The sequence below is a fragment of the Colletes gigas genome, unplaced genomic scaffold (genome assembly GCF_013123115.1).
Source record: "Colletes gigas isolate AHSC1104 unplaced genomic scaffold, ASM1312311v1 Colletes_gigas_Sc00004, whole genome shotgun sequence".
In the NCBI taxonomy this organism is placed as follows: Eukaryota; Metazoa; Arthropoda; class Insecta; order Hymenoptera; family Colletidae; genus Colletes; species Colletes gigas.
Window position 1 is genome coordinate 4,682,496 of NW_025106633.1, and position 69,007 is coordinate 4,751,502.

The 69,007-nt window shown below is 45.6% G+C and overlaps 10 protein-coding genes across 10 annotated transcripts in view; 2 read left to right on the plus strand and 8 right to left on the minus strand.

Annotated features, from left to right (window-relative positions):
- Window positions 1–1,451: 1,451 nt before the first annotated feature.
- Window positions 1,452–2,404, minus strand: LOC122405135. The gene is made up of 2 exons (XM_043409664.1): window positions 1,906–2,404; window positions 1,452–1,828 (listed from the first exon to the last, which is right to left on the minus strand). Exons 1-2 carry the CDS (start codon window positions 2,402–2,404, stop codon window positions 1,452–1,454), a joined length of 876 nt encoding a protein of 291 aa, XP_043265599.1.
- A 7,576-nt stretch (window positions 2,405–9,980) lies between these two features.
- On the minus strand, window positions 9,981–12,811 carry LOC122405137. The gene is made up of 2 exons (XM_043409665.1): window positions 12,454–12,811; window positions 9,981–10,315 (listed from the first exon to the last, which is right to left on the minus strand). The coding sequence occupies exons 1-2, from the start codon at window positions 12,809–12,811 to the stop codon at window positions 9,981–9,983; spliced, it is 693 nt and encodes a 230-aa protein (XP_043265600.1).
- Window positions 12,812–15,227: 2,416 nt separating this feature from the next.
- On the minus strand, window positions 15,228–17,319 carry LOC122405387. The gene is made up of 3 exons (XM_043410076.1): window positions 17,097–17,319; window positions 16,633–16,818; window positions 15,228–15,616 (listed from the first exon to the last, which is right to left on the minus strand). The coding sequence occupies exons 1-3, from the start codon at window positions 17,317–17,319 to the stop codon at window positions 15,228–15,230; spliced, it is 798 nt and encodes a 265-aa protein (XP_043266011.1).
- A 3,331-nt stretch (window positions 17,320–20,650) lies between these two features.
- LOC122405448 lies at window positions 20,651–22,337 on the minus strand. The gene is made up of 2 exons (XM_043410200.1): window positions 22,154–22,337; window positions 20,651–20,976 (listed from the first exon to the last, which is right to left on the minus strand). Exons 1-2 carry the CDS (start codon window positions 22,335–22,337, stop codon window positions 20,651–20,653), a joined length of 510 nt encoding a protein of 169 aa, XP_043266135.1.
- A 4,973-nt stretch (window positions 22,338–27,310) lies between these two features.
- On the plus strand, window positions 27,311–28,471 carry LOC122405461. Its single transcript, XM_043410220.1, has 2 exons — window positions 27,311–27,563; window positions 28,284–28,471. Exons 1-2 carry the CDS (start codon window positions 27,311–27,313, stop codon window positions 28,469–28,471), a joined length of 441 nt encoding a protein of 146 aa, XP_043266155.1.
- Window positions 28,472–30,472: 2,001 nt separating this feature from the next.
- On the minus strand, window positions 30,473–31,240 carry LOC122405349. Its single transcript, XM_043410029.1, has one exon. It carries the CDS (start codon window positions 31,238–31,240, stop codon window positions 30,473–30,475), a length of 768 nt encoding a protein of 255 aa, XP_043265964.1.
- A 6,862-nt stretch (window positions 31,241–38,102) lies between these two features.
- On the plus strand, window positions 38,103–39,752 carry LOC122405139. Its single transcript, XM_043409671.1, has 3 exons — window positions 38,103–38,385; window positions 39,314–39,496; window positions 39,604–39,752. The coding sequence occupies exons 1-3, from the start codon at window positions 38,103–38,105 to the stop codon at window positions 39,750–39,752; spliced, it is 615 nt and encodes a 204-aa protein (XP_043265606.1).
- Window positions 39,753–40,680: 928 nt separating this feature from the next.
- On the minus strand, window positions 40,681–41,723 carry LOC122405140. The gene is made up of 3 exons (XM_043409672.1): window positions 41,354–41,723; window positions 41,089–41,148; window positions 40,681–40,931 (listed from the first exon to the last, which is right to left on the minus strand). Exons 1-3 carry the CDS (start codon window positions 41,721–41,723, stop codon window positions 40,681–40,683), a joined length of 681 nt encoding a protein of 226 aa, XP_043265607.1.
- A 7,401-nt stretch (window positions 41,724–49,124) lies between these two features.
- On the minus strand, window positions 49,125–62,045 carry LOC122405143. The gene is made up of 5 exons (XM_043409679.1): window positions 61,580–62,045; window positions 60,489–60,765; window positions 50,701–50,970; window positions 50,320–50,474; window positions 49,125–49,444 (listed from the first exon to the last, which is right to left on the minus strand). Exons 1-5 carry the CDS (start codon window positions 62,043–62,045, stop codon window positions 49,125–49,127), a joined length of 1,488 nt encoding a protein of 495 aa, XP_043265614.1.
- Window positions 62,046–66,666: 4,621 nt separating this feature from the next.
- LOC122405342 overlaps window positions 66,667–69,007 on the minus strand; it is a 3,997-nt gene continuing 1,656 nt past the window's right edge. Inside the window, exon 3 of the mRNA XM_043410016.1 lies at window positions 66,667–67,061. Within this exon, the coding sequence (XP_043265951.1) occupies window positions 66,667–67,061 (395 nt within the window). The remainder of the gene's footprint in view (window positions 67,062–69,007) is intronic.

Below are 69,007 nucleotides of genomic sequence, written 5' to 3' on the forward strand. Positions count from 1 at the left end.
GGTCTCCATCCGTCCGTAATCGTTTATATACAATGAGATTTATGTCATCCTTTGGATTTTTCCAGCGTCCCGTCACGATTGTCATTTACCAACGCCCGGGCAAATAACTACTTAATGACAAGCCTGACTTCGGGCTCTTGCGGGCGGAACAGGATCCTGCCTTTCGAGATTTCAGGGACAACTCGTTAAATCGACGACAAACGGTGAGATAAGAAACATAACACTGTGCATAAGATAATAAAAAGTTAGAAGTCAATTATTAATTGACTGGAGCTAGTAAAGTATAATTATTCGTGGGAAAATCCATTAACGAGATGCACAAATTCACGATGGTCGTTGCTTAGAAATTTCAGACATTTTGTGAAGGATCACTTTTAATAAAAGTTCGAGAACTCTGGGTTATTGCAACGCGAATAGAATAAATCAATATTGTTACTGACGCTTAATTCTCGATCATACAGTGTTAATTTTCTGAAATTCTCGATACGCCAAGAAAAATGAGTCCTTTTCATCTAATTTGATTTTCGAATATTCAGAAACCTTGAAAGCCTATTGATATTAATTTTTGCACAATATTTTGCATGTAACATTCTTGTAAATGCATAAGATCTAGAATTTAGTAGCGATGATTCCTGTAGTCCAGAGCCCCCGATGAACGATGACCACGATTGCTTGGACGCTCGGGCAGCATCGGGTAGCCTAACTCCCGGCGTTGTGAAGGGGACGACCTTCTTTTGTATCACTCTAATTGAGTGGTATATTCATCCAGCAATTACCAGCGCGATATACAATTTCCGCGACAGGAAACCGAAGCGAAGTGCAGGCTTCACACTGCGATGTCTGTTCGTAAATTGAAATCGTTCGAATCGACGAAAGAAAGCTAGTACGTGCACTACTAATTCCTCCATAACTAAACCGAACCGGGACCCTCCTAGCATCGGTTCTCGTTCCGATTCGGACGTTTCCAAGAAAAGAAAGCACTTCGTGCGAATCCGCGAGCGAAAGAAAGGGAATCATGTTCGAAAGGACGTCGACCATCGTCATCGTGGGTCTTCTTAAATAGTTCGTTTATTAAAACTTTACAATGCGTTAAATATAAATAACAAGTGAAACGATGTACACGGGTGTCGTGGGCGCGACTACGCCCGACGTTCGCAATAAATAGCTACGAATCTATGAATAACTGTAATGGTGATAAAACGCAGGGCGATGAAATGAGACCAGGCGTGGCGAGGTGGAGGTGGCGGACAGAACGCGCGAGAAAGCGAGACGAAGTTTGCGAGGAAGAGCAGATACGTAGGTGGGAGGAGGATGGGGGAGGAGGTAGGAGGATCGGCAGGACTTGTGAAGTGCGAAAAGGAGGAAAAATGGAGACGAGCCCGGTGAGGTAGAGACGCGCTGGTGGATCTCTCGCGTGCCGCCGGCTCCTCGATGACAAACAATCGACGAATTCATTTCAACCAGATCGATCGACGATCCCGCGCGTTCCCGTACTTGAGTACCGCCTGGTTGATGGAGTCCTGGAGGGTGTCCAGCGATCTCCCGTATCCGGAATGACCGTACCCGTGGCCGTGATGCTCCTCGGAGCTGTGAGTGTGCGCGCTCGAGTACACGGGCTTGCTAACGATCTCGTAGGTGGTCTTCTTCTCGCCGCCGCTTGCGAGAGACTTCAATCCGACGATGGCGGACAGCATCAGAGCCATCAGACCGGTCATCAGGGCCTTTCCCGCCAGAAGAGCCAGAGCACCGAATCCCACGGCGCCCAGGGTGCCCTTCATCATCATCAGCCCGGCCAACAGAGCTCCGTTGCCCTTGTCCTTCTTGCGTCCTGCACGTTAAAAAATTACCGAATTTACCAAGACCTTGTCGAGCGTCCCGCCTGGACTACAGAATAATATTTCTCACCAGTTCCGACGTTCTGCGCGCCGCCCAGGCCCAGCTGGGCCAGCGTCTCCTCGTTGAAGTTCCTGGCCGCCTCGAAGGTCCTCGGGTCGAACAGCTTGATGGATATCGAGTGGCTGTTCAGGTAGCTGCCGACCTTGTGCACCAGATAAGCGTCCAGCCTCTTCTCCACGTCGTTCGGGAAGTCTCTGGCCAGGTTGGCGACCACCTCCGCGGCGGGCACGTTGGCCGATCCGTTTTCCTTGATCACCGACACGCCTGGCAGGATGTTGATGTCCTCCTGCTCGGAGAGCCTGTCCAGGAACGAGACTACGTCCAGCTTGAGGCAGGTTGCACTGTACGACTTGCCGCAGTCCTTGCTCAGGTTCGAGGCCAGGGTCTCCGGCGACTCCTCGACCATCTGCTTCGAGGCGCGTCTCTCGATCTCGCCATTCCCGTGCGCGACCAACAGAAGCAGAATCAGAGGAAGGGACAGGTGTCGTAGGATTGCTAGTCCCTTCATCGTAGTGGACGGTTCGTTTCTCGGCGACGTTTCGTTCGATCCAACGGCAGAGATGCCCCTTATCCGTGACCCTGCTGGACGTCGGGTAGCTACGGCGCGAAACGTACCTCCTCGTGAAGACGAAAGGACTCGAAGCTGACGGACGAGACGCGTACCGTGCACTGGACATACCCTCGGATAGTTGCAGTATATATAGAGCGAGTCACCGGGTAGTCCTTTTTCCTTTTTGCCTTTCGGCCCGTTCCATACATTCTCCGTAGTCGAGAGCACCGAGGCGACGTGCTCTCTTCTTCGCGGGCGTCGAAGAGGTGGCGAGGGGCCCTCTCGCGGCCGCCGCCGCCGCCGCGCCGCTCGCACGCGGCGAGAGGGAGCGTCAAATAGAGCGGAGAATTCGAATCTCTGTCGAATTTACGCGTGGAAAAAGGGCGACGAGTGACGCCCGGGCCCGGGGTACACAGTGGAATTCGTTCAGAGGCCACGCGACACCGCCTCGGGACTTTCCTCCATTATCGATTCAACGTGCTCTAGAAACTATCGACGGTTAATATCGCACACGAGCACGCTCGATGGGACGTCAGCGATCGCGTGCGCGCTCCGCAACGTCGAGTTTAATTGCACTACGCGCGGCGATCGGAGGCTTTATAGCCTGTCGTTTAAAATCATCGTCGTGTCGTTGTCGTTCAGCTGTTGGCCATCTCGGGGAAAGGTCTGCGAATTATCGCGTATCGGTTTTTACGGTACGGTTTTTCTCTCCATTTTGCGTCGAGTGGCTCGCGAATTTGTTTGTACAACCCTCGCGAGACGGGGCTCTGGCTTCGTCAGATATCAACAGATTGTCGCAGTCTGCATCTTCAGGGCTGGAGACTCCAAATCGGAGACGTTGAATCGGTGAATCGCTCAAGACAGACGCGACGATTACGTACGATATGTTTGGTACGATCATTTAGTAATTGTTTGGACTGGAAGTGTGTGGAAAGGTTTTGTAGAGGGTGCCTGAGAAGAAAATGGAGGGCTTTGGACGAAGAAAGGTCGAGTTGTGTCCTGAATTTAGCGCAATTTAACGCGTTGTGAATGAATTCCGTTTCTAAAAACAGTCATTGGTAATTTCCAGCTTAACCAGTGCCAATAATTTAAAGATTTGACCCGTACAGTGTTTTAATAGAAAGATTCCAGAAAGCGTAATTAATAAATAGGTGAATCGTTCGTTGGAGCAAGTGCCATAATACCGATACACTTCTTGGTTTCAGAATTTCATCCGCTCTAATCGTTCGTCTTGCCCGTCGACAGATATCTATTTCTACTCCACTTCTCCATACTTCTAAATTCCGGGCCTCATTTTCCTACCTTTCTTCTCATTATCACACTCCCCCACCCCTATGAAATTAGCGATCATCCAACCTACTCTGCTTCGAGACGTAGCATCGGATCGTTTACTCGCCAATGCGTTGTATAATTAATTAATGATACCAGCTCGTGGATGTAATAAAACAAGTACAAATTTCACAGTCTATTGTTTCGAACCTCCCGGTTGAGTTCGTCTTTGGAATTGCAAGAATTGAGTTTATAACGGATGCTATAAAACGAGCACTCGGGATCGAAACTTTTCCTTTTTTAGATTTTCAAGTTCTGTTCCTCGTTTATCTTATTTGTGTTTGTATGATAGCTGCGAGGTTAGGTTAGAAATCGTTGGTAATATATTATAATTAACCGTCTTTCTCGTGTAGCTTATGTCTGACTTGTCAACCTGAATATATATACTTTGTACTTCAGTGTACAATAAATACATACGGTAATAATAGAGTTTATAAAGATAGTAACACGTTTGGCCCAAGGGTGAGATAATTATCGATTTCACGCGATCGGCATCCATGTTTTCCTACTTTCTCGTTAACTTTCTTCAAAAAAGATTTTCATCCTCTTTTCCCCGACGCGACCGTATCACTTTCTCTTTTCTTTTTGTTTCGTGAAACAAGTGTCCTCTCTCAATATTTATTACCGATGAAGATCCAAAGGACAGTATTAACAGATAACAAATGTCGAATTATTTATTTTATTTTTCTCAAAATACAATCTATTCCGGATCAAAAATCTCGACGAACGTTTAACGTCTTCTCGAGGAATGATGACCGATACGGGATCGAATTTATAGTTCGATCAGTTACGGAGCGGTCTTCGTTTATTTTATTTATGATGGAAATCTCGACGGGGATCGTATTTCGCTGAAATTCCCATAAATCTCGGATCAACGTCGAGCGACCCATCGGGGAACCACTTTCCATCTCGACGGCGAAACCGAGGTGGCAGGATGAGACAAAGTCGCGGCGTCGACATCCGGGATTAGGCTTCTAGCGGAAAAGCTCGCCGGTTTCGCGAAACTCGGGGATCGCATTATTTCCCTCGGCTGAGCGAAACGAGACGGAGGCCTACTTTAAATTAGCCCAGTTAGCTCGACGGGAGATCGGATTTTCGCGCGCCACGCTCGAACGACAGCGCTTCAGACGGATCTGACGGCGAGAAAGTGCGCGGCCAATTTTCACGGATGCGGCGGGAGAGGCTTGCCATTCGAACCTAACGCCGCGATCGCGCCTCGAAAACCACCCAACCTTCGCTTCAGCATTCCAATCGCCATCTTGGAGGAAAAATAAAATTCTAAAACATTATTTTATCGTTTAAGAGTGAATCTTTCAACATAGGTCCACTAATTCTTTATTCAATTCCCGGAACAATTCAAATCAATTAAATTTCACTACGTCCAGGACTATTTTCTGGTCGATGTTCAGAGAATCGTGGAACAAATCGTAAATCAGTAATATACCACTTTTGTTTAAAAAATGGAGCAACTTCAATTCAGTCTTTCTGTCTTAATCCATTGCAAAGAAATACTTTGAATTATGTAATGTACGTTTAGACAACAGACCTCGTAAACATTGTACTTTCAGGGCTACCATTTCATCGATCTGGTTTTTAAAACCGAGTTCTAAACACGTGTCGTTGGATTTGCGCCCCAAATCTAGCGCCAAAGTAGAACCCACGATGTACTTTGTGCGTAGTTATCACGGACATTCCAGGTTGTTTACATTGCGTTCCATTCGTCGTAGTGTAATTCGAAAGCGATGAATTCGACCAGCGCGATCGGTGCATAATTCCTGGCGCGGTATTTCGCGCGGCCAAGACGATGCGCTCGCATGCTCGGCCAGCAGGTGTGTCGGAAAAGAGCGGATTAGCCTTCTTCTCGAGGCATCTATTTCGCGACTTGTTACTTCCTTTTACCGCAACGCCTTCCTTTCGTTAATAATCGTACGATCTCTGGCGAGCTGCTCCTGTTTCGCAAGGCTATCCGGCGCAGAGTCGGCCACTCGCTCCGAGACACATAAGCGATCATTCCCAGGGCCGCTATCGATGCTCATGGAGCCTCCCTCCAAAGCAAACACGTTCATTCATTTTTCTAAATTTGTTATTAAACGTAAGCTCAATATGAGAGCATATGGTTACAATTTATAGAAACACTGAGTATGTTATCAATTGTACACACGGTGTAATATTTAATTATTCAGAAAGTTTTGAATTACTGCTGATGAGAGATACAGTTTTATTAGTTTTTGCCGAAAAATTATTTATTCTTTCGTACAATCGAGTTACGTTTCACATTGAATGATTAAAAGTTCAGTCAAATAACTGTGCAATCTAATGAACGAGCTCTTAGCGTGTAGGAGGTACACAAAATCGAGCTCTAAACGAGTAAATACTGCTTATCGCGAGTTCTGACGCTAGCCACCAGAGTTCGTCGGTCGACTAAAATTTGCAAACGGCCTTTCCTGAACCGTGAGGCCTTCTTCTTTGATATGCTATTTATACAAATCTTCTCCAGTGAACTATTATCCTATAAAGTCAAAGTTGATCTTGAGACAAGGTTCTTGAAAGGACCGATTCAAACTTCGATTTATACGACGAAAGGCTTGCAGAAATATAATTTTTCCGATCCAGTTGTGGCGTAGATAACAGAGAATGCACTCGATTCGTTTGAATGTTGCGTCGATGATCGAGGCACGCCTTTCGAATCGTCGCCGGATCGACAATAGTCGAATCGTGCCGCAAGTAAAACGTGAATGGGTGTTCCTCTCGTTCCCCATAACTGTTTCGAGTATACTATTACTATCCTCCGAGCGTATGGAACACGTAACTCGGCTGAGCGTATCCGGCACGGACGAATTTTGCGGCTGATCCTCCGTCAATGGCGACGCGATTCCGCGCGACGCGGAACGTCAATGACTCGGCAACGTCAACTCCGCTTTCTAAGGCTGCGAAAGCGAAAATTAAAACACGCCACGGGACCGTTTCCCGGCCGATTTGCAATTTCATAAGTGTCCTTAATTCGTCTGTCGACGTTTCTCCGACAATCACCCAGGGGGAGCAACGTTTTTGCGTTTTCACGTTCGCGTCCTCCGTGTCGTTCTCGTCACGTTCCGTCGCCACGCTTCTGATCACGAATTCGTGCGAGATCAGACACGGATATAGCGTGAAAACGTAACGTAGATACTCGATAGTATACCTTAATCTACGTATAATGATTCTCTTCCAGCAGATGTTGGTACTTTGGACATTGGAGTCATTAATAAAATCCATAGAATGCTCACGATTCGATAAAGGGGTGAATTTAAATAACGATTTCGTATCGAGAGAAATCCTTTGGTAGTAAAGGTTTCAAAGGTATGCAGAATGGAATAAAGAGCATAAACGCGTCTATTCGCGCGCGTGGAAGTCCTAATCGATTCACCCGGTATCCAGGTTAACCGCGGCGGGGCTTTCAGCTTCGTAGAAACTAACACGGAAACCAGAAAAACGACGAGTCGACGGAAGTGGCTTCCATTGAGCCGCTACCTACGATTTTACGCGACTGTCCCTGTCTGCGCCGCAATCAGGCCAGCTCGCGTTCCGGGCCAGTCGCTTTTTTTTTTGTCGATTTTTGCTCTCGATCGTTCGCGGATCCACCGTCGTATTACACATTCGAAACGGCGAACGTAATTGCACGGGCATTAGGCGTTCGAGCGTTCTGCATCGAGCTCGACGGTTAGCCCATTTTCGTTCGAAAATTGACACGCTCTGAGAAAGTTGCGGCCCGTCGATCGATTTGCGAGAGTTCCCACCTCCCGCCGTCCCTCCGTCGCAGAAGATCGAAGAAAACGCGTCGATCGTTTCGCGAACGGAACAGATGGTCAGCGATACGCGATTCGGAAAGCTGCTCGAATGTCCACCGTCTCCGCTCTGGAGAGAGATTGTCAACCAATTCAATGGTTGTTTCGATAAATTAATTGATACATATATTTTAAAAATTATTCTACATATTATTGGTCGTTTGTAAATTTGCAAACTGATATTAGATGTCGATGAACACGGTAATATTACGAAGTAATAGGAGACTATATGTAATATTATTCCATAAAATAATCTATGATATTATTTATATTTATATTATGGACGAAACGACGGATTTCGTTAGATTCGTGAACGTAAATCTGGGGCGACTTGTGCAGCCTTCCGCAGTAGTTAAGAACGAAGGGCGGCCCGAGCGTCTGACCATAACGACTCGTTCTACTGCGTTCTTGAGACGTGAAATTCCAGGCACAGTCAACCAAATTAAATCAGAATTATAACCTCCACAATTTTAAAATCAAACTTCCATCATATTGCAAAATCTCATCAAGGGTAGTTTTGGCTCCCCCCCACCCACATTATGTGCTATATCTCGATTAGCATTGAATTTCCAGCAAAATTACCCTCAACAAAATTTCTAAGTTTTCTTGCTCCCCATGCAAATTTTTAAGAATCGATTCCCGTCTTCCACACCCTGGGAAGATCAGTACATCTTCTCTTGTGCTCCAGAAATTAATACGAGAAACGTACGTATAAGCGTTACGATAGTTTTTGCGTGGAAATAGTGTTTTCTATCTCCGGAAAACGTTCCGTTAAATCAGCCAGTGTGTTAATGCGTCTAAAAAACAGGACTCTGAGACGCGTTCGCATGATGGAATCGATTCTCGGGTATCTATGAGTTCATGGTCGCGTGCGTTCGGTCGGTTCACGCGTCTAATATTTCCGCGACGCATCGCGGGCCGTTCTGTGCGAACGCACTCGCGGTATCGAGGCGTGGGTCCGCCGGAACGAGAAAAATGTCTGGCCACTTGGGCAGAGACCTCGTTAATTCGAGAACGAGCATCCGTTACGTGCTCAAAATGCACCGCGCGCGTTCGTACTTTCGCATTCTTTTTAGGGTCAGGCGTCGAATTCTTGTACGACTCGACGAACAAAGAGACCAGTCGATTCGATATTGTTCCCTGGTACTAACCAGACGTGTTTCAAATACCTCAAAAGTCTCGAGAAAGGACTAAAACAGTTAAAAGATGTTCCTTACTAGTGGAATTATAAAATAAGTCATGTGATTAGAAACTAGCAGTGGTTCTAGAAAGATGCAATTAATAGTAAAAGTACTAGATTTGTGAAATATTTTCTGTAGCTCTACATGTTTTATTAGACACAATTTCGAAAGTTTATCTCTCAGACTGAGTCCAAAAACAGAAGCTTCGTCCCATACCCCTAAAAGAAATCGTTTCCGAAGAGTCGAGGCTCCTAACGTTTATCCAATCCTTCTCGCCCTAAAAAAGAAGTGGGACGGATGCTCGAAGGAAGAAACTCGTCCAAAGAGTCCTGAGGGGGGCCTAAAGGGGACTCGAATCTCAAAGGACCCGTCATGCATCTTCAGCCGAACGAGCGTCCTCCGGAGCCGCGGAGCTCTTGACGGTGCTGTCCTCTCGACGGGGCCGTATATACCCGAGGTTTCTGCCCTCTCCAGGCCTGTTCAAGGCCCAACGCGATCACAACCGATCCCGTTACTCCCCCACTCCCGGGGACCCAGCGATCGCGCGTGGTGGGCCGCGAAGAATGGTGGGGGTCCACGTGGAGGCAACGACCCACTGACCTTGATCCGGAGGATTCACCGAGGTGGGGGAAAGAGGAACGGCCAATCGGGGCCACGGTCGGGTTCCCCACCTTTCTCGTAACAGTGACCCAGATTTCCTTCCTCTTCCTACTCCCCCACCTGCTCGACTGTCTCCCACCTGCAGCTGCATTCTCTCCCGCGTCGCCTTCTATTTAGGTCGTTACCCTTCTCCTTCGCGGGTAACCTGCTTACCCGCGTGATTATAGATTTCGAATTATTTGTTTAATTATTTCTGGCCATCGGTGGAGGGGAAAGTGGTGAAAAATTACTGTATCAATTTATGAAATACGTTCTGCATATGTGTTTCGCGTGTGCTTTAAATGTATAAAATGGGCGATCTAGTGACCATTGTGAGCACGGAAGAGCGTGGTTTAGTCTTTTAATTTTGTACCAGATGATACCAAGAAAAGATCACGTCCAATCCCAAAGCGATAAATCATTGAAGGGTTTTGGGTATGCGAATGAAAACGCTAGATTAAAAAAGAGGCTGCACGATGTTTTTATTCAACACAGCGATTATATAACAGGGGGTTCAATAAATAAAATGAAGGGATGAGGGGATGAAGAATGACGAAGAATGGATCATGGTAGTTCTTGATAGGGGTATTGGTCCGAACCGAGCTCGGGAGCCCAACCCCTGTAAGGTTGATTGACCTCTTCCTGCGACCTGTGCCATTGCTCGTGATGGATCTCGGGTTTCACTATTCCGTAGGACACCCTGGCAGGGTAAGATGGCGGTGGCGACAGGAGAGCCTTGAGGGCCACTGCTCCCGACAGAAGAAGGGACATCAAGCCTGCTCCTAGTCCCTTCATGCCTATCAGGCCTATCATAGTAATCACGATTGGAAGGACGATTATGGCCTTTAGCTTCAGGGCCAGCAGGAGTGGCAGCAGGATCTTCTTCAACTTGGTACGGGCTGGAACGAAAGGGAAATATCGGGGGTCAGAAATCTCTATAATCAAATCCCCTTTTCCGAGGATTAAAAATCATATCTTATATATTTCAAATGGCGGGCGATGTATCGATCCACAGAGGGCGTTAGTGTAACCCTTCTACGTTGCACAGTTAAGGAACTGCGCGGTCGGTCGTGTAAACCGTTGGAAACTTCTCTCCATAGCAATTTTCAATCGTAAATTGTTATTGTTACCGATGGTATAATAAGGCAATAACCAGAACTTGCACCTTTCATGCGTATAATTATCCATTTCTCAAGATAACTGTATTAATTTCTATCAAATATGGAGCACTACAGAACTTTGTTTTTAACTTTTCAAAGGGGGTTTGTATTTTTTACGGCTTATCCTTCATAAAATCTCGAATACTAAAAAATGGTATATAGTCCGCTCCAAGCTTTTGAACGTCAGTGTGGTTCTCAGTGATTAATCGCGACGGATCGTGAACTTTTTCCCCTGTTCGATGAACCGCGTCCTGTTCGGGGAAAACAAACGCGGCCCACACTCGAGGGATTCGGTGGGATTAAGTGAAATTCGTCGTTGGGCGAACGGTTTTGGCGGGGAGTAGGGGTTTCTAGGAGCGTCTAATGGCCACTTATCGGCGAGTCTACTTTCTTCGACATGTGGCACTCTCGTTCAAGGTCCTCGTTCGACGTGTTCTCTCTACGGCCGTCCCAGAAACCCGGAATCCCGATAGTGGCCCACTTCTTCCCTGCATCAGTCGTTGTTCACGCGGATGCGGAGGAAGTGGGACGCGTCTTCGCGGCTTTCTATGCTCGAGACACGCTACTTTCTCCCCCTCTTCGCGTCCTTCTTCACGGTTTGGCGTCGCCTCTCGTCGAGACGCTGACGGCGTAGCGTCCAGATTCGTCGGGAGAACGCGAAAAAGTCCGTAGGTAATTTAGCCGGCGTGAAAACGGGTCGACGAAAGAGGAACGGGAGAATCGGTGGGCGCAGCCAATCGGAAACCGCGCCACCGGAAGTGCCACTTTCCGGCCAATCGTCGTTTACCGCGGTGACTTACTTCCACCTTATTGGAGACACTTTCGAAAGGCGAACTGCTATAAGATCGCGATCGACGCGCGGTCCATTCACAAGGGAGATCGCGGCGTCCGAGTTCGCGTGACTTTGGCGCCAACCGAGATCTCGTGGGCTTCGTGGATCATGCGTAGAAACCGACGAATTTTCAGGAGATTTTTACGTTTTTAACGTCGACTCAATATCTCATGAAATTCCGTGGAATGCTGAATTTTTTTTTATCGATACTGATACTCTCATGGACTCTTATCGAATACTGTAGAATGGATTGGGATGCATAAAATGCACTTCTGAACCGTAAAATGCGATTCCAAACCGACTTATCCTGTTATTTATGACCGTTTGATACCCGTTGATTTAATTTTTTTTCATGGTTATTAATGGTGCAATCAACAGAATTTATGCCTTCGAGTTTAATTGGGTTTAAAGAGTACAAATTGGACAGATTTATTGGTCAAATTATCTTGATTACTAAGTCACGGGTTTGAATTATCTTTTGAGGTCTTTGGTATGCTTGTTTTCCATTATTTTGACATCTTTTCGAGTGTGTAATTCATACATTGGATTGTTACTGAATTTCACAGGAAAAAATTATATTTTATATCTATTTTGGCTTGTAATTTTAGCAGTATTTTCAAATATATCCTTTTTCTCTCTCTGTAGATTTCTGTAGAGATTCTATATGTTTGTTACATCTCTGTAGCATCAATATCCAAGTCAGCAATTCCTGAAGTGGACGATATCGCCCTCTAGGAAACGTTGGCGCAACATTCGTCTTTTTAAATAGGAAATCGTGCTAAGTTACACTTTTACAATATTTCCTTTCCAATGGGTTACAAGTTAATTTTTGTAGATTAAAAAATGTCGTTATCATTTAATTACATATTTATGACATCGTTAATTCTTGAGAAGGGTTCCATAAAATTGAACTGATCGGTTACATTATGCAACAGAGATCTAACTAAACTCTCCACAAGATCAGAATTTTCTTTCCAAGCAATTAAAAACTCTCTAACTCAGAATTCTGTCGCAAAATCTATAAATCCTTCGAACGTAACCTCACCTTCTGAAGCCCCGGTTGTCAGTGCCCTAAGTTCCACCCCGACGTCCTTCTGGCCCAGAGCGCGACCAAAGACGTCAGCAGTGGATCCATCGCTGGGGAAATGTACCTGAACCTTGCGAGTCCTCAGAAACTTCTCGATCCTGCTCACGAGGGGGTCGTCGCTGAGTATAGTTTCACGGTCCTCGTCCACGTCCACCTTCTCCAGGGTGAGCATGTCGCCGTAGATCCCAATACTGTTCCTTTGGTTCAGCTCGTCCATCGATTTGATCAACTTGGTCTCCGTGGTTCCCGTAACCGTGACATCCTCAGCGACGACGCACGCCGTCAGCGCCAAAAGGATCAGCAGTTTCCCGTGCATTATCGTATTGCTATCGCGAGGTCGAGGCTCTGATTTTGACTGTTTGCCCCCAGGGGCTATTTTTCTTTTATACGTCGGCCCGCGATCGATGGTGGGGCCAGTTTGAACCATTTGGCAAGCGACGTGCAAGGACCGTGGTGTCAGGAATTTTAATTCCAACGTCTCTCCCCGTGGCATGCACGCCGATGGTCTCGTGACGTAGAGTCTGTCGATAGAAACTAATTTTCCTTTTACCCGGGATCACTTTCGAGCGATCCACAGTTCCTTCGTCAGAAGCATTGTTTGCAAGGAAAATAAATATAGTCGACGGAATCGCACCTCTCGCGAATCGCAACGTCAGTGGCAGTATTATGTTCGGTGGTCCCTTATGGGTTCTTAATTGATTTAGAATTATACGCGTGATTCGTTATACCGTCACGTGCGGAGTAGTACACGTTTTAGATTCGACCGGGGAGCGCCCATTAGAACGAAAAGTCGATGAAGAACTTTATAGAGTATTATATATGGCAATAATAGATGATCGCGATAGTCGGAAGCTATGGATCTGTCGTTCGATCGAATTTCATCTTCGTCCAAATTGGAAAACAAAACCAGTCCACCAGACGCGACTAGAAAGCGATAAACCGTGACTCAGAACGTGAAACAGTGTCGCGCATGGACACACAATGGGATCTCATGCTGCAGAAGGAAGCATAAAGGGTGGAATCCGTTCGACAGGTACAATGGTTCTTTGTCGCGCGCAGAATGCCGTGTCTCCACAAAATTCATCGTCCACGCGTTTCATTGCCCATCCTGCGAAGGTGAATGTCGCCGGACAATTGCCAATAAGTTCCTAATGGAAGTTTAATTCGAGCCAGATTATTACTTAGTAGTCTTTAAACTAGTTGTGGCTGATGTTCTTCCAGAGGGATTTACTTTTTTTTTGTTAAATGGTTGAAGCCATATGGTACTAACTGGATAGCACCCTTTAGTAGACATAACACATAACAGCAGCATAAGATATCAAATTAGCTCCACCAATTTAAAAAGATTTCGTTCCATTCGAGTCTGTGAGTCTTTCGGCAGCTTCATCTTGTCGAGCATGAAATTTGAAAACCTCGAAGTGTCGGAACATGCAACGTGAAAAAAGATTTGATTTTTCTTCGAAGCAAACAGGTGCCCCGCCATAAAGAGATTATGGTAAAAAATTAGGTTTCATTGGTCGTCGTGTGAGGCGTAGCGGCATGCAAAATCGGCGTGGCCCGAATCTTTCTGCGAGCGAGAACGAGAGAAATGGAACGGCGTGCATGATGGAAGAAAGGGAAGGAGAACACCGGGAAAAAGAGAGTACAGCGCCGCCGGTGGAAGCGAGAACGAAGCTTTGGTATGCCCGCGGACCGATCGGAATCGCATATGAGCCTCGGCGATCGTCGCCGCGCGGCGCGATAAAGATGTCGATATTTCATGCCCGTTGAAACTAATCACGTACGACGTGTTTTCTATGCACCGAGGCCTTGCCGGCCCGAACCGTGCATAAATAATTTCTTCAAATTAGAAATCGACGCTGCTTTCGACGATCGACACCGCTATGACGAAGCCACACACCGAACGATCGAACCAGAAGCGCTCATTCTACTCAAAATCCATCCTAATCTCACCAAACTGGTTCCTTAATCTTCATATTCGTATTTTTGTAGATTAAAATTTTGATTCTAGTTTCTTTTTATAATTTCATGAGTGTGCAATTTTCATTTTGGAATCGTTTGTCGAGATCCAACAATATGGCAGTCTTCTGATAGCTACCATTTAGTTACTCTTTAGGGGTTTCCAGGAGGGCAGAGGGAAGGTGTTTCATACTATTTGAGATAAAATTTGTTACACCAAGATTCTTATTCTTAGGGTCATGTTTATAGACTCAGTTGTTTTCCTCGTGAATAAGTATTTGCAACATGGCCCACTTTCGATGGCTACTTGGTTATTCTTTAAGCCCTCCACATGATCCTCCCACAGTATTAGAACGATGATCCAACTTGGTATCAAAATGCTCAAAACTTGGACTCAACTATCCACCTAATCCATCTTGTGTTTACCTCAGCATATTATCAATAATTACCACCAACTCTACATATTATTAGCACCTGCCAGTATGGAAAAAAACGTACGCAGAATAAACTGAATAATATAAATACTCCATCTTGCATGAGTGCATCTTTCACTCTATTGTATATTACGGATATTGCGTGGAGAAGGAAAAATCCAAGACATTCTTAATAGAAATAATTTATTAATACAGAAGAGTACCAAATAATTTACGTGTTGTATAAATTACTAATCTAGCAGTCGATTGTGAGCCCAGCAGTCCTGAGGGACGAGCCAGGCTCGAATTATGGCCTCCATGGTGGATGCTGTTGCCACCGATCGTAGAGTCGATATTGCCCTAATGGGCTTCGTTCATGCTCGGTACCTGAGCAGAGTACGCCATCGACTGGGCGTCCTTTCCATCGTCGATGTCGAAGCTTCGCTTATAGTAGCCTTGAGATTGAACTCCGGTTGCTGAACCGGCTGACCAGGCTTGGCCAGTATTGTCCAGCCACGCGGGTGTCTGTTGGGCGTTCTTGCTGAAGAAACCACCGGGTCCAGAGCCGTTGCTGCCGAACAGCTTTTGGAAACCCAACACACCGGCCAATAGGAGCGCCATTTTGCCAACGAACAGAGCCTTCAACACCAGGAGGCCTAAACCTCCGAGGAGGATGGGCACCAGAGCGAACAGCTTCAGTCCCACGACGGCGATCAGGGGCAGGATCATCTTCTTGATCTTACCACGACCTGGAAACCAGACGTTGAAATGGTAAATTTGGGTTTCGAGTTGATCAGGAACGGGATAAATCTTCCGTCAGACTCCTAAATAGTCAGAACTTTGCATTATCGTTTGAATGTTTGTTACTGTGAAAGCAAAGATCCAGAGTTCGACTGCAGAGTATTTGACAATGGGCAGACGAAGAAGAGGCTAAGTCGCATACGTTTAGAAAGTTCTTAGGGAATGAATATTTGAATCTGCTTAGAGTAAAGAGGTTTATGATCGCGTTGCAAAGATCAAGAACAGAAAGTCGCTTAGATAGGTATGTTGTCCAAGAAATTAATCCCCTGCCATACAATAATGTGTCTGACTCGTCACAAGTTCTTCATGTCAAGTTTCACAATTTAAGCCATTCACTCGTTATTTCTGCAAAACAAATCTATATTTTTCGTAACCAATAAATTGTAAGTTAAGGGGTTAATTCTGGGTAAATGACACATTCTTGCTCAAGTCTCTCGTCAATATCCTTTTAACGGATCTCTGAAAACCGTGAACCTAGAACGAAAGTTTAGGCCAAGATACTTCGTCCGGCCAACATCCTCCACAACTTCGCTCTTCGAACCATCGACGGGGGATAGAAATCTACCGAGTACCGACCCCAAATTTTCTCGAATCAACGAAGAATTCCCGAAGTGTACTTCGCGAGAACCGAAGTCCGAAGAATGTCAAGATCTCCGCAAACGTTCGAACGCAAACACTCGAAAGTGTATTTGCACGAGTCGCCTAGAGTCAGGGAACAGGACCAGCGTCCTTTTTCGTATCGCGGAGCAGGGTTTCAGAAGGAAAGGGAAAATCGGTAGGCTCGCGAGGAACGAGTTTATCCGGAACAGGTTGCCCCGGCGACGAGTACAGATATCACGAAGGTGAAAGGCTCGGTTTATTCGATGACGCCGCGGATCCGTGACGTTGAATGAGTCGAGGTATCGTCCAAGGGAGGGAAGCATTGCGTAACCAGGCTCTATCATAGCGGAAGATGGAAAGTTACCTTCGCTGAGAGCGCGGGAAATCGATCCGTCCTCGGGCATGCTCAACTTCAAGCTGTGGGACTTCATGAAGGACATCGCGGACTCGTACAGCATGCTGATCAGCTTCATTGCCCTATCGGACGTGTCGTTCGGCAGCTCGTTCATTATGTCCATCTCGGCCCTCAGATCTTTTCCGCTGCGTTCCACTGTAATTAATAATGGTACACTTTCAAAACTGTGTTCTTTCTGAAGGTAAATAGGTACAATATTCTCAAGAAGAGATTCGTTATAACTTGGAAATGGAGTCGAACAGGGCACACGTTTATATGAACTTCAGTTACTGTTCTTTCGTGTAGAATCTATCTCTGAAGTGTAGTATTATTTCGGAACTCTGTCACCCCGATGGAGTTAAATAAACCATGAAATATTTTTATCACAGTGTCTTCATGCAAGTATCGATTCGAAATCCCTGTGTAAGACTCACTCGGCGTATCCCGCACGAACTTCACGCCGTCGACGATGTCGATGTCGCTGGACCTGGCAGCCCTGTCCAGGGTGCTGACGGTCTTCACGAAGATGCAGCTGAACAGCGCGTTCTCTTGCTCGAGGCAATCGAGATCCCTGTTCGTCTGCGCGTGGTTAGATTCTGGTGCGGGCACAGCCATCGCGGACGCCGCCAGAAGTCCCAAAATCACCAACTTGTTCATGGTCACAAGTATCCTCTGGAACATGCACAACGAAAGAACACGCGTCGTAGACTGAGGAGTACGTTGCTCGGAAAATTTTCGGGGCAAAGTGTGATCTGACCTTCCGTACCGTCTATCTTTATAGGTGTGCACCGGCAGGGGACCCTCCCCAATATCCCCACTCCGTTCGATGACGCGTATGACGACGACAAACGGCCAAAGGCACGTCGGCCGTCATCGTCGCGTTGCCCACCTTCCAGCAGACGGGAACTTTCTTCGATAATTTTTTAAACAAACGGCCGACCGACTCTTTCGTGAGTCGACGAAGCAGTCGTAGCTGGGCGGACCTTAGTCCAGGCGATCCCTGATATTGGTGGTCCGCGTAGGTCCCCGGGATTTGGGTCAGTAGGGGAAACCTAGTCAGGGACCGTCTGGGACTTGGGTGCATCTCGAGGTTGATGCGTTTAAGACGACGGATGAGAGGGGGGCGAGATTATGGGAGACGTAAAAGCCGTTCGAGAGGCATTATATGCAGCATGCGTGGATTAAATTTGGAAGAAAGTTGTTTTGTAGCGAGAGAGAAATTCAATTGTCATTGTAACTCCACGGGGATTCGAGTTTGTTAATTGTTTCTTTCGAAAATTTCGTAGAGAACACTTTTCTCGTTTTGTTTGCTCAATGCGTGGATCACTGGGTTAATATAGCTTAAGGAAATTGTAATAAAATTTTGCATTTATCTGGAATCAGAAGAGAATTGTGTGTTGGCGGTCGAAAACCTTTTCATCGTTTATTTCTAAAGAACATATCTGCTCAATTAACGCTTAATATCGTCGCGAACACTGGAAATAGCTGGAGATTCCAATGCCTGGTACGCGGGATCACGGGAGTCTCCCAGTCATTGGAATCTCCCATGATCCCGCGTTCCAGGCATTGAAATCTCCAGCTATTGTCAGCGCTCGCGACAGAATTAGGCGTCAATCGAGCAGATATATTCCTCTGAAATTTTACTACAGTCTTATTAATCTATATTCAAACCATACTAGCAGATCAATGGGCCAAAAAGTGTCACCCCTTACCTTGTCTCGACGATTCACAGTACGAAACAACTTTCCTGTTCCTCGACAAATATTTCAAAGCTATATTTAACTCAGACTTGTCATAGAATCCAGTAACTTTCGACGATCCTTCCGGAATTTACGATTAAAAATCCGTCGTTAACGAATATCCTTCTTTAAAAATTCCCCCCAACCAGTCCTTATCACTTAAAAGCCGTGACGAATAATTAAATCGAAATTCATTGGCGTTTAGTCACCGTCGAGAAATCAAATGCCTCGGCATTCATACTTTGCATTCCAGACCTCGTTGTCGAGATCTCTGGTGGATGTACGCCGCGAATGGTTCGATTTTACGAGCGGACAGGTAAACGAGCGACGTTTGTCCAACGATTTTAAAGCCTGAAAGCGCGGCTATCGCAGCCTGCCGTTAATAATGGTTATTGTCTAACGAAGAAGAGGACTCTGGACAGCTGAATATATTCGAGGCTTCGGGGACGTGTGTAATTCTCCTCGAACTTCTTCCACGCTCGTCCATACTCGCGGTCGTTAGAATCGAAAATCTTCCACGGACGAGGTCGGTGCATTCAGGTAACTCCACGTGCATCGAGCTGTTCACCTTGACCCACAGACACGTTGGTCGTTTGAAATCACGGGTTACATCATCGACGGGTTCTCTGATATAACACCCATTCGAACAATTTCCCTTTTTGTTAATAATGTTCGTCGCGACTGTCGTTCGTCTCCTTCTACCTTGGACTTGGATAAGAAAACGTTATATCAAATATAAATTGACACTAAACGATCATATATAGTAATGGGTGATCTACCGGGTTTGTCGATTATTTCATTTATTTATCCTCATTGGAATTTGTAATTTAACCTGTTTAGTCAAGGAAAAACCGTAGATAGAAGTGTTGTTATACATTTTTCTAGGTCTACAATGTATCAGTGACTTCGCCAAAATTGTTACGATCATCACTTTCACCTGTCCTCCTTCTCGTTCGAATGATAGAGCATTCAGGCGCCCGGTGATTCGTAGAACGGAGGATTTGCTGTAATTCCAATTAACCTCGAATCATTTCAGTATCCAAACACGTGCCCCGTTTTAATTGAAACGTCTTACGCGAGCGTAATTTAACGATCGTCGATAAGTAGCCCAGAGGATGTCGCGCGTCTGACAAACAATGTACAACAATGCGTATCTCATCGGGGACATTTGTCGTACGGCAACCGCCTCGGAATGGCAACTGCCTTATTCGCGAGAGCCGCCTCCATTGTCTCGCTCCGGGTCTCTTTAAATATTTAACAGTCTCGCGGAACCACGTCGTCTCTTCTCTTAACGGTACCCGTGCTCGAAACGAAAGATTTTCACAGTTTTCTAGGTTACGTCCGTCCACGAAGTCTCTTACTTCCGATCGGTTTTGGGGGAAAAAAGTATCCCGAAAAAGGGCACGGTCGTTTGCAGACGGAGAGAGTGAAAGAGAAACAGGGATCCAGAATGCTAATTGGCAAGCGTTAAACAGAGAAATTTTTTCGCGGCTATTCACGCTGCTTTCGACGATGATTCAATTCCGACGACTGTTGCGTCCGAATTACTTTCTTCCGAATCCAGCCTTCCCACGGCCCGACTCTAGGTCGACATAGTTCTGTTCTCATACGGTGCAAGGTGTACTGAATGCAAACGAGGTATCAAAGCCTTCACAACATCCTTAATCCAAATAATCACAGACGAATTCCAAGATTCTTATATTTGAATTTTGTACATTTGCTCGGCGATAGTGGACTAAGTTCAAGGTCCGTGACACTGGCCACACGAGTTCCAAACGTGGGTTTGTAATTCTCGGTATTCGAGATGAACTTTCTCCGCGCGGCACGATTACGTAACGCGCTGTTGGAAACTCGGGTCGATCAATCGTTATTCCCATTGTTCGATCTAGTTTCCACGGAATCGACTCGCGCAAGATGATATCGCGTGCCGCTGATTGGAAACACTTTCTATGGTTTAGTGCCTTTTGTTTGCGCACGATTTCCAAGCACGATCCTTTATTTGTTCAAATGGTTAGCTTGCTCCTACAACCGAGACCAATCTTCTTCACGCTAATTCCGGAGATCAAGTATGTTTGGCAATACTGAGCGCTAAAAATACTTGTTCCGCGGAGAAAGTGAATTAATCATGGTAATTAATAAGACGATTACAGAAGACCTACTATCCACCCTTAATTTAATTATTTGATAATTGAGACCAGGAGGAACAGGGAAGGAGAATGAAGAAGACGTTGAATAATTACAGATATTGTTTACTTCCTTTTATGTCGATCTCTATAATATTTATAAGGTTCGGATTCCGCCGTTTCGTCCGCCATTTCGAACAGGTCCTGCCTCCTGTATTTACTCAAGGGTACGTTCACGACGTCGTAGCCGCCCGCTGAGTGACTTTGGGCGACCTTCTTGAGCCCGACTATGGCTGCCAAGATCAGACTCATCAAACTGAGAACCACTGCCTTGCCACTCAGAATGGCTAGGGTTTTCAGCGCGATGGGCAGAAGGATCGACTTGATCAGCATGAAACCGACGATCAAAGGTATCAGGTATTTGTTCAACTTCAGCTTCTTCTTCTTGCGAGCTGCAACAAAACCATAATTTAAATATTAGAATTCTTTGAGGAATTCGTCCGGATGTAGAAAGTTGCGAAACATCCTGTTACTGTTTACTGTAAATGAAAAACGGGGATCAGGTTCGAGGTTAAGGAAAATTAAAAGGACATTAAATCGAACGTTTATTTATCCAACCGAGAGGAGAGCTTTTTGGAGCGAGACTTGTCCTGTTAATTAGACAGAATGCAATAAAACTGCGTTACGTTTTTATGGGTTCGGCGATGCATCAGGTGATACGGGAACACCAGGAACAAAAAGGAGGCGCTCCTTATTAGCCATGTTAGCAAAATGAACAAGGTAATAGAGTGAACTGGAGTGGAAAGCACTTATGGTTTTTGTGTCGGCCGGCCACGTGCCGTGAACGATCAGGTATCGCATTACGACATGCATTAGATGCCGGTAACAAGCCTCTGTAATTACACGCTCCTTTAGCATCGTGAGATTAACGTTTCAGCGTAATTTCCTACGATTTTACCGATGGAGGTCTGATCAGTCGACACCGAACCAAGTTCACACGCTTTCTAGGACTTCCTGTCAACGTCTAAAGAACTATAATTCATGATTCGAACGTGAATACGGACATTGGATCTCTTGGAAGGACCAGTTCTGGACTCAAATAGAAAATTATTTTATGGTAAATTGGATCCAGAACACGTGTGATAATTTATTTCGATCTATTAAATCGACGACTTTAGTTTCGATTTATTCATTTTGTTCATCGTTAGGAATCGTAAAATGCAATTTTTAGTGTATTGCAATTATTTGCACTTTCAATTGCAACGCTACAAATTTATTATCCACAGTATCGTACGATGATTTGATCAAACTTAAAATTGTTTCAAGTTAACAGAATTATTCGTTAATAATAATAATATTTGCATTCGATATCAAAATAGAGATTAAGTTCTATTCAACTCAATTATCTACAAAATTAAAATTCCTTTACTACTCCATTCGAACAAATTAAAAATTGTATCAAGTCCCCTTTAATCTCAGAATCACAGGAGTTCATCTCACAAAGATTATCTTGGGACCACGTCCCAATTACTGGAGTTTACCAGTTCAACTAAATTTCTTTCCAGGCCTGGACGGCGTTCAGGTTTCAGTGTTAGCGTTATCTAGGGTTTACAGTTAATTTTCATGTACCTTCCACGGAGGACGATGCAGGGAGGACAGTGTCGACGACGTTCAGGATCCCGTCACCGATCCACTCCGCGGGGCTCCTGGTGTCATCCGGCTGCAGCCTCCGTACATCCTGCATCACGGTGGGCCGTGTGGTCTCCGTGGCCGTCAGCAGAGGCAGGAAGAGCAGCGGGTACAGCAGCAGCATCCTCCTGTCGCATCCGGCGCTGTTCACCAGCGTCGCGCCAGAATATCAACCAACAAATCGACGAAACGTCGGGTACACTTCGATTCCCAAAGAGGCTCGACCTAGGGATGATGTTAATTTTCACGAGTCACGAGCGGATGAAACGTCACGTACTGTGGAGGAAGTGCACCTCGCGGCAGCTTGACGAGGAGTGTTCCGAGGTAGCACGGGGATTGGCCCGAGCTGGAATGACACGGGGACCGATCGCAACGGACGACGGACGAGCTTGCTAGCAAATTGAAATGTCAACTGACATTCGTCCTAGGCCGGACCATTAGTTTATATAGCTGGATCGCGAAAAGTCCAGGGAAGGAGACCATCTATGTTGGTACTGACGCGTGACGAAGGATTCGTCTACCATCCCCCGTCCGCCTCCGACCACTGTTCTCTCCGATCATTGGACGACGTCGTTAGCGGGACAGAGCAGCCCCCCGAATATTTCCAGGAGGATGGAGGACTAACGTGCCCGTTGAAACGTAGCTGTGAGCGTCGATCGACCATCCAGGTTCGTTTCACACTCGAGTAATCGGCCCGATGAGTTAGCAGCAGCCAAGTACATCTCTGGCCTGGTTACGCCGACGTCCATTGCGAGGGAGACACGGAGAGGGAAAGGAAACGTTCTGATAATCCTCGAAACGCGAAACTGACAGTGCCTCCCATCGTATGGGGGGGCCTTCGAGTCTAGAAACGCTTTATCGAGGGATCAATCGTGGAATTTTCATAGCAACTTGGAATTTATGATTCGGGGTTTGCACACTTCTGGACAGAGTTTTGCAGAAATTGAGTAGCCGTAAAAATTCGACAAGTATTCTATTTTTATGTTTGGTACCAGTATCCATTGTATTTTTGTAGATTCTAGCCCTTTTCTCTCCAATAGAACTCATGGATAATATTTGATATCAAGCCTTTTTCTCAAAATATTTATTTTGAATTTTGCAGCGTATAACATGTCTACTTATAAAATACATATAAAGATAAGGGGTTAGGAGTTAAGATTGCTCAAAATGACGGAACTTTTATCAGCTTATAGCCGTCGCTAGAGCAGTCCTAACGCGTCGGTTTCGTGAGAAAGAATTGCCAGACTCTTTCTGGAGTTCTTTCTTCGTAACAAGTAAATCGTCGCGCAAATAAAAAAGGGCGTTTCTCTGTCCCGTTACCGAGAACGTCGCGAGAAAAACGGAGAATCTCGGTGTCGTCGGACGCCATTGTCGCTAATTGCCCGGTTCGTCTTCGCGTCGAACGAGCGCGTGTTTCAATTAACATCCGCGAAACGTTCTCCTAATTGCGGTTGCGTAACGAGGAGAGTTCATAAACCTCCCACCACGTCGTGCTAAATCACTGAATAAATTGCAGCCAACGGAATCGCCATGTTCACGGTCATAAATCGCGAAACGTTTAACGTCCGACGCGTTTCACGAGAGAAATCTCGGACGAGAGCCTTATCGATTTCAACAAAATTTGACAGAATAATTAATTCGTGTATACTTTAATTAATAATTTTGAGAACAGCGTATTATAACTGGGTACATTTTTTACTCGAACCTTAAAAGTCCTATACTCATCCTTTTTAATTTTATTTCCGTCTGAGAAATTCAAGAAATTATTTTCTCCATTAAAAATATATAAATATAGTCAATCATCTCCTCAAAATTGATTTTGATACAATTTTTATCGCCAGAGGGATTCGTTTCGAGGGTCATTAGTAATTTTGATCGAACGGATATTGTTTTTAAGTGGACAGTTCCCACGATCGAAGCGATCTATCGGCGCTCGTGCTTTCGATGATTTTCGCGGAAGCGTTCTCGTGCTTCTTACCATTTGGACGGTTAAGACCGTTATCTTTCTTTGAAAATGAAATAGCAGCATCGATCATTAGAGCGACATGCAACGAGCCCCGAAACAAAGGACGAAAGGGGCCCCCGGTAATGATGATAGTGATTCAACATGCCTAGACTTTTTCGTTACCCTGGTTTTCCGCCTCTGCCCCCTGTCCCGTTTCTCGCGCAATTATTCGCGGGCCGCGTTCGCGCAGGAAGCAGCGAAATTATCCTTAGCTTCCTCGAGAAGCGACACAATGCTCTTTCAGCTGGCACATGAATGAAACGCCGACATCTGGGTTCCTCGCTTCATACGCGAGGGATTCAACTAATGCGAGCGTCATTCTCTTGGATAATGATTTCGAAAAAGGATACCTCGGTACGGTAACCCTCTTTGCGCAAATGGCGGCAATTTTGCTACTTTTGGCCAACGTGCTCGAACAAAATGCGAAGGATTTCGAGATTAAACGTACCTTCGATGATTTTCTGCGAGTACTGTGACCACTGTAATCCACTTTCAAAAGAAAAACACGCAAGAACATCTTCGAGGAGAACAGTTTTTCAGGCAAACTCAAAGAAATCGATCATCGACGCCGGAGATAGATTTTTGCGCGGCAAGAAGTAGCGATAAATTGGAGTTTCCGAATCCTGAATTTTATCGCTGAATGTTCTCATCGTTGCCATTGTCAGTTCACTCGTGTCGACGATTATTGTTTAACGGTTCGTCCGATATCGCAGCCCAGAAACAATTAGCGCGTAATTTATCGGCTGTGTGCGAGCATATGGGTTTATGTAGAATTTTTTTTATCGTCGCGCCCAACGATGAAAGTCGAGATGCAGGTCGGGAACAATAAACGAACTGGCAAGTCTATCATTAGCTCTTTAATTGATAAGGGGAAACTTTCTACGAAGGTATTTACGTGAAACGGTGGATAAATTCGGTTTTCATAGAATGCGGGTACTCCAGGATGCGATAAATTGCATCGCGTGCAAATGGTCTTTTCAAAGTTGTAGGATTTGGTGTCGAATCGCTGAAATTGGGGCTGAAAAATCGAGAACGCGAACGCTATAAACGCAAGGTATTTCACGCAAAGGTTAAGATGGTGTACGAAATTGCAATCTCTATCGTCTCACGCAACTGGGCGGGGCCAGAGAACTATTACAGATGGAAAGAAAATGGGACGAAATTAAATGCGAAGAGAAGTCAAAAATTGTACGATTTAGTGGACAAACTACGATTCGAACGAGTTTCAAAAACGGTGCCCTAAAAAATAGAATTACTCTGAACCAATTGCTCGATGACAACTTGTCATTTCCTGGACAATTTACAGAAACGTTTCGGCAAAGAGTGCCCCGAAATTTTCCTCCGTTTAAACCTGAAAATGGGCTCCACGCTCGTGGCAACGATATAAACTTCTTTGTAGGGCATCCTGGGTCGTATTGGTCCCAAGTACGTGGACCAAGGACCATTGTACTCGTAGTTTGTAAAAAGTTTACAAATAAAGACTAACTAATAACTGAAAATAATTCCGTAGGTCCTCCCTCATTTTAATTTCAGTTTTGGCGCCAGTAGCTCCAAGTCGTTTATTATCAGGATTGTTAGTTGGAAAACCGTAATCGTGTTTTTTCTTGATCGAGCCACCCAGATTCGAGTGGTCGTCGATCGATCAGGGGTCTCGAGGACGTCCCTGTTGTCTGTGCAGCGTAACTCAAAAATCAAAGTGGTCGACGTCGGGCGTCTACCAGGTTATTATCCTCCCCCCTGCACCCCGCTAGTACTTCGTTGGCCCCCCTACCAGAAACCCCGTGTTTCTTCCCTCCTACGCGGGCAGTGCAGGGGAGTGCACGTCGACGAGTTGTACCGTTCGACAATATAACCTGACACATATATCGCTGGCAATAATTTGGATCATAGTACTTACCTACCGCACGCATATATTGCCGGCTCGTCGCGCGGTGCTCATTTTTCACGGACTGTCGATCTTCCTGGTAACTGAAGCGTGCCCGGCGTGGTACCCCGACCAGCCCCCCTCGGATCGTCGTTGAGGAATCAAGAGCGCGTCAGTTAGTCCGCGGTCGGTCGCTGTTCAGTCCGTTCCGACGCCAGGCCATTCGTCATTTGCATTTGTCGGAAGAACCTTGTGCAATCGGTTTGGAACTGGGGAAACCAGCTGCCTGGACCGATTCACGGAGCCTACGTTGCATCGTAAGTTTCGTTTCCTCAGAATCTTTGGGACTCTTTCCGATGGTGGGGAGCTCAGGGTTAGGAGGGTCGTTCGGAGCATCAGTTTTTGATTTTTCCACTCGTTCACCTAATGTCTGAAACTTGGACAACCTTAAATTCATTTTTCTGGTATCTGGGGTGACCTGTCGTGGTGTTGGCTGAAGCTTCTGGGTGTTAGCTTCGTGGAAAATTCCTTTTGTCAATCGTTCGACCGGAGAACAGACCAGTGACCCATGACACGAGCTCAGTGATTGGCTCAATGATCCGTGACGAGAGCACATGGATCGTAAATAGACTTTGACCGCACGACACGCCCCAATTTTGTATTATTCGAACTCTGAAGAAGATAACTTTGCAACACTTTCCTCGAAAACCGGTATCTAGTATAATTAATGAAGTTAAATCATAGTTGTTCGCAGCTAGTCTCTAAATTTGTCTTCTTAATATTCTGTCGAGCTGGAATCTAGCTTCTTGTAGTTCTTGTCTGGCTGACGTAACTTCCGCCCCAGGCAAGGCCTTCTAACGTTTTTGCTGAAGACCTGTAGCCTGAAGACTTGTTTTTTAAAAGTTCCGTTCGAACGAACATGCTATGTACCTTGGAATTATATTTCTTCAGAGTTGCTTCTTCTTTGAATCTGTCACCTTTCAACGAAATATCCCTTTTCAGAGATTTCGTCAGACTTTAACCACCTGGAGCAGAACTAGGAAAAGTCATGCTGCCTCCATCATCGAGACGCCCGATCTTGGTGTAGTTGGAAGCATTCGGGGAGGCGGATGAGTTTAGGGCTGGTGGTGTCTGAAGGGTGCTTCGTGACCTGGAGAACACGAGGGCGCCTTGAAGATGTGATTGGGAGTCGCGACTAATCGGCAGAATCGACCCATCCGAAGAGAAGATGAGATCGAGAGTGAATCTAGTTGCGATTCTGCTGACCCTGAACTGCCTGGTCCGCGTGCTGGAGCCATCGAAGCTGGACGAGAAGCACGTCCACAAGGGGCACGTCGTGAAGAAGGCTCTCAGGGAGGCTCAGACCAAAGTCGTGCCTCTGAATGCGATTCTTTTGCACGCGAACGACAAAACGAAGCTCGTCAAGACCTTAACGAGGAACAATGTCCTGCCTCTCTCGAAGAACTACCTGCAGAGTCGAGGTAATATGGCTCGAAGTCAGAAAATAAAATTATCTTTCATAGAAGGATGCTTGATCCCTTAAATATTTTCTTTTCATTGCGACTTCAGAGACGAAAACTTTTGGAACATTTAAAAAATTCAAATAGCAGAGCCAAATACAAGTTTTAATTTCAAAGTGCAATATTTATCAATTTTATAAAGTTACAAATTTTTAATGGGATCCTAATATATGTTGGTGCACTTCATTGAGTTGTTTCTATTTGCTGGTAAACTTTCAGTGCCCTAGATTACCCCTTTTCTTGGTAAGTATCTATAATACTCTACTTCTTATCGTAATATTGAAATTTAAGTTCTCCTAATACTGACGTAACTTAAAGTAAATTTGAATTCTTCGTTATGTGGATGTTCAACTCTCTTATCTGAGCAATTTCGGTGCTATTTAATTTTGAATAATGGTGCCACATATTTAAATTTATATTTAAAAAATCATAAATTCTGGCTGGTTTGAGGAATTCTAATGATTAAAAATATACTGAAACTAATTTTAAATAGTCTTCCATTTTGTAAACATTGCAATTCAATTTGATTTACAAGAACTACTGTTCTACTCTGCACATTCAGTGTTTCTTAACTAAGTGGCCATAGAAAATGAGAACCCAGTACAATTGGATCGATACATTTATTAATCGGATAAAAACACAGAACAGAGAATAATCAACGTCGTCCCCGGTTGGTTGCAGACCGTCCTCGGCGAAAGAAACGAAGAATGGACCGGACGATGATGGCGCTGCTGATGGCGTACAAGATGAAGTTCTTCGCCCTGATCCCGACGATGTTGGGTGGTCTGATCCTCCTGAAGGCCACGGCCTTGCTCGCGGGATTCTTCTTCGCCCTGTTCGCCGCGGTCCTCGGGCTGAAAGTACGCTGACGGAACGTTTCTCGATAACCTCCGCGACGACGAACTCCTCCAAAGTGAGACTGACATACCACTTTATTTCGTAAACGGCTCGCGTAACCGACGATCATCGAGAAAACAATTATTTTTTTTTTTTATGGGCAAGAATGTATAACCGTATCGTTGCCGCAGAAAAAAAAAAGAGAAAGAGCAACGATCACGAACGAATCATTGAACCGTTCTGTCTGTTCGATCCCCCGGGTGCCTCCATATTCGATCGGTCCTCGTCCGATTCGGGCGACCATGTTGAAATCAGGGGCGAAGTACATCCCCCTAGCGTTAAGTTCGCGACAATAAATAAATGGCGTTCGGCGAATAAATAGTTTTCAATTTGGAGCTTACGCATCTAGGTTATAAATATGGGAAACGGTGTCGAGAAACGATTGCGGATTTCGACTCTGACCTTCTCTAGCGTCCCTTCTAGATCAGGCAGGTTCTCCTGGTCGATTGCTTTATAAGCGATTCTCGCACGCATAAAAAGACGCGTCTTCTTTAAGGTTCCGTTAGAAACTCGCGTGCCTGGAAATCGTCGTGTATCGCGTCGAATTGCTTCCCGGGTCGGCTGGGGATTCAAAATGAGTGACAGCTCGGACGCGGTGCCACATCTCTCGTGTGGCACAACCGTACTCGCGTTTACAACGTACGCGTTCTAATTGCTCCAGTTGCACGCAGTCGGCTCGTTCGCTCATTGAGAAAGCAATCGCGTATCGATTCCTGTTCGTCCAGTTTCTTTGCTAGAGTCGCGATTTTCGGAACAAGGCAAAGCTATCTTTTCCCTTTGCGATCCTACAGTTTCATTTCCTCCTTAGAATATGCTCTGATATCGTAACTTTTAGAGTAGGTCTCGCCAGCAACTTGTAGATACTATCTTTCAATTGTATTTTTTCATATATACACGCGTAATAAAGACGCCATTGTTGTTGTTATTATTATTATTCCGTGAATGGAAAATTTGAATCGAAGCGTTCCAATGGGAGATTATAAGATGGATCGTAGATTAATTACGAGTGTGCTCCGACCCTCTGTTGCATTTTCTTGAATATCTAATTGAGTATGAATTATATCTCTAGAATGAATAAATAATTTTTTGGTAGACAAACAATGCCATGCAACAGAGGATTGTCTACCGAAAGTACTCTTGAGATCTGGAGAAATCAGTCCCGGGTAATTCTTGTCCGATTAAAGATTTTACGAAGTCTGATTATAATATTTGGCCCCGTACGATATGCAACTTTCCTCGAGACTGTTCTTCCCATCTCCCTGGAGTGCCCTTAATTGCAGATACAACTAGGATCTCGAGAGAACGAACCTGAGAGGTCGTACATAGTCCAGAAATAGAGTTGAAAATCAGTTCCTTTAAGAGGGTATTCTAGCGTGAATTTTAATTTTATTTTTTGCAAAGAAACTATGACATCTTTCGCAGTCAAATTCACTGGAGCCACGAAATGTTACAATTGACGGTGTCCAGGATTGTTACTACTTTGTTTATTTGAAACGAGAAATCCGCCGAGTTTGGCTATGATAGATACTAGTACGAAAGAAAAGAAACAATTCTCCATATTCATCTATTTTATTTTAAATAAAAATCTTATCTACTGTGCGTTTAAATTTATAAAATAGCCTGTCGAGTAGATTCTTAAACATCGTGGACACCGGTTTTGAAAGCACAGTTATAATAAAAACGTGTTCAAAGTTCGACCATCCTCAAACCTTTGCAAGTACGTTTACCAAAAGTAGAATACCCCCTTGACTCGTCAGACTCTCGAGAGCTATATGTACTATGTACCAAAACATTCTACTACGACGAAAGAACAGCCCTGCTTAGCCACGAGAATACGCGCGTGGTCACTTCGTAATAACAAGTCCAATTGATCGACTCGCTGAACGGTCGATGGGCAGCGTAACGCCATTTTGCAGACGCCGGTTAGCAAACGGAACCCGAAGACTCTGAACCGCCGACTCCGGATCCGGACATCAGTGATGATGTCGCGCCGAGTAGGCCAGGCTGTGCGCGTACTTTTGCGTGGCCTCCGTCGTGGTGGAGTCCGTGGACCCAAGAACGGTCTTCAGGCTCCTGTCCCAGCCCCCTCCGCCCTGCTGCCAGCCGCCATGGTCGTGGCTCTGCTTCTGGCTGAGGAGCTTCTTGAGCCCGATGATCAGCGACAGCACCAGAGCGATCTTGCTGATGATCAGAGCCTTTCCAGCCAGGAGGAACAGAACGCCCAGGGCAAGGGGCACCAGGGCCGCCATCTTCATGGCCATTCCCATCATCATCATGCCCATCATCTTCTTCATCTTGCCGCGTCCCTCTTCCATGCCTCTCTTGAGCTCGCCGGGGCTCGTTTTCGGCAGACGTATCTGCATGTTGAAGCTGTTGAGCAGCGAGGCGACGCGATCCAGCAGGATCTCGGTGAGGATCTCGTCCTTGCTGCCCGCGTTCCGGCCGAGGCTGGCCTCCAGGTCCGCGGTGGAGCCCTTGGGCGCCTCGTCGGTGGTTCTGATCAGTTCGAAGTTCTCCGACAACGGTAGAACGCGCATCCTGCCCAGTCTCTCGAAGAACGCGATCGCCTTCTTCTTCAGGCAAGGCGACACGGCCATGTTCCGGTGCTGGCACTCCTCGTACACCCGGTACATAGCCCTGAAACCCCTGTCCACTAGGCTGTCGTCGTCCTTCGTCGTCGTGGACGCGTAGCCGACCGCACTGCACGCCAACAAGACTAACACACACTTGGACAGATCCATTATCGTCGTCCTGGGTCGTCGATGGGGTGGCACGGTATTAATCCTGACCCGGGGGGCTCGTGGGCAACGTCGAAACTGGACACTCGGAACGTAGACGTTCACCGTGACGAGGTCAGAGCACTTACGCGGGCTTTAGGATCCTCGACTAGAGAGAACTGGCGCCAGGACGAGGCGTCCGGGCTGATATATACCATCGAGTCGTCGTCCTTCGCGGAACGGGGGTGAACCGTCTCCCACGTCAGCAGCCGTACCAACACCGAGGATGCGTCCACACGCGAAACCGCGTCGTCCCCCTCGGGCTCCATTGAAACCATCCAAACAAACCTTCTCCACGCTCGGTTCCCTCGCGTCCCCCCTTCGATTCCCCTCTTTCTCTCCGTTGACCGTAAGACAACGCTGGATTCTCTCATAGAGCATGTGACCCATCCTGACACAGAGACCCACTCAAGAAGGTAGAACGCCCGTGGTCGGTCGTTAAGTTTCGCTGACGCCTGTTGCGATTCGCCCGACGTGCGGCGGGGGGCGGCGATACGATGCACCAGGAAGCGTCCCATTGGCGCGCCTGGCACCGAGACCCCGTTGACCTTTCGACTAGCGTCGTGACGCTTGGAAGTAGTTTTAGGTCGCGGACCGACCGCGTCCTTACTCTCGCGAGTCTGCATCCACCTCTCCGCAACGATCTAGATTTGATCGAGTGAAAATCGATCTCGCGTTAAATCGACGGACGCGACGCACGAACCGGCCAAGCGAATTCAGTAGTCGAGTATTGCTACCCCGAGTAATGGTATTTAAATATTTATATTTTATTGTCGCTATTAGCGACGAGGTATTATTCGAATTAGAACTTCCGTGGAAGCTTTGCAAAGTATGGAAATTGCAATCCGAACTTTTACTTTTACGAGCAAAGTGTGTAAATTATTTTTAACCATTTGCAAAAGGGTTAAAGTAAATTCTCGACCATAAATGGACGTTTATGGAATATGTACACAAAATTTCACGAGTTTATAAATACCGTATGCTACAAACAGTTTTCTAATCTGCTGTCTACCGATGCTTCGCGTATAAACACACTTTCAGGGAATTTCAAACGGTGACAATAATGAGCGAGGAATGCAATATCTCTTCGTGGTATATTGGAGTCGAACTTTGCCTCCGGTCATTTTCCACGTGCACGCGGCTTAAATCAAACTTCTATGTCTTCTTTCACATCTCGAATTTCGGTGCAACTTTTACAGAAAATGTGGAAGAAAAATTATTCAAGAAACGTTAATAATTTCTCGTATCAGATAATCCATTACTTAATACGTTACCGTGGTATGCATCGTACGTGCCCGGTAATGCACATCGTTTTGCGCAAGTCATACTTCATTGAATCCTCGTTACACGTTAAGAAGACGTCTCCTGTGATATGTCCGTCTTAATCAAAATTTGCATAACCGAGAAAACCGCTACCCTATTTTCGCTGTATCAGCAAATATGAAAGTTTGATTCGAAGCGTGCAGCAAAAATTTGAAAGTCCACGAAAAAATTAAAATTATCAGAGATAAGTGTGTCAGCCGTTGACCATTCTAAAGATTCATTCTGACAAAGCTTATATACCTTTTTTAGTTCCTGCGGAAAGATCGCATCAAATTCGTAGAAACACGTGACAGTTATTCTTTTATCGTCTTACTAAGCTAGAGCTTAGCAGATGCGCGATAAGTAATTACGTGGAATTTTTACCGAGAGGCACTTGTCCCCCTTTTCCCGTAATTGGTCCCGTGAACTCTCGAAGGAAAAAAATTAAACAAACTAAGACAACACTAGTAATTTAAAATTTAATTTTAGATGACATCAACAGGTTGTTGACAGTATTGGCATCGAAGGACGTGCTCGGTAAATATGGACGCTGTCAAGGGCAAAAGGTCATATCAACACGTCGACGATATTGACATCGATGTATCAGACGATATATCGATGTTTTAGAGTACGTGCCAGCAGGATGTTAACAATATCGATGTCAAACGACGTCCCAGGAACGTAATTAACAAACTGGAAGCGGCACGTAAAGTATAAAAGCCTCTCGAGGCGATAATAACTGGCATTCTTACTTGCGTTCGCCGTCGAGAGTGACCGTTGCCGTTCGATTGTGATCACACAGTAAGACATTCAAACTGAGCATTCTTGGTATACTTCCTACAAGTTTCTGACCACTATCTGCCTCCTCATCATTCGAGATTTGGGACTTTAATCCTTCATCGTCCCGTTAGTTCCGCATAATTACGGGTCTGAACATTTCAAACTTCACCAACTCATAGTATTACCTCTTTTTTAAGAATGTACGTAAGTACGTATATAAAATACATTGAAGCGAATTATTATTTAATTTCTATACATGTGCCTGTGCTCATAGGAAAATTTTCAATGACGAAATGTTTTTTGAAATGCAATTTAATAATAAATATAGACCTCTAAAGTTCCATGTTTTTGGCTCGAAGCAATTTCTTCGATGCTATTGATTCGGTCGCGTTGTTTTCTGTGCTAAAGTCGATTGCTGTCCGTCGTCGGACCGTGGATCGATTCGATTCAGTTTTCAGCCACGGGTTACGGTGAAATTGGCTAGTTTCGTCGTGTTTTCGAGGCAGGAGACCCCGGTACCGTGACCAGGTGAGTTCGACTTCCGTCTCAGTCGACGTCGATCGAGAGGATCGCGGTACTCGTGGCATCGAATTCTCGTTGGCTGCTCGAGCGATTTCGAGACGCGGTCACTCGGCAATGGAACACGTAATAGCGAGAGGATTACGCCTCTCTAAAAGCGAGCTGCATCGATTGCACCTTTTTTTACCCGTTGCACCGTGCTGAAGCGCCTCACCTTCACTCGCTGACTTCTTCTTTTTCCGAAGCTCGCCGGGCGTTCCACCGATGAAAACAAACGCCTTCCTCGAGCATCGATTACGAAACTCCGCAACGTCTGAACGCCATTTTATAGAGAAATTTGACAAAAATTATATTTTACCATATTCTTTGTGATTAAAAATGATATGCATCAAATTCTGTAGGAAGGATCGAAGAATTCGAATAATTTTATTCGGGGAAAATGGCTCCTTCGTTTTACTTTTGATTTAAATAAAATTCAGACAAATTTCGTTTTTAATACACTCTCCAAATCTCCCGACCTTGCAGCTGAATTATTTTTTATGTTTTCTCAACTTGTTCATGAAGCATTTTTCTATTGCAAAGGGATAAGATGAAGAAAATATGATAGAATCGAGCCTGTCTGGAAAGTGTCGATTCGCGTATGGTTTCTCGAAGAAATGGTTGGAACAGGAGGAAATCTGAGTCAAAAAATTCGTCGCGGTTGACGAATTAACGAGGTTACGATTTTCCCTCAGTGTTGAGCGCCAAAAGGCAGAAAGCTGGCGCATATTTCTCGAAATGGAATCGTCGAATAGTATGTGTCACTGTGCCGATCTCACAGTTGCCGTGCGCGTAACGCTGCCACGCTCGATCGAGGTTAACGCATCTCTAATGCGACGACGGTGCATCCTCCACGCTGGCTTACCTACTTCGCGATTATCCCATAGCAGAAGGCCCAAGCCGCGAATGGAGCCGAACAGTGTTAACGCGCGTGCCACATTCGCGGCACGCGGAGTGAATTCGCACGACAGCCGCGAGAAACGGATTCCATCGCGAACAATACGCGCGAATTGCGTCGGAAACCGAAGCGAGCGCGCCGCGCGTTCGCCAAGAAGATGGACGACACCAACGATTTAAATTCCCGTAGCTGGAATCGACCTAGAAATTCTGTTTCGAACTTAAATCTCAAACCGTCTCTGCTCGAATTTAAAATAAGATGTACAATATATTTCTCATTAAATTAATAAGCCTGAAAATTGAATTATATGCCATAAGAGGAAGTATTTTTTATTGCACGATGCGTTGACTTCTTTTCATTTGGAGAACGTTTCTTCGTTCGTTCAAGGTTTCGGGAGTTTGGTAAATTTTGTTAAACCGTGTCATCGACCCGTCGAATCTCGAAGGAATTTAGTAGCTCGAGGCACGGAGTTAATATATTGCCGCGTAAAACATATGGAAATCTGTATATCGAATTCCCGCTATTTTATCGCAAAAAGTAATACTAGATTCTCGTGTATACACACCCGACATACTCGACCGTACGCTTTAAAACATGTCACATTCTACGGATCGAAAGTGTGTCAAGTTCAATAATTTGCATTAGCCAAAATATTGTCCACGCGTCGGGCGGCTAAACTGAATTCGAATTGAACTCAAACTCGATTTAGATCAAATTGGATTTCGTGCACCCCAATTCGATTTTCTCCCCGTCGTTTCGAAGTGCAACTGATTTATTGGTACGTCGCTCGACTTATTGGCTCCTGAATTTTTGTTTAGGATACAAAGAAGTCAACCTCTCGAAGAGTTACGTATTCACATGCAAATTTATTTGTATTCGGTGAGATCACGTAGCCACGTTCGAGGACACGTTCTCCTTTGTTACAAAAGAGAGTTGTTTTGCTCCCAAACGAGGACACCAAGAATTACTAAGAGGATGCATTATTACCGGGACATGAATATTCCCACAGACTACGTTCCAAGCTCCTCCACGGGGATCAAATTTTACTTCAACTAGGCTTGACACGCGTCGTTTCCAGAGAAATTCGTACCCATCCTGAATCCTTAAACGCATCCTCGTTGAAACATCTCAAGCTGGCTTTCCAAATTTACATTTTCCATCTTTTGAAAGGAGTATTTCAAAAATCTCTGAGCGCAGCAACAGTGAAATTCAGCAAGTTTGTAATAACGATGATTTCGTTCAATTCTGGCCATTGGGGCCAGAGAAATCCACCCCGTCATTCGACCAGAAAATTCCAATAACCTGGGTCTGGCTTATATTTTCTACTCAAATTGTCACTGCTTCATAAAAATTGGCAGAAGTATTGTTCAATCTGTGTACTTTTACTATAACTCTACTAACAATTTATATACAGCGTCCCACATCGTCAGAAAAATTCCCAAACATTTCGACGGGACCCTTCCACTCCCACAGCGTTTACTTTTTAATTTCGATATTAAATACAACGTTCTCGAGCACGTTCGATTTCATAATTATTCTATCTCAGGGATTCGAGCGCAAATTCAATCTCGGAAGCAAATGTGGGAACCGGCAGCGACAAGCGTCGCCTTTCATTTATCAACCGATCTAAAGTGACACTTTCGGTGTTCGGCTCGTTCGTATTGCCACTTTGCTTGACTTTACACGCGCGTGCCGTGCAGTCTAACGATCCCACGGAAAAGTGTTTCCCCTTACGCAATTTTACGCAGCACGGAAACGTGAATGACCAGGGACAAACGGTTTCTGGAGCAATGGAAGTGAGGCAATGGGTTAACCAGACAGAAAGCGCGCGATCCTCCGCGGAGATGCTTTATCGATAAGGTGCCGTCTCGTTTCTCTCTTTTATTAGATTCAGGTCATCTGATCCGCAACAGGTGGCCGTGTCAGCGCGTTAGCTTCTGACCTAGCCCATTACCACGGCTCCGAAGGCACGAATTTATATGCCCGTCGAGCTTCCGTTCGATTTCCCCCGCGGGGATGTTCCACGACTCGTACACTAAATCCTCGACTCTTCGCGGCGTGTTCCCCGTGGCGATCATTTAACAATTTAACTGTCATGTCGGGCCTTCGTGTCTGAGAACGCAAAACTTCTTCAAATTATAGCATGAAATACACGAACAACCCACGGGGTCGATGGCAGGAACATACTTGGCATTGCAACATTATACAGACCTGTGCATTCGAGTCACCTCATTTATCATTCATTTATCGTTCATTTACAGCTTCGAATGATAGTAAATGTCTTTGGAACACAGTGAAAGCACAAGCTTATTCGTGATCACGAAGAGGAACTTAATTATCAGGGTACAGGAACTTCGTGCATTTTCTTCTTTTCGCAGATTCGAGTCGTGGTCCGCGGACCTTCGTAGACTATGGTTCTGCATATTTCTGAGCAGTGAATCGAGGATGCTCGATCGGCCCAGTGGCACACAAAGCCACCACGGAAAAAGATGCAGCCTTTTAGACCTTATTCTCTACTTCCCAGCGTGTGAGAAGCGGGGGAGGCAGAACTGGGATCGTGACATCTCAGTTTAGCGACAATGTTTTGCTCGATGAGACACGTATTCCACTTAGCTATCGTTCGACGTTTCGATTTTACTAATTCTTTTCAAAATACAGAAACTACTGCCTCCATGTTAATAAACATAACACGAAAATAAAATTTATTCGATCGATCGTAGTCAATATTACATTTTTATGTGGAAAATATTCATATTCCTCCATCTCGGTTGCGCAGAACATCTGCGCATCGGCTTCAAAGTGTCCGCCATGTTGTTTCGAATTCGCTGGTGCGTTTATATGGTTTTTCAATTATCCCACGCTTCATATTATAAACAATAGTACAATCTTTGCCATATCTACACCCTCTGCGACCAAATTTAAGCAAAATTGAATGGTGGACGATTAGAAATACGCTTGTAATTGAATCGTACGGTCGAGGGGTTGACGTGCTTCTTTCCTCGAACTCTGGCCATTAGCCCCAATTCCTTTTCGTTTCGGTTGCAGCTGAGTTTACGTTTCACACTGGACGCGCAAAGCAATTACAAGCGACCGTGGACCATGATTCAACCATGGCTAGTTGTAAACATTATCCGACGTGCCCATATCGCCTTTGAACGCGTAGCTGCGTTTAAGCTTTGCTCGTTGCCCGGTATGACGGATCGGTAAAACACTCCGCGAGACCGATTCCGCGTGTTGTTATTCACGCTCTGTATGGCGTAACCGCTAATTGCTGCTGCCCCTATAAAAATGGTTGTCCGTTGGGGCGGCCAGTACGCGTCGAACATGCGTCGACGTATGTTCCTCGTTCTGTCGCTGTGCGGTTTTTTAGCCGTTTGTAGCTCGGTCGCGGCCCGTCAGGATGTTCAGTCTGGGTTGTCGGTTCCGATCGATTGCAGAAAAGATGAGAGATCGTCATCGTGCGCGACGAGGGTACAGGACGTTGAGTCTGGAGCCAACAGGACGTTGCTCAGACGGTTCAGGAACCTCGATGGGAGATCGTTTGCTTACGGAGACGGGGGTGTCGAAGAGGGTGAGTTCGCTAGGTCCTTGAACTGTCGGATTTGTGCATCTGTGAGTCCCAAGAAGCGTCAGGAGGTCGTGAGAATTTATGAAAAGGGCCACTTCGTGTCGTCTGTGCGTCATATTAAGATTCTATACCAAATATCTAGTTTAATTTCATTTGGAAGATCCCCAGAAAAGAAAAGAAGTATTCTTATAAAGAGAATCGTTCCGTTAGGTCAGATTAAATGGTTTTTTAATGCTATGGAAAAATTTGTTAGAGATGCTACGAGCTAGCTGTTGATTAATTTATATTTCCAAGGAACACTGCGCAGGTCAAGTTCCATGAGAGTGAGTTTTTGCATCGGACTTGTAGTTCAGTTAACTAGAATGATACAGTTCTTCCCAAGGAGCACGCTTCGTGAAAATGTAGAGTATCGTTTCGTGGGAAGAAACCTACGTTGTTGCTCGCACTGGTAGCTAATTATTTAATTAGTCGATTAACGCAATACATTAACAACACCTTGTGGTTTCCTCTTAAGGCAATCTTCGTCGACGATCGCGGACTCGTGATTTTTTTTCCCGCTGGCGACCCTCTCGAGCATCGCGTGACAAGGAGTCCTTTTTATCACTGTTTCTTTATACAGGGTGACCAGAATCAACGTCTAAGGTTCACAATAGTCATCGAGAGGAGTAAGACAGAGATATTCAATTTGATTTCCCTTAAAGACCCGCTATTTTAAGAACGAATAATGTCCACGAACAAAATAATTATGGGACGTTGACATAGACTAAATCTGCTTGCAAGTTGCTCTGTTATTTTTATTTCTATAGCTCCTTTTAAACGCCTTTTCTTCGTCACTCTGTATAGATTGCAGCGACAGAATTGGTCCCCCGAATCGAACGGTGTTTCGATCTTCTCGGAAGGACCGAGAGTGAATTATGTTCTTTTTCTTTAGTCTCCTCGCGCAAGAAGAAAAACAGAGGGTACTGGAAGCTGTTGCTATACTTGCTGGGAGCGGGAAAGCTGACGATGCTTTATTTGTTAGTCAACGCCGTTGCTGCGATCGCTGGGAAAGCTCTGATCGTTGGTAAAGTCGCGCTTGCGATTGCTACCGCGGTCGCGTTGAAGAAATCGTTCGGTGAGCCATTTTTTCTATTATCATCGAGATTTCTAGAACCGTTTCCAACGCGTTTTCTCGCGTAAAATGCGAGAAATGATACAAGGGAAATTAATTATTATTTTCAGAGCACAAGGAGAACAATTTGTACGAGATTGTCAAACATCCGCATCACAGCTACGAACACACGCATAGCTCGAGCGTCGATTTCGATCATCACGATGGATTCGGCGAGCGCTACAACGAATACCGGAAACGGCGAAGAAATTTTATGTAAAATAAAAGAATTTTCCGCGTAACGAATTTAAAAAATAATTTGTATATTTGTTCTTGAAATAAATAACAACAAGCACGTTATGTACATTATTCTCATCCACGAACATATAAAGTAGTTAATAAACGAAACGAATAGTGAAAATATGTAATCTCTGAACGCTTTCTAAATTTTGAAATCTTCTGACTACTAATGATTGCATAAAGTGCAACTGAACGGTATCGACGTCGAAATTGTTCTAAATTTCAATGAGTAAACAGGATGTTCCTTTTAAGTAACCTTTATTTAACACTAAAGATCAGCCATTTTTTACACAATATACATACAAATAACTCCAGCCTCACAAGTCGCAAATAAAAAATAAATACAAGTAATTTTTGGTAGAATACAGTTTATCAGCCACACGGAATAAATAAATATCTCACTACGGGTAACTAAAATTAAATACTTTCGAGTTTTTTTTTTAATAAATAATGCCTTAATACCTTCTGTCACAATTGACGTACCAAGTGTCTCGTTAACATCGATCACAATCATGGTGTGTAACCATATCCTCGTGCTTTATTTTGCACGTACGAATAATCGGAATCGCGTCTATTCTTCTTACTCGTCTATGGAGGTTACTAACCCTCAAGTAGGCTACACTTTTATTTCTAACATAAGCAGACTCGTATCCGCCAAACTCAATATATTTTCTTTCTAGATTGTAAATAAATGAATACCACGGTCACCTTATCTTTGGCCTGTGAATGGTTGTATTTAATTTGTTCTCAGTTTAATTAAAAACTATTTATAGTAAATAGACTCTCGAGGGCGCCTACTTAAGGGTTACAAATCGTACATCTTACGAATCATCGTGCCATAATTACTCTGTATCGACGTTTAATACAATAAAATACCGCGAAATAAGTTAAACTTTCTATCTTTGGACTCAGGTGGGTGGGAGGCCGTCGAGAGCTCTTTGCCAGCCTCCGCTGTAGCCGCCCCCGCCCCCGCCGCCCCCATAGCCTCCGTGGTGTTCAGAGCCGGTCGCGTAGATGACTTCATGGCCACCGCCTCCTTGGCCGGACACCAGCTTCTTCAAACCGACTATCGCGCTGAGGACCAATGCTATCTTGGCAGTCAGCAACGCGGTTCCCGCGAGGAACGCGATTTTCCCGTAAGCCAGTTGCGCCATCATCGCTGGAAAAAACCGATTTCCCATCAGGATCCTACTACATTGACATTCTCAAGTCGAAAAGTAAGAACCTGGATCGCCTTGAAAATTTTAAATACCGTCTCAGGTATCGTACTTTTTTACTTGAGAATCTCTCGGGCGAGACTCTAATTTTTCGCTCACCTCCCACTGCAAGGGCTCCCATCATCAGCACACCGTAACCTTTGTTCTTCTTCCGTCGACCTGGAGAATTAATTTGAAAATTTATACGCGTTCTACCACTGCTTCTATGATAGAAGTTCAAAGATACTTTCGAACTTAGAATCTTCCAAACTAAATAATACATTTTCAATGTAAGTAATATAAATGTATTATTTATGGAACGGTAATCCTTTTAAGGAGACACGATAATTTTACTAGAATTGTGGATGGTTAGGAGCCCACGAACCTTCGAAAGTCTCTCCGGGGATGGTGAGCTGGACGCTCCTGGAGGCCAGGTATTCGTGAAACTTGTTATCCAGCTTCTGGTCCAGGGTCAGCTCTGTGCCATTTTCGTCCTTGAGCGATCTTTCGGTGCCCCTGACAGCGGATGCAGGGTCCCTGGCGATGGTCACGTAGTCGTTGAGCACGTACACCGAGTCGTCGCCGATGGCGGAGTCCAGGATCTCGAGGGCCCTCTGCTTCAGGCAATCGAACGCGTTCCTTTCGCGGGCGCATCTGTCGAACAGCTTCGTGTACTCGTTTTTGCTATCCACCAGCTGCAGCAGAAGCGACAACTGAAGAACGAGAACGAATCCCGCGACCTTGGTACCCGTCATGGTGTCCAGAGGAACCTGTACGATCCTCTGTGCGTTTAATGGTGGACTCTCGAGGCCTACGGGACCGATCTATTTCGCGGCCAGCTGACCGCTGGAAAAATGCCGCGAACTAATTCGAGTTGCTCCGCGCTGGCTCTTTTATAAGGGTATTTGACGTTCTCCTACCATCGAGCCCCGACGGTCGTCCTTACGGAGGCTCACACCTGATCCACGCGCTGTTTAACGCCTCCTCCTTTTGGGAGGAGGGACTGGTCTCCTGAACCAAAACAATGTCGTACAGCCCCGTAAGTAAGTATCCCTCTGACCTGGTTGCCAAGTGAAGCCGAAACCACCGAGGAACGGCCAGCGAATGGGGAATCGAACGCCAGTTCCATTACCGAGAATCTACAGAGGTTCCCAGCCGGAAAATTTCTTTTTCTTCGAGCGTTCTCGCGAGGGAAATTTTTCTACGTCGGGGCATTAGAAAACGGAACACTTATTGTGTAAGACCAGAACGTTAACCCTTAAACGCATAGCGTCTCAAAAATGAAACATTGTCTTGTCGTTCGTGAAAGTTGGAAGTGACAATAAAATTAAAATTTTTCGGAGATTTATTCCTGCTAAAAAGCTATTTTATAGGCAAGTAATACATTGGAATTGCACTGGTTTTTTACTTGAGTCATCTGTTTTAAAAATGATACGGTATACAGAATGGGTATAGTAATCCTACTATATTCTAAATCAATATTTTTTTTTTGTATTTTTGCATTTAAAAGATTTCACAAATCTTAAAAATTTTTGTGAAACTCAGAAGAGATTAAAATTGGGCCTCGTCGAAGTCGAACAATGAAGTCTGGTCGCGAATAAAGTTTTCAATTAAAATTGTGGCCAATTACGAGCGTTTCTCGAGAAAGTTCGCGATCGTTGATTTTTTGTTTAACACGTGGAACGCGTTTAATGACGGGGAAGACGAATCTCGGGGAACAAAGTTCCCGTACTTCGCGGTGAAAGTTGCGTCTGCAATCGTCAAGATCGATCTCGGGGATCGAGCATTGTTCTCCGGCTTGAGTCTTGATCGTTTACGGTGGCCTGTTCGATAGATCGCCGTATGAATTAATTAATGCAGCTCAGATACTGTTAATCTGACACGGATTACGTACCGTGACGCGCCAGATTCGACAAATGACCGGGGCAATTACGTCCACACGAATTTTATTAAACATGTCCACCGGTCGCGTTCGGCAAAATCCAGGACACTCTTTTCCGCGCTTATCGTTCTTGCGAACAGGCAGTGATCACAATTACCCTACTTCGCGCTGAACAGAATACGTGTTAGCCACACTGTATAAAAAAAAAATGTAGATACGTGTAGAAATATGAAATATCGATCCTGGAAATATTTGAATAATTTTTGCATGCGAGAAAGCAGGGAAAATCAATTGAAAGCAGACTGGGGTGCGTTTTTGAGAATTAAAATGCAAAACTATAGCTTGTTTAAAATTAAATTACTGTGGATCTCTTTATCCATCGTGATAAATCTCTATAAAAAGCAATTTGAAAAATAATATTTTCGTTGTACGAAGCTCCTATTGAGAATTTCTATTATGAGAATGGAGCATGATCTCCACGTACAGCTATTATCGGGAACGAGAAAGTGGATTTACAGGCGAACGAAACCACGAACCAGGTATCCATATTGGATCACGAGGTATCATTTATGACTTTTCCAAACGACAACGTGCCACAGATGTCAAACGACAAGGTTTAATCGAAGATACGTTACTTTCGACATTACTATGAAAATGTGAGCACACCTAGGCACACTGGACAATAGTAATAATAAGCATAATTTGATAATGTTTAGTAAACTTCCTTGCTCTATGTTGATATATTACATTTCCTCGATCAACCCTTTCGGGACCTCGACACACACGATATCTTTAAGTCAATAATCTTAAGATGTACAATACATATTCGCACTTTTGTGGCAAGTATACATATACACTTTCGAAACCGTGCAACGATATTTGCCAATATATTTTACAGTCTACATTTAAAATTTGTCCAAGTCTGCTCGAAAAATTATCGGTACTCGAAACGAAAAGCTGAAATATTGTTTAACCAACATAATGGTTGGAAATTATACTACTTTCGAACAGTAATCACCTACTGAACACTCATGGTGCCTAACTTTATTCTTCGAATGACAATTAAATCGTCCAAGATCCGCCATAGTTGAAGAAAAGTTAATCCAACATATCTTCTAAGTTAACGAATATCTCCACATAATATTCCGCATATATCATCCAGCAAAAGCACATTAAAATCGAAGGTGATCGGTTTGAGGTCCTCTTCTTGTTCGGTACCACGTTCCTCCAAAGTCCAAGGAGTCGTCTGGCGTAACTGTAGCTTCGTTCACGGTTGCAGGCCACCCCGTATGTATAAAGTATAATGTAAATTCCGAGAAAAAGAAAACACGAACCGTTACATTGTAACAAATCGGACGTCACGCATGTTCGACGCCGGCAGGCGAGTGCGCAAAACCCGAGCGGTCGAGCGCAGTCGCTCTCGTGCGACGCAGGGGCCGTGAAACGGTGGCGGAAAACAAGGAACTTTTACGGTTGGCTGTCCCCAAGCCGTAATACATGCTCCACCTTGATTGTTACACTTGACATAAGGAGTTAGAAGCACGTGGCGGTGTACGGCGCGGTCACGGGACCGTGGCGATTCGCTGGCCATTACCATTTACCAGCAAACGCATTTCCCGGACGCATTTTACGTCGCTGTTCCACCTTCCGCCTACGAAGGAACAGTTAGACGACCGAAAGAGAGGGCGACGTGATAATGGAGTGAGACTAATGGCTCCGCGGAGTGAAAACGGCCATCGCGGGCTCGATCCTTGACCGCGCGGAGCCGTGAAACCGACAGTGAGGAAACGACACACGCTGGATCCTCGACAAACGGCACCTTGGAAGCTTCTCTACCTCGTATGCAGGAAATTCTAATTTGTGTATGCACTATTTTGATAAAGGAGGATTAAATAGAAATTGGACGAACCACAGCATGAGTCGTTTAAGCAATCGAGTCCCAGAGTCGCTCGTTTTCTTGTGACCTACACTGCAAAGCGTAGATTAGGGCTGCGTTACGTTTGAATGAATTCCAATCATGTGATTCGTGTCGTCTCTGGATCAGGTCTGATAATTTTTGATACATTCGAGGTACAGTTACGTCTACTGTATCTGGGATAGCAAAATTAGATTTTCACTGTAATCAGGATTTCTCTTCCAACTATAGCTCGAGATCCATATTTATATCTTTATTTTATCGTGTTCTAATTTTTTATTTTTTTTAAGATTCTTCATTTATTAACAGAGTGTTACATTCGATCGGTTTTATAACCTCCATTATTGTTTATATCTACATGAACATGTGTTTCTATGATACCCAAGAATATAATAACAATACTGTACAATGCTAAGTAAAAATTCAATATACTAGAAAGTACAGATCCAAAAACATTCAATAAAATCAACATCTCGATCACAGTTTGAGAAAATGTCCGCAGTGGCATCAGCTACCCTTGGCCCACGCGAAATTCTTCCCAATTCGTTTGTTCTTCGTCTCTTCGGTGTTGTCGTAGACATCGACCACTTCTCTGATCACGTGTTGATTGTACGGTCCAAACTCGCTGGTTTGGTACCCCCTGTAGGGTCGATATTGGAAATTATGGTGGTGTTCGTGGTAAGGGAACCCTCCTGCTGGAGTCTCCTGGCCGTAGGCAGGGATTCCATTGAATCCAGTTCCTGGATAATGCGTAGCAGCGTTGGAGAACAAGGAATTCCAGCCTAACAGTCCACTGACGAACAGGGCCACCTTGGTCAGCAGCAGTGCTTTCTTCGTGACCAGGAGCAGAACCCCGAAGAGCAGTGGTATCAGAGAGGCCAGGTTGAACTTGAACCCCAGGAGGAAGGGTATCAGCAAGTGTCTCATCATTTGCCTTCCTGGGAAGAAGAATCGTTCAGAAATCGTTAAATAAGGAGCCTAATCAGATTATCTAGTTTGACGGGGACATTGAATTTAAAAAATGAAAATAGGGTCAGTGTTTGAATGGGTAACTTCATTTTTATTTTAATTTAATAGCCTCGTAATGTGAGCCAGATGAATGGAATCACATTTGAGTGACTATGTTAAAGTCTGCACAAGACTGACAATTATACGATCAGTCGTTAGGGGGGTTCTAGAGATTTTCGAGCATTCTAGAATCCCACGACATAGTGTTTTAGTGGATGGCCTTGACCGTGCTGCCTACTGGAGGTAGATCCACTAAGCAGCTCGCGTAGTAAAGACGCGAACCCTGGCGAACGGTAGGTTCGTTTCCAAGCTGATGGCGACTCAGCGGCTCCTCCGGCCCATAGCCTCAATTTCTCGACGCGAACGGACCCAGGAATCAATTATGCTCCATTCATTCTCTTCCATATACTTCGTGACTCACTCTATCTGTTGAGCGTCGTTCGAGTGACAGGCTGTAAGGCCGTCGACACTCTTATAGCGAATCTGCAAACGTGCTCGCAGATGTACTAATAAGGATTGATATGCGAGTGATCGAAGGACTGATATGATGCGATTAGAAACTGATTATTGTGTTGTGCTATTGTATACTGGTAAGAGAGAGACTCGTATTTGAAACTTGTTAGTCGGAGGCGTCGGAATAACTGCCCTTGTTCGCCAAGCGCAGGGATGAAAATTCCTTGACACACAAGCTTGTATACCATTAAAACTATTCTTCCTAAGTTCAAAATTAAAATCCATCAAGATTCCTCGAGTAAATCCTTTCTGAAAGGCCATCTCACCTGGGCCAGCTTGTCTGTCCCCGAAGACCGTCTGCCGGTCGTTGAGCACGAACTCCAGCATCCCGTTTCCGTTCAACATCGGTCCAGCGCGCAACTGGAGCCCTGGATACAAATTGTCCAGGCTCCACTTGAGGCTCCTGCGTTCCATCAGCCTGGTAGCCGCTGTCACAATGTTCCCGAAGTCCTTCGGGTCGTAATCCCAATCCAAAAGCTCCCTTCCGTATCCGTCGGCTCTCTCCAGGTGCACGTCCCCCAAATCCAGGTCGTCTTTGTGGTTCAGCGATTGCAGAGTGCTCAGGGCACCGCGGTTCACGCACTCCATCGCTCCGAACTCTTTTCTGGAGAGGCAGGCGCCGAAGGCCTCGCCAAAACTGATCGAGTTCTCGTTGGTCAACACCGGATCCTCCGTTGGCTCCATGATCCCGGTGATCCCGGTACAGATCAGGATCAGCAGCCACAGAGCGCTGAACTCTCGTTTCATGACGAGTGCACCGGATGGATCGTCGAGAAAGTCGATGATTGTTGTTCGTGGGAAAGAGGAATTGTTAGAACGATCTGGGGAAACAGAAATCTCGATTCAAATAAGAAGATTTAAGTGATCTGGAGCACGTGGTATGTGGAGTATTTATAGCTAAAGATCACTTAACCCTTTATACTCGGCTGACCCCTCTAAAGGGGCATCTCTAAAGAAACACAACGATATTATTGCTTTAAAGTGATTATGTAGGACAGAATACATTAAGAAAGAAAGTGATCGAAAGGGTTGAATATCTACACTATCTATGATGATGTAAACAATATTTATATCCACTTTGTTTAGGTCCAAACTAGATTGTTGCTCACTGGTTATAAAACAATAGCAAAGAATTTCACTTTCAGCCGATCCCTGCCCCTCACCTAACACCCTTCTTCATCATGAGGTTTTTTCGAATTATTCGTTGAAACACTGAATCTATACTCGAGTTCGCGAGGTTCTCGAGGAAAGAACGCGGGAGAAAAGTGGTCGAGATCCGAAACAATACTGTTGATCCAGCACCGGGGTTCAGGCTGCTATATAGCCGTTCGCACACGAGGGAACAATCGGTTTCACTCGACGGATCTTACAAGCAGCGAAAGTCCACCTCGCCTGTATTTCGTGGCGGATGGGCCCCTCGATACACCGGATGCACCCGAGAAGATTCGCCGTCAAAACGTCGGGGCGACGTCTTCGTAACAAAGAGAAATTCTAACGTCGACGGGTCTCGACGAAAAAAAGATCGAGACGAAGAAGAAGGTGTTTGCCTTCGAGAAAGGTCCCCCCAGCGACGGTCAATAGACGCTGGGTTAACCTGGACAAATACTGGACAGCGTTAACGCGATTACGATCGGTTAACGCTTGTCGAGAGACGCGCTCGACAGCTCTGGGTGCACGTCAAATATTTTGCCCGCTCAGGGTCACTTTCTTATTCGTTACGGTTGGAGAAAATGCACCCAATGTGGGCTAGCAAAAGTTAAAATTTGCATCTAATTTGTCGTATTCTGTTTTAAATGTAGGTTATAAAAAATTTCGACAGGTTTTACTCACCTCAATTTCACTTTTTCTTTAAAAATGGCTACATTGGTAGAAACATTTTAGAGTCTTCCCAGAAAATTTGACATAATTGCTCGTAATAGAGAGCAAGGCGTGAATTATCGGGGTCCTTAATTATAGAGTTTTTATGGCCCGGAAGCACTTAAAACTGTAATTTTCTTGATACTAATGTCGTGCTTTTAGAGGAATAAAATCTTCATGGTCTCTAAATCTGAATTTCTTTTAGTGTGTAATAAATTTAAATAAACTTCTAAACTGTTCCACGTAGTAGGAAGAAAATTTCTCTTTCGATGAGAGAATTGGGATAAGGATTCGGAAGTAAGATTTTGTATTACGATAATTATATAATCTCAGGATTGTAAGGACACACGGTGGTGAAGAAATGCGAGAACATCGTATAAAATTAAGATTTATTTATAAATAATGCGTTAAGTTACATGGCAACCCCCGTGCGCGCGGGGGTGTTATATAAATAATCATTGGATAAATCTGGTGGACCTGTTGCAGGTACTGACTACGAGTCCCAGCGCGTCCGATCCGGGATCTCTGGATCACTGGGGGGTGGTCGAGGGTGCGCGACTGTCACCGTTCACTGTCAGAGTGTGTTAAATAGAGTCTGTTCAACGTCTCGATCGCGGCGACCGTAATCGATCGTGTCGAATCGTCCGCACGGCGCGTCAAATCATTCGTCACAGTTCGTAGCGTAAGGTCACTGGTCCCGTCCAGCTCAACAAGCTCACAATCCCTCGAACGGAATCGTCCAACACTGGTCAGCTAGCTCGTCTCTAGCAACCCTGGCGTCTGATTAAACTTGTCGAGCTGTACGATCGGCTCTGTTCAGCAAGGCAAGTCTCTGTCCAAGTCGTCGATAGTCCGTGTCGATGGTTTCGTGCGTCGGATCGACGCGATCGACGGGCTCAAGTCGCGCCGCCCTCAGGGTGATCGCGGCGGCTGATCACTTTGGCGACTGAAGGTAGAGAAGTGGAAGTGATGGCTTAAAGACTATTCTGACGGCTTGTACGCGTTATACGCGAGGTCCGAACCGGCCGACCTCGCCCAACCATGATGGTCGTGGTGTTCTTCGTGACCGTAGGAGTGGACTGGGTGGGCCACCACCTCGTAACTCTGGTGCTTGTTCGCGAACAGCTTCTGCAGGGCGATGATGGCACTGACCACCAACGCGATCTTGCCGATCACGAGCGCCTTCAGGGCCAGGAGGGCCAGGGCACCGAGGGCGATGGGGATCAGCGCTGCAGCCTTCAGTTTCAACAGCAGGAGAATTGGCAGAAGGGATTTCACGATCTTCTTCTTCTTTCCACGAGCTGCAATGGAACAATTGTCGTTTCGATAATCTCCAAGCATTTTTAAATTTTATATTTTAACCCTTATTGAAAATTTATGTAATCCTCCATTGGTTCGTTATTTTTTAAGTATCTTAAAGGAAAGGTGACTTCCATTTTTCAGAATCAACATTAAGTAAAGTAATTCGGTTGAGATCGAGAGTCCACTTAAGGGTTAATGTAGTTTCGTTACGTTTATGGAGAATAGTAGGGGTTTGTGACACAGTATTTTCAACTGTTTCTAAATTGCCCGTGGCACGAAGCATTTGGCGTTCTATTCAGAGATCAATTTGCAAATTGAGGGCTTCCAGTATTACGTAACCCATTGTACCCATTATTGAAAACGCAGGATGCCATAAACACTACTGACTCGATGTATGAATTCAGTGCAATTTTCTGAATTATGCTGTTCGTGCATTGTCGTTTAAAATAGTACAATAATCTCTGATTATATTCCAGTCTGGATTAAGGGGGCTTTTAGATTCGTGTACCACGCTCGTACGATAATTCCATTTTCCGTTTCCAATTGCCGAATGTGGCGCATAGTCATTTTCGTAGACTTTCATATTTTACGACCATTGCTAGACTTTCAAGTCTGGCGGCACCGTGGGTAAATACGAGAAGGCTTTACAGTTACGCTGCATCAATTTCAATGCAAATAAGACTGAAATAGAGGAGTTACAACGTAATGAAATTTTAACCTTTAATATGTATCAATGTAATTATTTGAAAACTTATGTAATCCTCCATTAGTTCGTTGTTTTTTAAATGCTTTGAAGGAAAGTCGATTTTCAAAATAATTCAGTCGAGATTGAGAGTCCACTTAAGGGTTGAGGAGTTATTTTCATGGGCGTTACCTTCATCGAGCGATCGAGAGACTTCTTCCGGAAGGCTCAGTTCTACGGTATGAGTCGAAAGGAACTTGGCCGTCCTGTCGAGGATGGCGTCGTTGATAGCCGTCTCCTTGGCCTCGACCTCGGTCGGCAGGGTACTTTCGATGTCGTTTAATGACCTCGCGTTGTCAGCGCGGCTGGAAAGTAAAATCCCAGCGTGAATCACAACCCACCGGCATCAAACTACTCCGAAACGATTCACAACCCCCCGAATGATCCATTTTCATGCGGTACGATTATCGAGACAACGATCCCCAAAAATTCTGATCGAATTCCATCCATCGATTCGGGCGTCTCGCGATCCAGTTTCACTGTTCGGTCCTCGCGGAATCACTTTCACCTTACCTGCTCTTGGCCTCCTCGGTTTGCACGATCCTGAACCCGTCGACGACGTCGATGTCCGCCGACCTGGCCGCCCTGTCCACGAAGTGGAGCGCCTTCAGCTTCAAGCACACAGCCAGGCTCTCCTCGCCCGAGCACGAGGCGTACACGCTCATCGCCTCCTCAAGGATCGACGGCGGACCAGGCGGATCCTGGGTCGTGGGGGCGGCGAAAACGGACGCGACCAGGGCCGCAACGAGTATCGCGTACTTGACCATCGTGTTCTCTTCTGATCTGTTCCACCGAGCGTAAACCGTCTGACTCGTTTTCGATGCTTGGCTCTCGCAGTCCCTTGGGCCTTGCGCAACTCGTGACTCGAACAACTGCGACGATCGTATCGACACTGACCGAAAGAATCACAATTGCTGCCTTTTATCCTCGTCGCGAAAGGGGCCCGCGTACGTTTTTGAAATTTTGATGGCCCCCACCGGACCCGATGGTCCCCCCCAAGGCTCCCCACCCCGCACGGGTTACAAGCTGTACGAGCTATTGGCTCTTCAGCTGGCCGGAGTCGTCCCCGTGTTCCTCTGTCGCGCTGGTCTCTCCCGTTGACGCGCCTCGGAAGGCCTAGCGCTGGTCCTCGCTTCTCTCCTCTCCTGGGGGCCCAGCGTCCACGCGCTCCGACCACGGGCCCCCGGGGGGGGACGGAGTGGGAAATCGCTGCGCCGGACGTCTCCGTAGCCGCCCTTTTCCAGCCGTGAACATTCGGCGCGGGTTAAAGCGCGTACGACGCCGATGGAACGCGGATTACAGGTTCACCGGTTTCCGGTTACGAGCGGGCCCGATCCACCGGCGAGCTTAGACTCGCTGGGCCCGATGAAATAAAATATAAAGTTCGTTGTTCGAATTAATTCGGGGGGCAATTTGGTGGAGAACGTTCGTGGGTGATGAAATATTTGGTAATTAGTGGGCATAAGGCCCTTGGTCCTTGGAATTTGATCATGAAATGGCTGACTTTGTGCGAGACCTTCGTTGCTGAAATGAGTAACCCTGTGTTTGCTTAGAATGGAATTGTTGGGTAATGCAATGTTTGGTAATTATTGGGCATAAGGGCCTCAGACCTTTCCAACCCTCACTAGCATTTGTTAAAGATGACACCTTTGCATTTGGATGCAAATAATTGCTAATTTGAAGTATATTATTGCCAGAACCAACCAAGTTAAAGAAAAGTAAGTCCTTGAACGTAAGGGGCACAGATTTGTATCATTTTCTCACTTCTGAAAGAAGTTTAGGACATGTTGTTAACTATATAAGCAAACGAAAGAATGAAACATTGATGCAACATGGATGAAACGGAAGGTGATGGGAAACCTTCGGTGCCATATTTCGGAATACTCGGTTAATTTCCAACTATCAAAAAGTAAACGCATTATTTTTAACCATCGACTTAGAAAACGGTGGACATTGAATAGTAAAATATTTACACGACTGTGTTGCTTGATTATTTAAAATTTCGAAGCATATAATTAATTCTAAAACAAAGTGTACTCATTGAACAAAAAATCGAGGTTAATTGTATTCACGGAGTACATAAACTTTGGCAGTTTCACTGTCGTTTCTCCGGTCAAACAAAGTTAAAAATGGCGTGAAACGTTCCCCGCTATCTCCCGAATCTTGCGTGCTAAGATATTCAAAGCGATCTCGACGTTTCATCGCGAAACCGGCCGGGAAATGAGCGCGGAGTTCAGCGGAAAGTCGCAGCGAAAGATGCCTGGCGCGGTTTCGCTTTCAACAAGCCGTATAATGCCTCGCGTTATGCAGAAGATACTTCGATCTCACGCCTCCGCAACTTTCCTCGTCGTTCGACCGACGCCTATCAAACAGGATTTCGAACGTTTTCACGGCACACATACTCGAAACAGTGATGCCGGATTGAGCACCGGGTGCACTACTCACACTATGCCAGATCATGCGGACGTGAGCTCGTGGAGTTTCGGAGAGTCGACAAAGGCAAACTGACACATGCCACCTTTCTCGATTCTCCGTAGCTGACCGAAGTACTTTCGGACCGTCTCGTGGGAGTCGAGAGAGGAAGGCTCATTTGCCTTCTCGCACTTGAACAACTGAAATTCGACCTCACGTCGACGGCATACGATTCCAAGTCTCGACTGGCCAGGTATTATTTATTTTCCGACCTATGTATATAGACGAACATAAGCAAGATACTATAATGAAAAACATTTTATGACATTTTTCTTACGGAAATACACGTTTTAAGACCCCCTGATCATATTTGAATTATTGAAAAAAAATTAATTCATTTTTATTATTCCTATATATGAGCGTACATATGTATATCATTTCAGATATCACTTCTGATACATCTGGCAACGTATAACCATTACTGCTGGCTACTGCCAGCCTCTCGCAGCCTCTGTTGGCTTCTGCCTGCATCTGCTGGCCACTGCTGACCACTGCTGACCACATCTGTTGCTTCCGACAACGTGTGACGATTACTACATGTTACTGCTTGCCCCTGCTGGTCTCTGCTTGTCTCTGCAAGCCTCTGCTGTCCCCTGCTGACCACTGCTGACCACTGCTGACCCTTGTTAACAACTTCTGCCATGATATATATGTATTAAAACATTGTATAATGTAAATCTATGGCAATAAATGATATAATTACAAAGAATTCTATGTGTACTCATCATTTTTTACCTTTCTTTTCCTCTCCAAATCATTACCTTAGTTATAAGACTCCCTGAAACTCCTTGGTTTCCCTGAACCCACTAGGAAGTCTTAAAACACCTCGAAAGTCCTGAAACTCAGAAATTTGCTAAAAATTCAGGGATTCCAAGAATTTCCGGCGTTTCCAAGAAATTCCAGGACTTTCCAGCTGTTTCAGGGATTTCCAGCAGTTTCAGGGCATTCCAATTGTTTCAGGACTTTCCAGCTGTTTCGGGGCATTCCAATTGTTTCAGGCCTTTCCAGTTGGTTCCAAAATTCCAAGGAGTTTCAGGACTTCCCAGTTGTTTCAGGACTTTCCAGCTGTTTCAGGACTTTCCAGTTGTTTCAGGGCTTTTTGGGAAATCGGCGAAATTTTCGAGCAAAAATTTTTTAACGAAAAAAATGAATTCTCGATTTTGCCAACAGGTACGAGAGTGACGGTTACTGAAAAAAAATTTTAAAGTTAATTTTTGATTTTGGCAGCAAGTACGAGAGCTGGACACTTTGGGAATCCAATTTTAACCGGAAAAACGGTCTCTTAAAACTAAGGCAATGATTTGGAGAGGAAAAGAAAGGTAAAAATGATGAGAACACATAGAATTCTGTTAAATTATATCATTTATTGCCATAAATTTACATTATACAAGGCTTGAATACTTATACATCATGTCAGAAGTTGATAACAAAGGTCAGCAGTGGTCAGCAGTGGTCGGCAGGGGCCAACAGAGGCCAGCAGAGGGATGCAGAGGCATGCAGAGACCAGCAGTAACAAGTAGTAATAGTTATACGTTGTCAGAAGCATCAGGGGTGGTCAGCAGAGGCCAGTGGAGGCTAGCCGTGGACAGCAGAGACCAGCAGTGGCAAGCAGTGACAAGCAACGGCAAGCAGTAGCCAGTCGTAATCGTTATACGTTGTCACAAATACCAGGAAAGGTCAGCAGCGATCAGCAGAGGCCAGCGAAGGCTGGCAGAAGTCAGTAGTAATCGTTATACGTTGTCAGAAATATAAGCGGTGGTCAGCAGAGGCCAGCAGAGGCTAGGAGAGGCTAGCAGTAGCCAGTCGTAATCGTTATACGTTGTCAGAAATGCCAGAAAAGGTCAGCAGCGGTCAGCAGAGTGCAGCGAAGGTTGGCAGAAGTCAGTAGTAATCGTTATACCTTGTCAGAAATATAAGCGGTGGTCGGCAGAGGCCAGCGAGGCCAAGAGGAAAGTAAAAAATACCTGGGCGAGTCGAGACTTGGAATCGTATGCCGTCGACGTGAGGTCGATTTTCAGTTGTCCAAGAGCGAGAAGGCAAATGTGAGCCTTCTTCTGTCGACTCCCATGAGGCGATCCGAAATTACTTCGGGCAGCTTCGGAGAATCGAGAAAGAGGGCATGCGTCAGTTTGCCTTTGTCGACTTTCCGTAACTCCACGAGCTCACGTACGCGTGATCTGGCATGTGTGAATAGGGCACCGTCGGTGCTTTTCTGGCACCTCTGACTCGAAATTCCTCCCGGCCGTTTCAAAACTCGCCTAATCGAATACCGGAGATAAGCAAAACTTTATTCAAATAATAGATATCCCGTAAGACGCGACAATTTATTCCAATCGAATTTTAAAATTTTAATTCCAAGCTGTAATCTATTCATGTTTTCCTTTTTACTCAATAGTTCGGAATATTGCACAATATAGTATTCTTAAATATGTTTAAATTCGTATGTTTCCATTGTGAAGTATTTCATTTCAATTTTCATTGAAGGAGTAATGTGGATAGTTTAGTTTTTATTGGTAAAATATTTTCGTCTATAACGAGTGCCAGTCGATCGATCGTTGGAAACGATTCTAGGACTATTCTCGCTAACTGTAATTTCAAAGCTAAGACCACGGGCGCGCGCCATTCTCGATCCCGATCCCTTCTCTCCCCCATCTCGTTTCCATTTCTTCGGCCCATTCATTCGAATCGAATGCCACCGGTCGAGGTCGTCCCCCGTACTTCGTCTTTGAAATTAATGTGACAGATGTGCTAAATTTCGCCAGTCTAATACGCCCGGGCCCCAAGAAAAGTGGAACGCTCGATATACCTTACGTAACACCGCGATTAGCTATTCGATCGAACTTGCTTTCGCGAAATTTTACATTCCTAACGCCTTATGCAAAATAAAATTATAATATCGTGCTACAAAGTTGCACTGATTTTTAGTTTCTCTCGGAGAAATCTGAAGACGTACACGTAAATATTGGATTTAAAAAGAAGGAAATCTACGTGACGACGATCCTATAGAATTCTAGGAACGAAGGGCTATGAATATTAGTAATTTATCGAGATTAATATGTGCTCGAGCGCGTGGCGTGTAACGTTTAACGGTTTTTCATGGAATGTCCATGGGGAAGAGTAGTGCGCGGACGAGTTGGGTCCGCGCCAGACCTCTTCGCGGCGGGCCGAGCCGCGCCTCGACGTGACCCCGAAGACGTCTCGCCTAGAAAAACACGGAGAAAGAAAAAAGAAACAGATGAGAAGGCAGGACGAACGCTACCGAGTCGTTTCCGATCGTCGTGACCGACCAGGGAAGGAACGATCGCGCGACTTTCTCCGCGGTCGAAGACGGTAACACGAGGTTACCTCGAATTCCACGCTCCTCCTCTGTCGTTCTCCTTCAGGTCTTAATTTAGACGCCGCTTCCAGGATAATTGTGCAACAGGCCCCAGCTACCTAACAACTCATCCAATTTTACTAACAATTTACATCGAACTGGCCTCCTACGAGTCAATATAACTGCTGAGTCGCTAAAGAACCATTGCAGAGTTCGTAAAGTTGTCCAGGATACCAAAGGTTTGTTTTCAGACAATCGAAAACTGCATAACTGAAAATCTATCATAGCAGGTGCATAGGTGTTTTTATAACCTCGTTGAATTCTCGCCAGAATTCATTTCATTCAGTAGCATAGCACAGTTATTTTGTTAATATCTTTACGTTGCTCTCTACTGAGTCTTCTTCTATTAAACTATCTAATATTTTTTCCTATTTTCGCGCTAAAATCCAATCGACTGTAGATGGTATCTTCAGTCAACGCGTTGAAACGGAGCCATTTAGGCAAACGAGTTCTATAAAATCGTCCGCCCGATAAAACGAAAGTGTCTGCGAACTGCTGGCGAACGCGAAACGGGAAAAGAAAGACGCGAAGAGAATCGCAGGCGTTACATCCCGAGGACTTTCACTTTATCCGCGTCAGCGTCGACTAACGAATGCCAATTTTGATTCTTTTCTCGTTCCCGGTGGCCAGGGAGCACGGATTCCTCGCGGATCGACGGAACGATCGTCGAACCGTGTCACGAACGCGTGGGCAGCACGTGACACAGTGACGGAATCACGAGGAGCTACGTTCGTGGACCAAATCACTAATCCCACGGCGGGGAGGGTACGAGCGTGGCTGGTAATGGAACACTTTCCTCTCGACGACTGGGTGAGAGTGAACTCGCCGGAGGATCGAGGTCAAGTCAAGGCCCCCACGAAGCGAAGCCTGGAGCTCCTCGGTATTCCCTCTTCTTCCCTCCCGTTTCTTCTCCATCGATGATTTCTCGTTCGATACCTGGTCGAACGTTTGGTCCACGTTTCAGAGAATTTTCTGGATTTGGTACCATCTCGTTCAATTTTAGACGATTAGAATTCGACAGCAGCCATATTCGATCGTCGTTGAAATATTGCTTCGAGCAGGGTGGAAAAATTTGATTCGCTTACTTTGAAATCAGTTTGAAAAACAATATAATGGATTCCATTGAGAGTGTGTGTAATCATTCATAAAAAATGAATACGTAAACGTAATAAGCAGTCAAGATCAATTACATAAAACACTCGATGGAAATCGTACAGGAACAATTTCATCGAAGGAAAGTTGCGATAATAAGAAGAGAAATATGTAATATTCTATAAATAACACGAGTGTCGACATAAATTAGAATATGCACATTCACGCGACGAAGTTATAAATTATTCTACCAATGCACCTACTCATTATAATAATCATATTGGCTGAATAATTAATGCTAAATGAAAGTAAAATGTTACACTTATTTATATTGGACTCCAGCGCTACGCGCGATTTACTTTCGAATGATGACATCCAACATGAAAAAGGCACTATAGCCGGTATATAAATTACCGGAAGTGATTATACGATAAAGTGGATCCACGAGTGAAAAGAGGTTTGAAATGTTTTAACACCGCGTATCCTGAATAATCTAAAAAATCTACGATCCATAAATTTCCTCCTTAGAAACTCCGAATAGCGACTAAAAGTTATTTGTCCGATACAAATTAGAATCTAAATTATTTCTTTGAGAAACGAAGACGCCGCGCCCGAACGAGGAGAGAGACAGAACCACGTAACTTTCCATATACGCCGACGGCATGAATGAATGATACCTCGTTCTTTTTTTTCGTCCCATCCCGTTTTATTCTCCAGCGTTTCTTATTCACGTTACTCTGGCGCGAGCATTAATTAATCCTCGAGCTCGAGCATGACCGAACCAACGATCCAGTAAGCAAATTAACAGAGACGAATAGATCACAATAATTTTCTGACATTAATACCAAATTAGATCCATATCGCTGTAATAAAAATCAAATTTTCATGCCAATCTATTGAAATGGATTTTGCAATTGTGATTACGAATTCTTGAGCTACATAAGTGGCTAAAGTTCAAGTACAAGATCGTTTTGAGTTCGTTAGTTCGAGAAATTCTCAAATGAAAAAGTACGAGCACGAGTGATCCTCCTAGTAGAGGATGTTCTTACTTTTTTATTTCGTTATTTCTGTGTTTCATGCTATCTATCATGTTGTGGCGCAGCCTGTATGCACATTCCCCGTTAAGAAAAACGTTTAATAATAATAATACGGGCGCGACGCGCGTCAATTTCCCACAGAACTACGAAAAGAAAGCGGGGTACGTCGACAGGAGCGTATTTTCATCGGAACGATAATTACCACTAAGCCTGTCCCACATGCGACCGCCTCTGACCCGCTTTCAATCAATTTCGGCCGAATATCAGAATTTGGTAGTCCGCATACACACAATTATTAACAATTCCCCATAACGGATCGCAAGGTTAAGAACGAATATAGTTCTTATTCGTTCGACTCCGTATTTTAAACGAAGCATTGCATTTTATTGAAATGTAACGAAAATAACGAGCATCTTGAATTAATTAACGCGCGTTTGGGCCAATAAACGGAACATCGACTCATTAACGACGGAGTTAAACAATTTCTGCCGTTGCTCGCGATTTCCAAGTAACTGTACCTTTATTTATATATTATCTTGCATAATTACCAGAGCAAAATAACGTTACAGCGTTGATACTTTACAGAGTGTAACCGAAACGTCTGCGTTCCTGTTCCCAGTCAGATTTGAAAGTCCAGCACGCGGAGCAACTGACCCATGCCGTCAATAAATCTAACTTTACCATATATTTACGATATGTAGGCAGTAGAAAATAAACTTGGCTTTCTGGAATACGGGTATTAGCTTAACTAAGCGGTACACATCGCGCGCTGGTGATTTCAACGCTCGGAGATCAAAGTAGACAGCGTTACCACACATTGAAATCACCCGAATGACGTTTCTAAATGCTCTACGCTCCTCGTTCGGTCGTTATCCAAAGATTATCTCTTTCGATGCGTGATCCACACTTTATACCCCATAAATACTTAGTACAGAATATCGAAAAGTCAAATTTTCTGTTCTTTCTAAATTCTTAAAAATTTCCAGCAAAATTTCGATGCTTCAAGACGTCCAAGGAATGTAATTTTATAATTCACATGACACCTGCATTATGTCAGATCTAGAGGGGCGTTCCTCAAAATTCAGTGAAAATTGAAATCTGCCTTCCTTCGTTGCTATTTTGAAATATAAAAATTTGTATTGCGAAACATAGAGTTCAGTTTCACATGAAAAAGGAGGCGAAGGTAGATGGGGGGACGGCTTTCGGAGGTCCAGGAGGACCCAAGAGCTCCGGCATCTCCGGAACGGGACCACCTGACCCGAGGATCGATGAACCTCGGAGCAAGGCGGAAGGGAGATCGATCGAAGAGGGCCGCGGCGGGGTCAGGGGCGAGGAAAGACGCTTTTTCTCCGGGACGGTAGAGAGTGTTAGGCGCACCTTGGAAACGCACGGCGCGGATGCTGGCCGGGTCGACTCGACCTGGTTTACTTACCGGGTACACCGGCAGACGCGTGTCTCGTATACACACGCGGGCCCCACGGGCCCCCAGAGTGCGTAAGGTGCTCGCGCGTTTCCAGTATGTAGGTAACTCTGCCGCATTTCGTCTCCTCTGGTGGCTACTGCGCACCACGCGGAACCTCGCTCTCCTGGCCTGCATCCACCGCCATTACGAACTATATCGACTCTAACGCGCGTTCAAAACGTTACTTTCGATGGGGAACTTTGTTTCTCTCGCGAGTTTCGTCGTGAAAAGAGGACTGTAGAACATTCGACAGAAATGTACAAATATTGGGGAACATCGACATCTTCCATAATTGTTTCTGTGCCCCCATAAGTTTCAGGACTCGTTTCCGCATAGCTTGCAGTTAGCTTATCAGTGTTAACACTGCTTAGCACGGTCTGCAACTCGGGTCAGTTAGCGTGTTTTAATTGGGGGTTGTCTGTCGATCGTAGCAAGTAGGATAGTCGAAAGATCGTTAATGACACGTGGCGTTTTGTGGGTTATTAGTCGATCTTGGAGGAATGCGTCTAGAGAAGTGGGTTATAATTATTAAGTTCACGACGATGTATAGCCTATTTCTTTAGCTGTTCAGGGGATCGGTTCAAGAACAAGTCGTTGGACGATAGTACGAGTATTGATCTTAATATATTTCCATATCTATAAATATACATGGCTGCCGCGCAGCAATAAATACTGATGATGATACGATCGGATGGTCGTTGAACGGGGATTAGACGATCGGGAGAAAGGAAGTTGAAGAGGAGCGCGAAGTTCGAGGGAACGAGGAGGAAAGCAAAATGAGCTTCGTGAAAGCGAAGTGCGATGAGATTGAAAAGACTGGTCGACGGTCTCCGGTGGCCATTATTCTTCCTAGGTCGACGACGGCTTGTAGGCGGAGTAAGCGAGGTCGTGGCTCGATCTTGCCCATCCGCTCGATCCGTGACCGCCGCCGGCGACCTGTACGACCTCGTGGCCGTGGTCGCCGCTGCCAGACACCAGCTTCTTCAGACCGATGATCGACGCCAGCACCAGCGCCAGCTTGCTCACGATCAGCGCCTTACCCGCCAGCAGGGCCAGGGCGCCCAACGCCAAGGGCACCAGGGTTCCACCGATCAACAGGGGAATCGCCAACAGGCCCATGTTCTTCTTCTTCTTGCGACCTGGGACGCCGGGCACACGGTTACGGAAGTTCGCTAAATCGAATTGGATCGCCCAGGCGTGAACATTCGGGGCAACGACTCTACGTTTGCGCCATTACACCGAATTCTCCGCTACGAGCGTCCAATTATCTACCATGGTCTTGACGATACGTTTCACGCGTCACTTGCCAGCTGGGAGGAAGATTTCGTCCACGAGGATACAGAGTGTTTCAGGTTTAACGCGTTGACTGCCACGCTAAAACCGTGCAATCTTTTTTTACCAGACTTTAAAACGAGATTTTACTCTCTACACTTCGTCCTGTTCGAATTTATTTCAATTTCAATTTCAGAATGAATTGTTTTGGTTCCATAGTGGAAAAGTCTTGTCACCCATATGTGGGTGACGTGGCAGTCAAAGTGTCTCGTAATAAATATTGTCCCTCTAACACACTTTCAACATTACAATTTGTAATATTCGAGGTCAAGGCTTCCTGGATGGTCGTCGAGTCTGTCTTCAGCGATCATCCAGGAAGCCTCGACCTCGAGTATAGACTCAGGCTGCGAAAGCCTTAAATCTCAAATTTGTCAGAATCAAGTACAACGCTGAAACTCGTTAAAGACAAAATCTTCCTCTCGGTTCATCCTAAAATCGAAGGAATTCGACGCGGCCACCCAGTACGGAGGGAAATAGTGGGCCATACGGTCTACTGAACCGGGAAATCGAAACTGGAACCTCCTTTCGGATGACTGCTTCGACCGTGACCCCTTCTAGCCCATGGTAAATCGAATTCCAACGATAATTATTATCAGCCTTCCTCACCTTCTTCCACGAGGCTGCGTTGGAGTTCCTCGACGTTGGGCAGCTTCAGCTTCAGCGTGTGGCTCTGGAAGAACTTGACAACCTTATCGAAGATCATGGTGTTCAGGGCGTCCTCCTTGTCGTCCAGGGCCCTGGGCAGGCTAGCCTCGATCTCCTGCAGGGACTTGACTGGCTCCTCCTCGGTGACGACTTGCTCGTCGCGAACGAAGGTGACCCCGTCGGCCACGTTCAACTGGATGCTCCTGTACATCCTGTCCACCGCGGACAGGAGCCTCACTTTCAAGCATGGGCTCAGTTCCTCGTCCGAGCACTCTTTGTAGATCTGGTACACCTGCTTCAGGTCGCCCAGAACGTTGCTACTGCTCGACCTCGCGCTCTGATCGTCGATGGAGTTCGCGGTCGGGTTGGTCTCGGCTGACCTTGCCGAGGCCGTCGCCAGCAGGAAGGCCAGGCACGCGTAAAGGTGGCCAAAGTGTCTCATCTTGTATCAACTGGACAGCCTGGAAACGACAAAGCGTCAACGCCTGGCGATCGGGGATCCGGGGACCAGCTTCAGATTTAATCTCTGACGTCAGCCAGTCGCTTTCTAGGTCACAACAGTCGCTGGAATTTGACCCAGACTCAGGCTCTGACTTAATTAACTCTCTAACTTACAACGTCCCCAGGTTTGGGACTGTTTTCACACCGTTTTCGAGTAATTGGGTCACCGGGACTTATCGAACAAGACTAACCCAGGTGTAATTTTGATCTAACACGTACAGATTAGAGTGAGATCTATCCCTGATTAAAGCTTCGCCACCCCTAAGAGCATGGCCACAAAAAGAAATGAAACCTGTAGATTTATACAAAATAGACGTAAATTTATAGGCTTCATTTCTTCTTTGCCGCTTTGCTGCTATTGCCAGCCACTTTCTAGGTCAAAAATTTCAACTCGAACGAAACTCGTATCTATCTAATCTTCCAACATCCGCCACCCCTAAGTCGCCTACCCGGTGTGATCCTAATTTCCCCTCTATACACTATCTCTGTAAGTCATTCTCTAAACGACTAGTCGAGTCTAGAGACCCTAACCCAACTCAGATTTAATCCTGACGTGACTCAGTTTTGATCTGCGTGGTCCCCTAAGACACTAGACGATTCTTTGAGCCTAGAGACTCTAATCAAACCCGGATTTAATCGTGACGTGACTCAATTTCGATCTGCACAATCCCCTAAGACAATCTAGGCGACTCGTCTAGCCTAGACCCTAACCCAAACCCGGATGTAATTGTGACTGAGCTTTGATATGTCACTCTCTGGGTCACGATACCTACCGAACGAGTATCTGCCACGTGATACGACGCGAATTGAGACAACGATGGTCCTCTGTCCGTCTCGCGGGAGATCGGTGTTGCGACCGACGTCCGGGTGAATTGAAACCACCACAACTCGTTTTAGCCCACGCCGCGAGATGCGTGCGTACAGAGAGCACTGTAACTGGACTGTCCGCAGCGGAAGCCTTGCCCTAGCTCTATATATCTGGTCAGGTGTACCTCCGTGGCCGGCGATATTCATCCCCACCCACCCGGCCGCGTACGTTCAGAACCATTGTGGGAGCATTTTCATTTGCCAAGGATCACTTGAGAGAGGATCGCGTCTCGCTTACCACCCGGGCGGGGGGGGAAACGGGGGACCAGAGGAGCCAGAGTTGCTCGCCAACAGCAGCCCCCCCCCCACCCTCTTTCACGAGATCCCACCAGCCTCCGAACCTGTCAATTCCGGCGAATCGTTTCGCCGCTACCTCGCCCTGGTCGGCTCGATCTCGTTCGACGGCGACCGGTTTAACCAGAACGGAATGATCGCCTCCGCGTTTTCCGTCTGACGGCCACGTGCGCGCAGTTCGACCACGGATGCGCGACGCGGAGTCCTTTTGTTGCCGATTTCACCCGCGTTATCGGCGAATCACGATAAGCCTGAAATCGAAAGCGAGCCTGGGACGAATCCCGACCGCGGGGCGATTCGCTTTTCCCAGCCATTTTGTCCTGAGATCGGAGCACCCGGGATCGGTAGTTTAGGAGAAAGGATGTTGTTGACCGTGCACGATCTCGCGAGAGGGGACGCGTCTCACGAGTACCCCAGGTGGGGGTATGTAAAAGACACGCTGGACGATTTAGTTTGGAATTTGACCTTAGAGGAACCGGGTCTTGTAATTGCTCACAGTTTGGAGCTTGCTAATCATGGTTAGATGAAACGATCTACATATAGATAATTACAGTTTGCACTGTGGTGTCCCGGTGGTTGGGGCGGAAGGATGTTGGGATTGAGATCAATTTGAGGAGGGGATCTGTCATATTTGAAGGGAACGAGCCTACCGTGTATTAAGGTAGCCTATATTTGGGCGCCAACGCGATGTTTCAGGCGGTATGACCTGGGATATGTGCCCGATGAGAGTTTTGATTTGAATGGAGATGTGTGAAATACGCCTAGAAGGAATGATCATGCAAATATGAGATAATGAGACGTTTGGCTTGAAGGAAGATTGACTGGTATCGTGCAATCTACAACAGGTCTGAATAGGCCGATGAGTCTTAATCACTGTTCCGTGGCATACCAGCGCTGTGAAGTCGGCCACGTTGCGCCGTCGTACGAAATAACGTTATTCGAAACAGTATTATATTATTAATACAGAATTCGAAATCTATGCGTTTATGATTTCACCACGATTCCTGCTATTCCTGCTCGATTTGAAATTTTATTTAGCTGTTCCTTATATTCCGAGAAATATAGGTTACTTAATTTGCTTTAATTATTATTGTATTAAATAAAATAGTCCCAAAAAATACACCTAATTTGTAGTTCAATTGTGCTTTCATAAAATATCTGTTTATATTTAAACTGTTGTTTGTTGGAGGTAAATTTTATATTTATTATTGCTTGTAAGAGTCACTGAAACAAATGGTTCGAAGTAAGATCCGTGGCGCATGAAATGATCCTGATTTGTCGCTTCGGCTGATTGTCCGGAGGAAACCTGACTTCAACGAAACAGACTATATCTTGTAATTAGATTCGAATGGTCGATTCGATTTAAGGACTGGTCTCTGACGAATGGAAACAGAAATCTGCTGCTTTCTAATCATACTCGAACGAAACGATCCTCACCATGTTCCTTTGGCTAACCGTACGAGGCACACCTGACGTCAGGATGACGGACTAACAATATCACAATATTGCTTAAGTATCACGCGTCGACTTTATTGAAATTCAGTATACCAGGAGCAAAGTTAATTTTTTGGTAGGGTTAATCCATGTTTGGAAGGAAAAACTACCCTATCTTTACGATTTGGGGTTGCATACCCATTAAAAATATAGCTTGGTAATTAGACGAAATGATCCTGATACGAAAAATCAACAAAATTAAATATACAATCCTAAACTAACAATATGTCCAACCATGAATGAAAATAGAAGTTCTCAGCTCGAATAGAACGCTCCAAAGATCCTGCTGCGTTGGCTCGACGCGAGACAAATTATTATAGATTCAGCAATCAGGTCCGAGCGTACGATTAGATCTCTGGACAAATTGTAGGCGGCTGAAAATAGACTGACGACGACTCGTTAATGCGATTAGTACCGTTAGACGCTATCAGTCGGCCCGGTTAGCCACGTTTTCTCGCCCTGTCCTGAAGTCCGCCGCATCCTTGCCATTTTCGTCCTGCCCGATACCGCGTCGGTGTAGGTAACTAGGTCGTGCCAAGTGAAAACACGTTGCACGTAGATATACTCGTAGGTCTGGCTAATAGGGGGAGGGGGTGGGGGGGCATTTAATGCTCGGGTCCGCGAACGCAGTGAAGCGTCGGAAACCACCGAGCCAGGACAGAAATTTCGGGGGGGGAGAGAGCTGTTGGCCCTGTTCCGGGCCCGATTTCTTTTTCCCTCTTCCACGATCCTCTGAGTGTTCCGTGGAATCATCGATCTCCCAAATTTTGTCGACCAATGCGGACCATTGGTCCCATCTAGATAGAATTTTCGATCGGCGAATGCCAGATAGAAACTTTCCATCGACTTCGAAGCAGAGAAATTGAAATTATAATTGCCCCGATCGTTCCGTGTCAAATTCCAACGACCTTCCAAACCCGCTGGGTCGGCTCGAGTCCTCCATTTCCGGTCGCGGGAGTCCTGGACGCCGGTGATTTTCTGCATCGCGATGCCCGTTGATGGGCACGCGTCACGCGTCGGTTCGTCGCCGATGAAACACATCGTTGCTGGCCACGTTATAGCCAGGTATGCAGGTTACCGGTAATCTATGCGTAATGAGGGTGCAGCGCGGAAAGAAACGAGTTTTTACGAGCCATTAAGCGACCGCTGAACGGAGCTGGGTCAGTAGTGGCATCGTGGAGGGACGCCCGTGCCTTTACGACGCGGTTCGTCGAAGCGTGAACGGCCTGGGGCATAGCCGTGAATGCGGAGACGACGCGTACTTCCGACGGTGAGGCTCACCTCGCGGGTGTTTCTCGATTTTTCGAAAAAAAAGTCGAGTTATCGATATACTTTCTACCGTTCGCGTTCGTTTCGGTCTTATCACGAGCATCAATGGATACACCGGCGCTATCCACACGGCGACTTTCACTCGTTTTCAAATAAATAGCGCCGGGTGGGTGGGGAATAATGGCACCCGGCATCGAGGGGAACCTCGATCGCTTTGAGGGGGGAGGCGCATACTCACTCGTTTTGCTTAGATTTTTTTCTTTGGGACGGGACGCCAACGCGCCAGTTCGCCATCACTTTATTACAAAGAACAACGCAGGCAATAACAAATAGCACACGGGGGTGTTCGTTTAATGAAATAAATACTAGTGTTTTCTCAGACGCGACGAATAAATAACAAGGCTCGCGTGACGCTATACATGGAACGAGTATCTCGCAGAGGTACTGGTTCGTTGCCTGGGGGGGAGGGCCGGGACACGGATAACGGGTACGATAGAGGGCTTAACGGCTAGGAACAATAAATATACATAGATAGCAGAGAGCAGGAGATAGAAGATCGGAGGGTAAAAGAGAATGGAAACGAAAGGGAAGAGGCAAACGAAGAAAGTGAGGATGAGATATTTCTACGATGGGGGGCTTCACGCTTGCGGCTGAGGTTGATGGGCGCGATAAGCCAGATCGTGGGCGTCCTGGGGGAGACTCCTGGCCCAGCCGTGGCCACTTCCGCCGGAATAACCGCCGCCGTAGTCAGCGCCGCCGCCTCCGTAGCCACCCCCGCCGTGGGGGTCGTCGTGGCTTACGACGTGGCTGCTGCTGTGATGGGGATGCGACACCACCTCGTAGGTCACGTGCTTCCCGCTCGAGCTGAGCAGCTTCTTCAGACCTATGATGGCGGAGATCACCAGGGCTATCTTGCCGACGAGCAGGGCCTTGCCAGCTATAGCCGCGATCGCACCGAGGGCCAATGGCAACAGGGCTGCAGCCTTTAGCGCCAAGGCCATCATCAGCGGACCGAGGATCTTCTGGGCTTTCTCTGTAAATTTTCAATTGTTAGTCTTGTGGTTTGGAGACGATTCTACTTGATAAACTACTCGTGAAGTATGTTGGAAATTTTTGTGTAAAAAAATAACGAGACCCTAAATCTTAAGACTCTGTTTCCTTTACTACTTGCGTGGCTGTATCTACTTAGATTTGTGTTTTTTGCTTTCTTATGCTGAACGAAGACTTTGGTTTGGAGTTTGGGAAGAATTATATACCAATGATTTGCAATATTTCGATTAGGCATGATTAATTGAAGTCTTGCTTCCAAGTGGAGTTTAGTCAACATTGAAATTCAGAGGATTTCTGTTAATATTAGAATAGAAGAAAGTCCCGCTAAGGAATGGTAAATTGGACACTGAATTTTAAGATCGTTCTTGAATTTGGAGAATTCGTACCAGTTTACGTTTCACGGTTTCGGAACTATGTTGCGCGAAATATTAAATTAGTGGTACGTGCCCAACTGTACCTCTAACGGTACGGAATGGAATTCACCTGATACTGGAGTTCAAAGGATTTCCAATTTGGAGACTATGGTATCACTGTCCCTAACATTAACTCGCCGATTCAGCCAATAAAGAATCCTCAACCACGAGATTCTGTTCCATCTGTACATTTATCAGCTCAATTTATAATTCGCTACCGAACTCTACCAGTATCTACAGTTCCCAGGCTCTAGATCTCTCCACCAAGATGCTTCTACCAGTTCTGCCCAAAATTCGATTTAACCCTGAAACGCGATGTCTGTAATTTCCAAGTTTCCAGAGCCATGGAGGCTCTCAGCGTCCAGCTGACGGATTACGTCCAGAAGCTACGGGTTCACGGACTAATTTACCGCTCAACCGCGCAGTGGATCAACGTACCGTGGCCGTGGTTTCCCACCGATAGCGATCGCGCTCTCGAAGAGTCATTTCCACGCGGAACAATGTCCGAACGTTTCCCACGAAAGATTCTCGAAAGCACGCTCGGCTCAGGAACGCGACCCGACCTTTCTCAGGACGTCGCACACGGAGGAGCGAGGAAGATCTTTCGAAGTGGAATAGGCGAAGGTCAAGGCGATGTACCCCGTGCAGGATGGAAAGTATGTCAAAAATCTCGCGCGGCGAGATCTGGAGAGATCCATCCTTCTCCCTCCGTGTTCGCGTGTAACCCTCTCTTCTTCGCCCGAGGTGTTTCAAGGGGAAGCGGAACCAGTTCCTCAGTGGGTCAACGTCTCGATGCCAGCTTCCCCGTCGTCGTCGACGCCATTTAATAGAGGAACTCGCCATCGACAAAACGAATCGCGGTTATCTGCCCCGCTGCGTTAATTACGGGGACCGAGAGGTTCGCTGGCACCCTGGTCTCCTAATTAACTACTAATACCGAGCAGCTCGTTACCGTAGAGTCATTATGTATCTCGAGAATCAGGTTTATGGAAGAATCTATGGTACGATTCATCGAAACTCTAGGAAGAAGCGGCAAAGCTGGCTTTCGAGGATTTTTGGGGGAAATGATAGTCGAAGGAATTGAATATTTTGTGGTATCTTTTGAATAACGAGAAGAAACTCTTTCGACGCTTACGTGTAGGACAAGATGGCGTCTATAGATTATTTATGGTTGAGGATAGTGTTATTCTAGTTTATTTTCACCTTTCAAGGAAGTTATCTTTAACCACGATTTAGATTACAATTTTTGCGTCACTGTACCAGCATCTGTCAAAGTAGTTTTATACTATTTCTCTATGAATCGCGGCACATTTATTGTGGAAATAATCAAATTGATATCCGTATAGTTGTTTTAGTCTCTCTCGTGTTTTTTAATATTTTCTTTGCACTGCACTTGATTTTAAGATGGCTTCCTTGAAGGTTGAAGATATTTAATGTATTCAGTTAAGTAAGAACAAACATTTGAACTACCACGAATGATTGTTGTTGATTTCAATTAATACTTCCTACAACTGCG

Excerpts from the sequence above, each read along its gene's own strand:
- LOC122405135 (XM_043409664.1), bottom strand. The coding sequence starts at position 2,404 with ATGAAGGGACTAGCAATCCTACGACACCTGTCCCTTCCTCTGATTCTG. Across the intron at positions 1,829-1,905 it reads CGCGCAGAACGTCGGAACTG|GACGCAAGAAGGACAAGGGC; the intron begins GTGAGAAATATT and ends TTTAACGTGCAG.
- LOC122405137 (XM_043409665.1), bottom strand. The coding sequence starts at position 12,811 with ATGCACGGGAAACTGCTGATCCTTTTGGCGCTGACGGCGTGCGTCGTC. Across the intron at positions 10,316-12,453 it reads GACAACCGGGGCTTCAGAAG|CCCGTACCAAGTTGAAGAAG; the intron begins GTGAGGTTACGT and ends CTTTCGTTCCAG.
- LOC122405387 (XM_043410076.1), bottom strand. The coding sequence starts at position 17,319 with ATGAACAAGTTGGTGATTTTGGGACTTCTGGCGGCGTCCGCGATGGCT. Across the intron at positions 16,819-17,096 it reads GTTCGTGCGGGATACGCCGA|TGGAACGCAGCGGAAAAGAT; the intron begins GTGAGTCTTACA and ends TATTAATTACAG. Across the intron at positions 15,617-16,632 it reads TTCCCGCGCTCTCAGCGAAG|GTCGTGGTAAGATCAAGAAG; the intron begins GTAACTTTCCAT and ends TCTGGTTTCCAG.
- LOC122405448 (XM_043410200.1), bottom strand. The coding sequence starts at position 22,337 with ATGCTGCTGCTGTACCCGCTGCTCTTCCTGCCTCTGCTGACGGCCACG. Across the intron at positions 20,977-22,153 it reads TGCATCGTCCTCCGTGGAAG|CTCGCAAGAAGAAGAAGCTG; the intron begins GTACATGAAAAT and ends GTTTTGTTGCAG.
- LOC122405461 (XM_043410220.1), top strand. The coding sequence starts at position 27,311 with ATGAGATCGAGAGTGAATCTAGTTGCGATTCTGCTGACCCTGAACTGC. Across the intron at positions 27,564-28,283 it reads GAACTACCTGCAGAGTCGAG|ACCGTCCTCGGCGAAAGAAA; the intron begins GTAATATGGCTC and ends GGTTGGTTGCAG.
- LOC122405349 (XM_043410029.1), bottom strand. The coding sequence starts at position 31,240 with ATGGATCTGTCCAAGTGTGTGTTAGTCTTGTTGGCGTGCAGTGCGGTC.
- LOC122405139 (XM_043409671.1), top strand. The coding sequence starts at position 38,103 with ATGGTTGTCCGTTGGGGCGGCCAGTACGCGTCGAACATGCGTCGACGT. Across the intron at positions 38,386-39,313 it reads AGACGGGGGTGTCGAAGAGG|TCTCCTCGCGCAAGAAGAAA; the intron begins GTGAGTTCGCTA and ends CTTTTTCTTTAG. Across the intron at positions 39,497-39,603 it reads CGCGTTGAAGAAATCGTTCG|AGCACAAGGAGAACAATTTG; the intron begins GTGAGCCATTTT and ends TATTATTTTCAG.
- LOC122405140 (XM_043409672.1), bottom strand. The coding sequence starts at position 41,723 with ATGACGGGTACCAAGGTCGCGGGATTCGTTCTCGTTCTTCAGTTGTCG. Across the intron at positions 41,149-41,353 it reads CCCCGGAGAGACTTTCGAAG|GTCGACGGAAGAAGAACAAA; the intron begins GTTCGTGGGCTC and ends TTAATTCTCCAG. Across the intron at positions 40,932-41,088 it reads GGGAGCCCTTGCAGTGGGAG|CGATGATGGCGCAACTGGCT; the intron begins GTGAGCGAAAAA and ends GGTTTTTTCCAG.
- LOC122405143 (XM_043409679.1), bottom strand. The coding sequence starts at position 62,045 with ATGAGACACTTTGGCCACCTTTACGCGTGCCTGGCCTTCCTGCTGGCG. Across the intron at positions 60,766-61,579 it reads CGTCGAGGAACTCCAACGCA|GTCGCAAGAAGAAGAAGAAC; the intron begins GCCTCGTGGAAG and ends CCGGCGTCCCAG. Across the intron at positions 50,475-50,700 it reads ACCGAGGAGGCCAAGAGCAG|GTCATTAAACGACATCGAAA; the intron begins GTAAGGTGAAAG and ends TGACAACGCGAG.